Source organism: Peromyscus maniculatus, chromosome 16 (genome assembly GCF_049852395.1).
Source record: "Peromyscus maniculatus bairdii isolate BWxNUB_F1_BW_parent chromosome 16, HU_Pman_BW_mat_3.1, whole genome shotgun sequence".
NCBI classification, from domain to species: domain Eukaryota; kingdom Metazoa; phylum Chordata; class Mammalia; order Rodentia; family Cricetidae; genus Peromyscus; species Peromyscus maniculatus.
Genome location: NC_134867.1, coordinates 26,873,874 through 26,945,962, shown reverse-complemented (window position 1 = coordinate 26,945,962; position 72,089 = coordinate 26,873,874). Strand labels below are relative to the sequence as shown.

At 40.3% G+C, this 72,089-nt stretch overlaps 2 protein-coding genes across 2 annotated transcripts; both read right to left on the bottom strand.

The window, feature by feature from the left end:
- Positions 1–18,879: 18,879 nt before the first annotated feature.
- Smpdl3a (sphingomyelin phosphodiesterase acid like 3A) lies at positions 18,880–38,695 on the bottom strand. Its single transcript, XM_006981260.4, has 8 exons — positions 38,334–38,695; positions 32,238–32,451; positions 30,704–30,848; positions 27,324–27,420; positions 24,140–24,309; positions 23,181–23,361; positions 21,121–21,245; positions 18,880–19,495 (listed from the first exon to the last, which is right to left on the bottom strand). The coding sequence occupies exons 1-8, from the start codon at positions 38,434–38,436 to the stop codon at positions 19,178–19,180; spliced, it is 1,353 nt and encodes a 450-aa protein (XP_006981322.2). The 5' UTR covers positions 38,437–38,695; the 3' UTR covers positions 18,880–19,177.
- A 5,741-nt stretch (positions 38,696–44,436) lies between these two features.
- On the bottom strand, positions 44,437–48,498 carry Fabp7 (fatty acid binding protein 7). Its single transcript, XM_006981261.3, has 4 exons — positions 48,300–48,498; positions 47,719–47,891; positions 47,023–47,124; positions 44,437–44,770 (listed from the first exon to the last, which is right to left on the bottom strand). Exons 1-4 carry the CDS (start codon positions 48,370–48,372, stop codon positions 44,720–44,722), a joined length of 399 nt encoding a protein of 132 aa, XP_006981323.1. The 5' UTR covers positions 48,373–48,498; the 3' UTR covers positions 44,437–44,719.
- Positions 48,499–72,089: the final 23,591 nt, after the last annotated feature.

The window sequence follows — 72,089 nt, the reverse complement described above, 5'->3', positions numbered from 1 at the left end:
AACTACTGAATACCTGGGATGACTTCTCTTGTTGCTTAATAATGTATAGACATAAAACAAATAGCAACAGCCTGACTTTATTTAAAAGTTCTATATTTCCCATGGCAAGTTTCTGCCTTCTTTCTCTTAAAATACAACTCTAAAATATTAGTTTTAGTCACTGAGTTATTGGCCACTCCATGATTTTGACAACTTCAACGCCCCACTCCTAATTTCTGGACATTGAAAGAATCTAAAAGAACTAGAGAGATGGCTCAGGAGGTAGTGTTGTTTACCACTCAAGTGTGAGGGCCTGAGTTTAGATGCCCAGGACCCACAGAAAGCTGGAACTGTAATAGTCATCTGCAGGCCCAGACATTCTGTGTAAAGATGGGAGCTGAGACAGGAGAATCCTCGGAAGCTTTCAGGCCAACTAGCCTGACGTATACAGCAGCACACAGAAACGCATCATCTCAAACAAGTAGAAAGTTAGAACTGACATTCAAGGTTGTCCTCTGCCCTCTCCATGTATACTGTGGTACGCTGGTGCTCATATTCACACACGCGCACGCATACATACACACACAGGCACACACATACACACACACACACACACACACACACACACACACACACACACACACACGGGGCGGGGGAGCAGAGAGGCAGAGACAGATAAAGAAAGACAGCAAGGTAGAGAGAGACAGAGACAGAGAGACAGAGAGAGAAAGAGAGTGCTTTTAAAAGGCTAAAGCCTAAATAAAGTTCCTTGTTTCTAGATCTTTACTATTTATGTCTGGCAGAACTTCCACTCAAGCTTTTGCTGGTAGCACCACTACAGGACATAGAACTTGTGCTTCTCGAGAATATAAGGTCTGCAAAGTATTGATGATTTCATTCTTATTGTTTTCTGTGTTAGGTTACTTATTCTTGATATCTTAAACTTATTCTTAAATATCTATATGTGGACCAAGACTGACAAGATCCCAGCACTGAAAGGAGGAAGTGGACACACTCCCACCCCTGACCAAGAAACTATCTTCAACTGACACCTCATTGCAAAGGAAAAGTTAGTCTTCTCCAGTGGAATCTCACTAGGTATATTAACCACACTTTAGGGAGGCCTCATGCCAAGTAGTAGATGGCCAACATGAAATGAACCCAATGGTATTTTTGTATACTGTCTCAAATTGCTTTGGTTGGGCAATTTTTATCTTAGTGAAATTTTCCTTGTATATTTTGGTTTCTGTTTTTGTGGTGTGTGTGTGTGTGTGTGTGTGTGTGTGTGTGTGTGTGTGTGTGTTGGTTGGTTGGCTGCTTGTTTTGTTTGCTTGTCTGTTTTTAAGGAGAGGAAGAAAAGCCATGGAGTTGGGTTGATGGAAAGGTGGGGAGGACCTGAGAAGAGTTGGGAAAACAATCAGGCAGGTAATGAGTAATTACATATATTAATATATATGTAGTTATACATATATTAATTAATATATATATAAACATATATTATTTTATTTTTTTCTCCATTTTGGGGGTCCTGACTACATGGCAGCCATTGTTCTCTATGTTTGTAACCATTTACTCCAATCTTCTCACCGTTCTGTACAAAGTTCTTATAGCTAAGGGAACTCTTGTCTTACTCTTTGTGAAATCCAGAACCAGATAACCAGGTGTACTTCACTTGAACCTGACTTACAGAAAGTCTACCATAAATATTATATACAACCTGCATAACTAAAGGAAAAAAAAACATTTATAAGACTCTCATGGATACCATATCTGTTGTGGAATAATCATTTTGTACACTGTGAAGATGTGTCATTCAGATTGGCTTAATAAAAAGCTGAACTGCCAATGACTACGCAGGATTTTCAGGGCAGAGAGAACGCTGGAAAGATGAAGGCAGAGTCGCCAGCTAGAGACAAGGAATCAGGATGTGTAGGAGATGAGGTAACAAGCCATGAGCCATGTGGCAACATGTAAATTAATAGAAATGGGTAAATTTAAGTTATAAGAGCTAGTAAGAAACAAGCCTAAGGTATCTGCTGAGCTTTCATAATTAATAATAAGTCTCCGTGTTATTATTTGTGAGTTGGTGGCACAAAGAAAAACATGCCTACACTTATTTCCAAAATAATTCATCACCAGAATAAAAAAATGAAAACATGTTAAAATCTTCAATTAAAGGGCCTAGGCACACAGTTTAGTGTTAAGTATGCATACACCTCTTGCAGAGGACCAGCAATTCAGTTCCCAACACCCACATCTGGAAGCTCACAATTGTCTGTACCTCCAGCTCCAGAGTGTGCAACAACCTTTTCTGGATCTCTGGGCATAAGAACTTGTGTACACATACACAATACACATACACACATAAATAAAAAATAATAAAAATGTTAATGAGATAAAACAAAATTCTCAATTAAATATTTAAAAGAGAAGGAACTCAAACACTCCAAAAGTTTGAGCAAAATTGACACATAAATCAATAAAACCTTTTCCCCTGTAGTAATTTATTTTTCTACTTAGAGATGCATGTTCCCTTTTGTTTTCTGTTTCAGTTACCTTTGCACTCTCATCCCTATGGTAGGATTGAAGATAATACTTTTCCATTAAAAAGAGTTTTTGAACATAAAGGTAACTTGAGCACACTCCTTTAAAAGAGTGGAACTTCTAATTTACTATTTGATGGCCTATCAGCCTTAAATGAAAAAAGACAAATAGAATCTTAAATATGCTTTTACTCAAAGGATTTTCTTCTGCTCCTAATGCATCAAGACTCGAACTTAAAGCTTCAGGCTCTAATAGAGGAAGCATATGCATTGCAATATAAATTATCAACAAATGCTGCTTTGAGTTTTTAAACTCATTTATTTTATTCCCCAAATGGTTTTTTAGCTACAAATATCCTAACGTAACTGCTAGCAACTCTTCCCACATACAGCATAATTAGAATCCACAGAGATTTCGTCTAAACATTCTACAGAGATTGTCAGAGGGTGATTAATGAATTATCAGGTGACTAGAAGCTGCCTGGGTTTGTTGCCATGGTGCTTTGACACTCCTTGGCAGCAATTTGAAAGCTTAGCAAGAAGGAAGACAAAGGAGCTCGCACTGGAGCAAACCCTGTTCCCAGCATCTTTCACCGTGGCCACGGTGATGTGAGTGTCAATGCTTTTCAGGCACGTTGTAAATGGAACTTTGTAAGTACCAGACAGGTTCTTCCACATTGCCCAATGAACAATGAAATCTGCCAGAGAGAAAAATCAGAAAATGGGGTTTTCTTCTGTAGTGTGATAGCCTTCTCCATGTTGATATAATTACATGGTCTGAGGAAAAAAAAAAAAAAAAGCCCATTATTTCAGTAACTTTGGATTGCTCTTCCCAAGCTATTAATACTTAAGTGGACTTCTTTGTGGTATAGCTGGCATGACTTCCATTAACCAGGTCACAGGAAATGAAATCTACTAAAATGAAGCGGGGGAAATGCATTAACTATTAACACCAGCATTCATTATACACAACTTGGCAAAAATGCCAGCTGTACACACACACACACACACACACACACACACACACACACACACACACACACACTCATACACACACAGAAGTATGCTTGCTCACCATGCACAGGTCCATTCTGGTTGACTCCACCAGAACAGGAAATTATGTCTGCTTTGCCTATTGCTATACCCTGAGCTTCAAACACAGGATCTGGGACTTGAAAACACGTAACTGGTTGTTTGTGGAAAGACTGGGCCATAAAATGGTGCTTGTGATTTTATTGGGACCTAAAAGTTTAATGTCCCCAGAGCAAGACTGAAGTGTGAGATTGTGTTGCCTTTCATTTCAGCGTCCACTTTTCAGTCACTTAGTGAGATTTAAAACAATCTATAACTTTTCTATTTTTTCACTGCAAAAACAGTGTTTTTTTAAAGTCAGCAATAATAGGTTTCATTATGACAGCTTCATACATATACGTACTGGTTATTTTTCTATTGCTGTGATAAAACATCATGATGAAGACAACTTATAGAAAAAAAGAGTATTTGAACTTACAGTTCCAGAAGGTGAAGATTCCATCATGGCCATTCCTTTGTATTCTGCCGTACTCCAAGTCCTGATTAGTGACATTAAGAGACGGAGGGCCTACAACTTGATTGACAAAGAACAGACTATCATGTTGTGCCTACCGTAAACTACAAGTCCTCATCAACACAATGAACACATGTCAAAAAATATTTTAAGTTAAATTAGATTTAAATGTTTGATGATTTGGAAGACAGTAGGCATTTTTAATTAGTGAACTGAAACTGAGTATTGAATTTATCAACAGACCACTCTTTTGCTACTGTTATTATTCATGATGTTCTGAATACTTAAAGGTAAGCTGGATGTCATGGGTCCTAACGGAATTTTGATCAAGAAGCAAATTAAAATTTTCCCTTCAGAGAAGTTAATGAAGCAGTAAGAAAACAAAGTAAAGTTGATTTTTTACTATTTAAAAAAAAAATCTGTTATGACAGGGAAGCATTGCTATGGGATGTTCTCTATGCTGTGAATGTGTTGCTCTGATTGGTTAATAAATAAAGTGCTGATTGGCCAGTAGCCAGGCAGGAAGTATGGACGGGACAAAGAGAGAGGAGAATTCTGGGAACAGGAAGGCTGAGAGAGGAGATGCTGCCAGCTGCTGCCATGAGAAGCAGATGTTAAGATACTGGTAAGCCACGAGCCATGTGGCAACTTATAGATGAATAGAAATGGGTTAATTTAAGATATAAGAACAGTTAGCAAGAAGCCTGCCATGGCCATACAGTTTATAAGCAATATAAGCTTCTGAGTGATTATTTTATAAGTGGGCTGCAGGACTTGGGGGGTGGAGGGCTTGGCGGGACCCAGAGAGAAACCCTCCAACTACAAAGCATGATAGCTGGCCAAAGGAGTGGCATCAGGATAGCTGAGAGCTCACATTTTGAACTGCAAGCAGAAAATTGAGAGCAGTAATAGAAAATGGCCTGAGCTCCTTTAACTCTCACAGTCCACCTCTCGTGATATCCTACCTCCATCAAGGTCACATCTCCTAAGCCCCTTGAACAGTGCTACCAACTGGGACCAAGCATTCAAACTCCTGAGCCTATGGGTGACATTCTCATTCTAAGCACCACAGAATATGTCAATGCACTTTGTTCTTATTCACCTGCCTCCCTTGGTACATTCCCTCCTCCTCCTCCTCCTCCTCCTCCTCCTCCTCCTCCTCCTCCTCCTCCTCCTCCTCACTAACCCCTAGAGCCAGTCCCCTTCCTCGTGCTTTTATGTCAATAGGAGCCCTCGTGCTTTTATGTCAAGTGTATTTTCTGTTTTCTCTCTTCGCATCCCTTAATATTTATCCCTCCTTTCTCATAGTTCCTCTTCTACTTTCAACACATACACATGAACATACAGGCACAGAGATTTAAATCTAGAGACCATCTGTGAGATAAAATACATGGTCTTGGCTTTTCTGAGTTGGTTTAACTTAACATGATGATTGCTTACACATAATGATCTCCAATTGCATCCATTTTCCTACACCAGTCATGATTTCATCTATTTTTTAAGTCTGAATAAAATCCCATTGTGTCTATGTACTATATTTTCTTTCTACTTATGTGGACATACAGGCTGGCTCAGTTTCCTGGCTACCATTCTTTGGATATATACCTAGGAGTGTTAGTGCTACTTTACTTTTTAGTTTTTGAAGAACATCCACACTGGCTTCCATAGTAGCCACAACACACTCTCAACAACAGTTGAGGAGGCTCCTTGTTCTTTATATCTTTACTGGCATTTGCTGTCATTATTTTCTTGACAATAGCCATTCTAACTAGAGTGTGAGGCAATCTCAAAGAAGATTTAATTATAGTTCCCTGATGGCTAATAGTGTTGGACACCTTTTAAAATATGTATTGGCCTCTATGTTTCTACTTTTGGAAACTGTGTCAACTCATTCACCCACTTAGGGAAAGGATGATTTGTTTGTGTCGTGTTTAAGTTTTGCAGTTCACAATACATACTAGATAATAATTCGTCGCCTGATATATGTTAGCAAAGCTTTTTTCCCATTCTGTAGGCTATCTCTTTGCCCTGGTGCTTTTTTAATTTTGCTGTGTAGAAGTTGTTCATTCCACACACTCCCGTGTGTTAATTCCTGTGATTACCTTCTGTGATGTTGGGGTCTTTATTGGAAAAGTCTTCCCTACGTCTTATCGTGTTTGCTTTTTTCCCTTTGGTGGTTTAGCTTCCAATTCTGATCTCTGATCTATTTTGAATTATGCAGATCTGGAGTTTTGGATTGTCACATTCCAGATTTTAGAAGACATACTCTCTCAGTTTTTCTCCATGGAGAATTGTGTTGGCTAGAGTTTTGTCATTATGTTGAGGTATCTTCTTTCTATTCCTAGTGTAGTCAAGCCTTCTATCAAGGAAAATTTATAAATCATTATATTTTTTTGTGCATTAATAGTTTCATATATCTATAAGATGAATTTATTTTTACTTATATTTTATTCCCTTCTCCTGTCTTATTTCTTGCCCTTTTCCTGCTGAAATCCTTCTTTTAATAAGTTCCCTTCTTACTTTAATGTCCTCTTTGTATAAGACCCACTGAGTTAAAGAAGGGTTGCTTACATGAGCATGGGAAGCAGGTTATTTACTAATGCACAGGCAGCTAACCAGTACCTTCATCATGGAAGAAAGTGACACCCATTCTCCCAGTCACCACTGACTGCCAATAGTCCGCATGGTGGTTTGAATGAGAATGACTCCTACAGGCTCAGATACTTAAACATTTGGTCTCCACTTGATAGACCTATATGGGAAGGGTTAGGAGGTGTGGCCTTATTGGAGGAGGTGTGGCCTTGTTGTTGGAGGAGATATGGCCTTATTGGAGAAGGTGTGGCCTTATTGGAGAAGATTTATCATTAGAGTGGGCTCTGAGGTTTCAAAACCCTAGGCCATTCCCAGTTAGCTTTTTCTCTGCCTGGTGCTGTGGATCAGATATGAACTCCTGGCTGTCATGCCCAGATCACAGAGACCCCCAGAAGACCACCACAAAGATGGAATCCCATATGTAAAAGCAAAGAGCCTTTATTTCAAGCTCAGAGCTTGGTCTCTCTGTCTATCCAATGCAGCAGGGAAAGCAGGGGGCCCCAAGCCCCAGGCAGGGTAAGGTTTTTATCATAGCAGAGGTTGGGGTGAAGAGATTTCTAGGGTTAAGGGCCCTGATTGTCTGACATTTGTTTAGTGGGTATATTGGTAAAAAGGGGGAATAGGTCTGTGCTAGGCTCAGGGACATCTGGCAATCTTATCTAATCTTAACAGTTGGAATGTTTGGGATGTCAGGTACTTCCCCTTCCCTGGCCCATCCCTGGGTGGTGTCAGCCTATGGCTTTTCCTGGATCCAGGTGTTGCCTGCCAGTAAGCCTGTCACAGCAGCTGTGTCTGGGCCCATAAGCCTGTCATGGCAGCTGTGTGGTCAAGCTGTTTTGGGCCCCTCCACACTGGCTACTTTTCTAGAACCATGTCTGCCTACCTACTGTTGTGCTCCCTGCCATGATGGCAATGGGCTCTAACCCCCTGGAACCATAAGCCCCAAATTAAATGCTTTTGTTTTTTTTTTAAGAAGCTGCTTTGGTCGTCATGTTTTGTCATAGCAATAGAACAGAAACTAGGAGAATCCCTCAGGGAGGGGTGAGGACTCACAAACCAATCTTCCTTCCTTGGTGAAATGTGGATGGGCTCAATGTTGTACAGGTCTTGTGCCCCTGATCACAATGTGAGGGAAGTCATGAGTGTATCAGACATGTCATGTCCAGAAGACACCGTTGCTCGGCAGTCTTCCCCGTCCTCTGGCTAGTACAGTCTTTTTGTCTGACTTACGGATAAGGGGGTAATAGAGGTGGCTCATTCAAGACTGTGAATAGACTTAGGCCTGGCGTGGTGGCACATGGCTTTAATCCCAGAGTTGAGCTGGAACCTCCAGCTCACTCCTGCTTGATCCAGACAGCTCCATTCCTCTCTCTCCAAACCCTGCCCTCTCAGAGAATCTCCAACAAGAACAGGTGCCAAAAAGCCCAGTTCCTTATTCCTGGTGGCTATGGCAGCTCCTCCCCTGAAGTTGCCAGTAGCACAAGACCACGCCTAAACCTGTTAGCTTTTGACCATACTTGGGCACAAACCCAGTTTTTGGAGGACACTCCATTACCCCTCGACTGCAGGGTATATAAGCTCCCTGCCTCCATCTCTGGGTTTGGAGAACTCACCCAGGAGTTGCTTTGCTCAAATAAACCTGTTCTTTTACCCTTTCAATTTGGCTTTATCTGGCTCACTGCATCGATGGAGAAACCTATTACAGAAAACCTATTACCCAGGACTTGGGAGACAGAGGCAGACAGAGTTCAAGACCACACTATCAGTCTACACAGCAAGTTCCACATCAGTCGGGGCCACATGATGAGATCCTGCCTCAAAACAAAACACAAAACAGAAGGCAATCAGGGTTAAACAAGGTAAAAGGGTGGAACCTGATTCTGATGCATGGCTTTTTAGTAAAGCTGAATGTTTCACAGCCCAGTTTACAAGACCTAAGGATCTAAGATGCCAGATAAACAGGTTCATCAAAAATCAGCCTGAGACAGTAGCTCCTAGTCTGTGTCTTACATCAGTGAAAATGAAAGACTCAGAATTCCATGGGAGTAATCCCAGTAGAAGCAGGCTTCATTAATATCAAGTATTATTGGTGAACTGTGAAAAGCTGAGGGAAAACGAGAAATTAAAGAGGGAAGTGATTCCAAGGGGGGAAATCCACTGAATTTCCTTTGTTTAGGAATTGTATAGGGCAACGGCAGAAATTAGACAAAGGCTGAGATATCTCTATTGACATTGGTTCATTCTCTGAGCTATCAAGGACTGAGTCAATGGAAGTTCCACACACTCTGCAATTGCCCGGCCCATTCCAGGGAGATGATCACACACTGTTCATGCGATGCCCACCCAGTTAGGTAGTTGAGGCCTCCCTGTGTACATGCTGATTCCACTCTTATTGGAGATTGCCTGTGACTGTCTGCTAGATGTTAGTCATTTGACTAGTGTTTATGACCCTCTGACCTTGAAAGTGTGTTAGGAGCAGTGAATTATTCTAAGCTCTAGTTTACCTCACATTTACATGATCAGTTGTAGCTTCACCAAGCAGAGGGTTAACTCCGCCACAGCCACCAGGCTATGGCAACACTGGTTCTTGGTTATTTCTTATTTAGTTTTTTGTCTATATGGTGGTTTGGGGTTCTCTTTCTTGAAGCAGGTGCATATAGCTGCTTTCTTTGGGGCACCAAGCAGCTCCCAAATCATGACACAAAGACTTAATATTAATTATGAAATCTCAGCCTTATCTTCTGCTTGTCCCACTGTTGTGCCCAGATCGTGACCCCCAGAGAGACCACCAAAGACGAGCATGCCGGAATGCAAAAGCAAGGTTTAATTCTGGATATCCAAAAGCAATACAAGCCTAGGCAGGGACTTCGTCCAATACATCCAACGCAGTGGAGGCTGGAGGAAGCGCCCACCTGTCTGCAAGCTCAGTTTTTAAAGGGAAAAGTCACAAGGTTACATCATTTAGGGGTGCTAGTACAGGTACAATTCTAATTGGCTCGCTTCTAGGGACTTCTAGAAATTACTTCTAAGGGAGTGGTTGCCTGCCACCATTTCTCATTGGCTGCCCTCAGGTGGAGGCATTTCTGTGATCAGTTACCCTGGAAACCAGGGAGAGGACATTCCATAGTCTGGCAGGCATTACCTCGTGACTATCTTGTGGCTCTGTACTTTTACACTTCCTGGTTTCTGGAATCTGAACTGACTGGTCTCAGTAACTTCTGGCCTGTTCCAGTAACTTATGGCCTGTAGCTAAAAGGAGCAGTCTTAGGCCTTTAGTTTTGGGGTGAGAGCATTTTGGTCTTATTTTGGTTCCACATTTCCCCCTTCTCATGTGCCTAATGGAACCCAATCATGGGTTTTGGACAGTTAGCTCCTAAGTATCCCTCTCTAATAATGGCCATGTATAGTTAGCCATCTTGTCTCTATGCCAGGGAGTTTTCTTTTGACCCAGCATTTCAGCCTTTTCTGAACAGGGAACATGGGTGACGTTCTCTCTTCTGGAACTGCTTCGAGCTGGCATTGGGGCGCCGATATCAGGGGGCCCCAAAAGGCTGAAAAGCTAGTCAAAGACTGGGTAAGGGGGCATTGGTCAGAAGCATGTAGCTGCCTGACCCCATAGGGACAGGGAAGAACCATGTTAGCTGGGCTGGTCCACGTCAGCTTTTAGCAAGTCTGGAGCTCACAGTCGTCTGGAGCAGTGGAGTCAGCAACTGAAACCTGGAGGTGACTGCCAGCCAAATGGAAATCTGTTGAGACAAATTTAAACTAGGAACAGAAGTTAAAATTTATGAACTTACTTGGAACCCTTAGGTCCATACCCTTAGTAATGGGAAAAGCAGTAGTCCCAAGACCAGGAGAGAGGAAAAATACCATCTTTAGGAATACTTATCTGGGGTCCTTTTGACCTCTGCGAAGTGGGTCTAGGTTTTTATGACTCTTTTGATCCTTTGAGGCCTACTTAGATACATTAGTAGACAAAGCAGATAATGGGTATCTTATAAAACAGCAGAAGTGGATTCATACCTTTGAGTCCCAACAAGAACTATAGATTTGGGTTAAAAGCTTGTGCATTTTCCTTTGTTCCAGAAAGCCAGGTATAAATTGGACAGAGATTTTTGACCTGATGAGAAGCACTTTTAGGTACAAAACATTGAGCTTGTGACTGAACAGTAAGTAGTCATTGCTCTACCAGCTCATCAGGGCTCCTAAATGTTAAGCTCTGAGCCATAGAACAGGAGAGTAATCTGAAACTTATCTCATTTTGGACTCATATCTGAACCTTTATGACTTACTTAAACTTTTATATCTTAGAACATTTTCCTAAAAGTGAGCTAACAAGAAAGCTATAGCCTTGCATGAGGATCTGGTTGATGCTGCCATGCTGACCAAGTTAGAGCTAGCCTGGCCATCAGTACTGTCAGAGATCTGAGAAGGATAAACTATATCTGAGTGCAGACCAAGAAGCTTCCAATCCTATAAATTACAGGGACTAATCCCTACCCAGGTCTCCATACCGTTGGAGGCACCAGTCAGAACAGCATCAATCTTCTTCCGCCATCAGGTCCATAAGGCAGAGTATTTTTCCTGTGGAATAGGGACATGGAAGACTGACCTTGATCACGCAAAAGGGTGCAATCAATTCCAGTGTCCTACTGCTTGTCCACAGTCTGGGCTGGGTCCTGGCGGCAGGTGTTTCACTGGGGCATCTTGCCCTGTGGTCAGCGTTGTCATATTTTAGGCAGAGACGTTGTGGTGCCTCGTACGTAATCTTCTTTGGAGACCTTGGGTCACTGCTAGGATCTGGAAGCCTGTCTGATATAGTAAGCTTTTAGATCAACATTTAAATGCCATATTCTGCAGATCTCTGAAGTATGAGGGCTGTCCAGGTATATCTGAATAGACAAACTTTGTTTCTGATTACTTGTTTCAAGCTCAACCCCAAAAACATATGCAAGGGACTGAGTAAATGAGTAAACTTACATCAGTACTTACTTACCCTGACTACAATTAAAAAACTTCATTACTTATGACTGACTATTTATGTTCTCTAACAATCTACAAAAGTAGCCTAAAAACAATGCTTTTAAGTTGAAGCTCTTCTAGCATCAAATACAGGTTCAGTAAAGAAACCAAAACAAAATATCAATATACAACATTCTTAAGCCTGAATGTACCTTGGGTAAGAAGAAACATTTTTTAAGCCATTAGTTTTTAACTATAAAAGCTGTTCTTAAAAGACTGATATCTCTCAAATGTCTTCCACCACTGCAACTAGACTCTTTTTGGAACTCTAGTCCTGCCATACATTTGCAAACCTCAGCTATTTCCTATGATTCCTTTATGTTGCAAAGTTTGGCTGCCAGAGCAAGGTATATTCCTGTGAATAAAAGCATTGATGTGCAGCTTTAATATTAATCAAATAAACGTATGTTGCCATCTATTTAAATTCTCTAGAAACTTGCTGTTGAACACTTGGTAAAGACATAAGTATTAGGTGTTAACCCAAGTAGATCTTTATAACCTTAGTAAAAGATGGCTACCAGCCACATGGCTGCCCATGAGGTCACCAGCCAAGATGGAGGGGGCCACGTGGTTGCTGTTTAAAGCTCATTTTTCTAAACAATAATTACTTGTACACATACACACAGTTGGATCCAAGTTACACACATACATACATACAGTTAAAGCTTGCTTACATTTTCAAGTCACATGCCTGTATACATACACACATAAGCAGTTTGCAGAAGCATTAGCCATTCTTAAGATGAAAACCAACAAGAATTAACTTTTAAATTCAGTATTTGCAGGTATACAAAACCATAACAAACAGTTTGCATCACATGCCCTCTGTCCTTCTACAACTTCCATATACCCTCTGTCCGTTCCTTTGATCCCTCAGACATTTACTCCAGACAAATTGCACTTTTTCTTTTCCTTCAAAACAGAAACTCTTACCAAAGTCTTTCTTGTGATTTCCCTCAGTACTCTAGAATATATTGTAAAGTTACAGTATTTAAAACAAGAACAGAAATACATGAATATACCATAACAAAAATAACTCTCAATTTGCATCAGCACTGTACCGCAGACAAGAAACTGTTGGTGACATTCCATTCTTGGAGCCAGACCTTGATCAGGTTTTAGCCTCAGGGCAGGTCTTGGGAGCCCCACCCAACAGCATGGAAGAGAACAGGGAAGGCATGCACCATGGAGACAAAAGATTGCTGTTAACCTCAGATTTTCAAGAACACGAGAACGGCAGACTGAAAGTGACTCCATGTCCTGGCTGGGCCCACAGACCTGTAGGCCACTCCTCAGCTGTGACCCTGGAGGGGCAGTTAGTTCTCCACCAGCCCCCACACTGAGCTCCTTGAGGCTCCTGCTGGCTCCCGCCAGTTCCGCCCCATGTCCACACAGGAGCCCAGCCAGAACCTGCCGGCCATATCTGAGCCCCACAGTGCTCACAGCCCGCTCTAGCACAAAGCCATGCCTAGTTCCCATGCAGCCAAGCCTCCACTTCACAGCTTTTTGAGCGAGCTGGGGCCCCGAACCTGCTGCATCTAGACCCTGTGATGCTCACGGGCCGCCTAGCCCTCTCAGCGGCGCCCTGGGTCCCCGAAGTAGCAGCTGTGCAGCCGCAAGCTTTCTGCTGCCTGCTGCCTGTGCTCTGGTCAGAGAGAGCAAGGAAGCAATGTTAGGTTAGTCTGTGCCAGTTCAACCACCGAAGGGGTCTCCATCCCTTCGGCTGGCAATCGGCCCACAAGTCCCAATGCACACACAAGCTCAGGCATAAAACACTCACACATGTGGCCACAGTTCTCACACATTTATACATTTATAAAGGTAGGCAGACAAAAAGGAAGAACAAGGGCCCTACAGATGGTCCAGGCAGACGAGAGTCCGGAGAAGGAGCCTCGATAATGCCAAAGACCTACAGATGGGACAGGGACAATTCAACAGAGTCTCCCGATCCCCAGATGGATCCAAACAGACGGACCCCTCACGGGCATCTCCCGATCCCCAGACGGATCCAAACAGACGGACCCCTCTCGGGCGTCCTATGATGGGGGGACCTGTAAGGACCCCCGCGTCCTGATGAGGGGTTGGAACGTCTTCCAACTCCTCCAGCGTCACCTTACAGGCGCGTCCGCCAAGGTGAGCCTGTCAGATTCAACCGCCGACTTCGGATAAGAGAATGAAAGTAACAGGAAAACAAAGACAAGAAAATGGAGCGCTCTTACCGATCGGTGCAGATGAACCTCCGGAGCTCTTAGGTGTCCCGGCAGGGGGTCTCTGGGGATCCCGGAGAGCCCCCAAATGTTGTGCCCAGATCGTGACCCCCAGAGAGACCACCAAAGACGAGCATGCCGGAATGCAAAAGCAAGGTTTAATTCTGGATATCCAAAAGCAATACAAGCCTAGGCAGGGACTTCGTCCAATACATCCAACGCAGTGGAGGCTGGAGGAAGCGCCCACCTGTCTGCAAGCTCAGTTTTTAAAGGGAAAAGTCACAAGGTTACATCATTTAGGGGTGCTAGTACAGGTACAATTCTAATTGGCTCGCTTCTAGGGACTTCTAGAAATTACTTCTAAGGGAGTGGTTGCCTGCCACCATTTCTCATTGGCTGCCCTCAGGTGGAGGCATTTCTGTGATCAGTTACCCTGGAAACCAGGGAGAGGACATTCCATAGTCTGGCAGGCATTACCTCGTGACTATCTTGTGGCTCTGTACTTTTACACTTCCTGGTTTCTGGAATCTGAACTGACTGGTCTCAGTAACTTCTGGCCTGTTCCAGTAACTTATGGCCTGTAGCTAAAAGGAGCAGTCTTAGGCCTTTAGTTTTGGGGTGAGAGCATTTTGGTCTTATTTTGGTTCCACACCACTAGCTCTTATAACTTGACCTGTTTCTCTTCATCTATGTTTTGCCTCAGTGCTTTTTACCTTTCTTTCTTCCTGTCTGTCCTACTTCAAGTATGGCTGGCTGGCCATATGTCCCAGGTGTCCCCCTTTCTTTCTCCCTGGTTCTCTCCTTGTCTCTTCCTCTCAAGGCTAGATTCCTTCTCCTATTTATTCTCTCTGCCCCAAAGCCCTGACTATTACTCTACTGCCTAGCTATCGGCAGTTCAGCTTTTTATTATATCAATCAGGTGCCCTGGGCAGACAAAGCAACACATCTTTACATTGTTAAACAAAGCGCCATAAACACATTTAACACATCTTTGCCTAGTTAAAGTAACATTTCTCAACAGGTACAGACTTGCCTGAAGCTATTCTTACAGTTCAGTCTGTTATAAACAACTGTATTAGTAGGGATTTATGAAAAGACAACAGTCTCAAGGATTTGGGAGAGTCAGCTGGCCTGCCTTCAGTGGCCCAGAGTCCTGTCCCTCCTCTTATGTGCCTAGCTTGGCTATGGCATGCTCAGCTGCATGTCTTTTTTTTTTTTTTCCTTCATCTTTTTAGGTGCTCCGGACTCTGTAGGTTTAATCTTTAATCTTTTCAACTCCAGTGTCTGGTCTCACCATAACAACTGTAAGCAACCTGCTGTTATTAACAATGGGCCATTTCCCCTTCCTGCCTGCCTCATTTCCCCTGCAAGAGTGTCCTTATAAGAGAAAGAAGCAAGACTCACTCACTCTTGTTCTCTCTCTGTTTTTTCCCCACCTCCCACCACATACATATATCAGAGGAAAGACTGTACTATGGGACAGAAAGCAAGGAAGAGTTTCCTTATCAGAAACCCCAAATCAATCTTGCAGGTACAGGGAGCGTGGACTACCAACCTCCGGAGCTGTTAGAAAATAAATTTGTTTTGTACAAAACCCAGACACCAAGTCTGTGTATTTTATTGTCAGCTGGGAAGCCTAAAATGCTATTTGTTCAGCACTCTGCTTCATAATAAGGATACAGACTGAGGAAAACAGAGGCTTTCTCTCTATTGATTAATGGGAGTAAAGGAAAGAGAGGAAAAGAGAGATGATCAATGCTACTAACAAAGCTCACTAAAGAGGATACCATGGCAGCCTTGGGGAGGGGAGATTAACACTGACTGAGAAGTTTGGAAAATTTTGACAGCAGAAGCAATTTATAATGTTGCATCTTTTAGAAAACAGTTTGGGAGAGAAAGAGAGTAGTTCTTAATTAAGACAGGAAAAAAATGTAAGGAAAGATGAGGATATGGGTAATTGCATTTGTATTTAAAAAGGAAAAAAGCAATCCATTTGAATTAGAACATGAGAGATGCAGGAATGCACCGGGGCAGAGAAAGGCGATAGGAATCAATCAGCCCTATCAGTTCCAGGTCTTGCAAGAAAGTCCCCAGAGCTACATGACAAATGTCAGGGGCATCCAGAGTCATTTTCCTAAATCACCAGTGGTTAAAAATAAGGAAATAAAACCTTCAAAAAGGGATGCATATGGAAAGATTAGAATATAGGAGACTTAAATTCTTGTAATAAAATATAAAGTTTAATACAGATTTAAATGTTTCCAGGAACAAATACATATTATAGAAACTCCATTCCATTCATAAGTAAAGATGCTGAGTCACAGTTCATTTAATGAAGACAATTTTGTAATTAGAATCAATAGACCTGTCTGAGAAAATGGAAGTTACAGCATGAATAAACTCAGTCTTTTCATTAGCTTTTCCAGTGTTCTGTGGAGTGGTTTACTGACATTTGTTTGCACAAGTAGTTGCTCCATTAGAAATGTATTTAAGTAGGAGAGTCTATTTGAGGGATCCACTCAGCAAAACAATGAATGGCTCATCAATAATTAAATCAATACTATTTATTATTCCCTTACTTAGATGCCCTCCAGTGGTTTGTCTAGAATGGTTTCAGCTAGAACTGTAGCAGAGAAGTGGGTAGAGGACACATTCCTGTAAGTTACCAACAAATGCAAAGTCTCAAAGAAACAACCTTATTCACAAAACTAGTCTGAGATGGTTTGGTCTCTTTCTTAGGAGTTGAATTTATTTCTTAAAAAAAAAAAAAAAAGCTTTAATAGCCTAAATTTAAAGATAATTGTATATCTTAGTTACTTTTCCACTGCTATGATAAAATACCATAACCAAGGTTACTTATAGAAGAAATGGTTTATTTGGGTTTACAGCTCTATAGAGTCCATGATCATCAGAGGGAAGCGGCATGCATGGCAGCTGGAGCAGAAACTGAGAGCTCACATCATGAGCCACAAGTATGAAGCAGAGAGAAAATGCATTGGAGATGGCATGAGTCTTTGAAACTCTCAAAGCCACCGCCAGTGATGTACTTCCTCCAAATAGGCCACGCCCCCTAAACCTTCCCAAACAGCACCAACTGTGACCAAGTGTTCAAACACATGAGTGTATGGGGAGTCATTCTCATTCAAGAACCTGTATGTGGGAACAAACATTTAATGAACACATGAATTCCTGGATACTCTAAGCTTTCTGTAACACACAATAATGCTCTTAATTTGTTGTTCTGACCTCATACCCTGTCATCAACCTTAACTTCTTTCAGTAAGCCCAGCTCCCTTCTCATATTAGCTCCATTGGATGTTGTGGAATATTTGTTTAACAATGTAAAGATGTGTTGCATTTGTTTATGTAAAGATGTGCTGCATTTCTTAATGTTGTAGAATATTTGTTTAACTATGTAAAGATGTGCTGCTGTTTTACCTTGCCTGCCTAAGGCACCTGATTGGTCTAATAAAAAGCTGAATGGCCAATAGTGAGCAAAGACATATAGGGGGGACTTCTAGGCAGGGAGAGTAAGTAGGAAGAGGAATTTACGGTAGGGGGAAGAAAGAAAAAGATGCCAGGGAGATGCCAGGGGCCAGACAGACACGGAGGAAGCAGGAAAGTAGGACATACAGAATGAAAGAAAGATAAAAAGCTCCAAGGTAAAACATTGATGAATAGAAGCAGGTTAAATTAAGTTAAAAGAACTAGTGGGACAAGGCCTATAATCTAAGGTCAAGCATTCATAATTAATAATAATTTTCTGTGTCTTTATTTAGGAGCTGGTTGGTAGCCCAAAGAAAATGCCAACCACAGTTGGAGGCACAGAACTCTGGGTACTTATTGTCTACATAGTCGTATCAATTAATCTATATCTAAAATATACCAGGAACTGGTTGCCACCACTTTAGCCCAGAAACAATCTCCTCTTAGCTAGAGTGTTTTAATCTTCTCAATGTCTCTGTACCTTCACCATAAATCTTTCTCCAAAGAAGAAACAACCCACTCATCTTTAACAGCTAGACTTCTATATCCCTACTAAAAGTGATTGTGTGAGGTATATTTATGGTTTATAGGTTTGCCTTCATTGTCATTTTTACATAATGATGCTCTGTGAATTTTAAGTGTAGCTTTTTGTATGTATTTTGAGAGCTTACTTTTAAGTGTGCCTCTAGAATCAAATTGCCAAGTATTAAAGAATTACCCCTTCAACTCAGTGTTGAAAACTGAGCCATCCAATGACTCACAGTGATTCAGTGCTCAAAGAACATGAAGTTGTTGCCTTTTCCATCATAACTTTGCATGGGATGAAATTTGCAATTCTCACTACTGGCAAGTATCAAGTTTTATTTAGAAAGGAGGTCCAGAATCAGCTGCATTCTCTACACAGAAGCCCACTGAAGTTCTAGCTTCATACTTTTAGCAAAATACACATTAGTAAATTAAGTCATCCGAAGAACATGTGACAGTTTTCAACTGACTGCGGATTATTTGGGATATAGTATCATCATTGAGGAGCATCTGCAGTGAATTTGCAATAAGTACACCATAGGTGATTCTCATTCTTCCAGATTATTAGTACAGAAGGAAGAAAACTGGGCAGGACATGCACATAATGATCTAGAGACTCAGAGATGGCCCTAAGGAGACCATGATGATTTCCCAAGAGTAGATGGGACATACAAACAATACTAGTGTCCATTTGCACATATGATGAAAACCATATGAAGTAAGTTTACACATGAGGCTTTATCAAGACTGAATGCAGAGACTGAAAATTATCATACTAAAAATACAGGAGGCATTAAAAGTACCACCAGACATAATAGCTTATGACTACAATCCCAACCCTTGGAAGACTGAGTCAAGGGGATCACTCTTGAATTCCAGGCCAGCCTAAACTAGACTGTGAGTTCCTGTGCAGCCTGAGCTTATAGCATGAGACCCTGTCTCAAAATCCAAAACAAAAAATAAACAGAACTCTGTAACATCCATAGAGAAGTCACCTGCTTTATTGCATAGATGAAAATTTTTACAAGGGCATAAGGTAGATATAATTGTGCAAAATTGGAAGACAAGGTATTTATGTGCAGATATCACTCTGCTAATGAATAATTTACATGTACTCAATGTGTAAAAGTCCTGAATGTTACTGATGTCAGTATCTGAGACTCATAAATAAGAAAGCACAGAGAGTAGCTCTTCTGATCTGGGTGAGTACTTCACAAACTGATCGCCGAAGCACCGTGATGTGATTTTTTTTTTTTACTAAGAATATGACTGAAATACTACTGGCTGGGCTTCATAAAATGTCGTTTAAGGCAATCATTGTAGGAAATGTTATCAAGATTCATAATTGCACAAATCTGTAAGATCTTGCATTTCTGATCACAAGTTACACTGCTGTCGTAACTCACATAAAAATAATGGTAGTATTTCAGGAACTGTTTGCTGTCTATGGTAGCAAATTGTTTAGCCAATTCATGCAGGCTCCTTGGCTGTAGATCTGCAACGCCATAGGTCTGAGTCAGTACATACTCCAGTGTCCAGTTGGATTCTCCTTTTAGATTTGCTTCCGTTAAGTTCAAATAATACTGCAACATGTCCTATAATAAAGAAAATAACAACCCCAGTTCAGAGTGGTTTCAAAATATGGCCCAAATACATTTCTATAACAACTTCACTTCAGCTGGGCAATGGTGATGCACGCCTTTAATCCCAGCACTTGAGAGGCAGAAGCAGGTGGATCTCTGTGAGTTTGAGGCCAGCCTGGTCTACAGAGCTAGTTCCAGGACAACCAGGACTACAGAAAGAGAAAACCTGTCTACACACACACATACACATACACATACACACACACACACACACACACACACACACACACACACACACACATCTCAATACCAAAAACTTGTATTGCTTTTTAAAATTTTCAAACTAATGAAAAAAATATAATAGTACATCATCTAGATACACAGTGAGATATACAAAATAAAGCACCTTAAAATTTCACAACTTAGAGATGACTACTTAGAGCTGATGGAAATCAGTAGAGTACTGAAGGTAGCAGTTTGGAAGAAGAAGAATTAATGTTTATTCTTAGGGAGGACAATAGTATGTATCAAAGTACACAAATAAGGCTACATCCATCCAGTGAAAGCTTGGGAAAAGTGACAAGATCAGGGCTTGGGATGTAGCTCAGTTATTAAAGTGCCTGTCTGCCTTGCATATACAAGGTCCTGAGCTCAGTCCCTGCACCCCATAAATCTGGGCATGGGAGTGCATACCTGGAATCCCAGCCCTGGGGAGATAGAGGCAAGGGGATCAGAAGTATCAATACAGTACACTTTAGGCCAGCCTGTGCTACATGGGACCTAGACTTAAAACAAACATATAAAAATGGTCAGGAAGCCCTTAAAGGGATGGTCACCTCCCACAAGCAAACTTTACCTACCCACCCATAAAGATGACAACAGACATAACATTTTTTGCTGTGGATATCACTTTGTATGCTGTGAATGTGTTGCTCTGATTGGTTAATAAATAAAATGCTGCTTGGCCAGTAGCCAGGTAGAAAATATTGGCGAGACAAGCAGAGAAGAGAATTCTGGGAATAGGAAGGCTGAGTCAGGAGTCGCCAGTCAGACACAGAGGAAGCAAGATGTAGAAGTACCAGTAAGCCACAAGCCACGTGACCACTTACAGGTTAATAGAAATGGGTTAATTTAAGATACCAGAACTAGATAGCAAGAAGCCTGCCATGGCCATACAGTTTATAAGTAGTATAAGTCTCTGTGTGTTTACTTGGGTCTGAGCGGCAGCAGGAGCCAGGTGGACACAGGAAACCTTCAGCTATAATCTTTAAATAAGGACACCATGAGATACCAACATCAAGTGCCTCTCTCATGGCTTGCTGAGAAACATTCTACTAAAAGAATGAAACTTAGCCGGGTGGTGGTGGCGCACGCCTTTAATCCCAGCACTTGGGAGGCAGAGGCAGGCGGATCTCTGTAAGTTCGAGGCCAGCCTGGGCTACCAAGTGAGTTCCAGGAAAGGCGCAAAGCTACACAGAGAAACCATGTCTCGAAAAAAAACAAAATAAAATAAAATGGGCACTCAATGTGTATTTGAAGAGAGCTGATTTGTTTAAAACATTTAAAAAAAAGAATGAAAACTTCAAAGACATATATAAATGCATATAGGTGGGGTCAACTGAACTGCTCCAACTTACCAGCAATGTATAATCACCAGGTTTGTACTGAAATAGTCGGACACCAGGATTATTTGTCTCTGTTTGTAAAACTCCTTTCACTGGTGTGACAGCAGGCGCCACAAATGCAGAGTTTATTGGACTTCCTGGACCAAACAAACAACAACAACAAAAATCAGGTATATATTATAACATTTTAATTTAAATGTAAAAATATGAATAGCTTAGGTTAAGAGATCAATAGACAAACATTATGTGCCCATTGATTAATCCTCCAATTATAATTGCCTCAAAGCACTAAGTGTTGCTTTTGAGAAAATAACGGTATTTAATATCAAAACCAAAGAGCTATTACTGATTTTTGTTAAGCAGATTAATGTTATCATGGTCATATAAATTACCTATATTTTCTAGCAATGAATATACAATTATAAAGATCTATAACTGACTTTATTTTTGAAAGTCACCTTTAAACACCAGATAGCAGATAAATGACAGACAGGTAGGTTATAGATTAAATAGATAAACAATGATAGACAGATAGATAGATAGATAGATAGACAGACGGTAGATAGATAGATGATAGATAGACAGATAGATAGATAGATAGATAGATAGATAGATGATAGATAGATAGATAGATGATAGATAGATAGATAGATAGATAGATAGATAGATAGATAGATAGATAGATAGATAGATAGCAGATAAATGAGATATAGATGATTGATACAGACATAGATGACAGAACACAGATAGATAATAGATGTTAGACAGACAGATGATTGATGGATAAAAAGATGATAGTGATGACAAAGATGATAGAGAATGAATAGATAGCTGCTAAATACAGAAATACAGCAAGATCTTGATACATACATATTTAATACAGATGATAAGTAAACGGATTTGTTGATCATATTCTCAGCCTTTATATATATGTATATATTTGAAAATTTTTCATCCACAAAAAAGTCTACCATAACTTACATGCACAGATACACACAGAACAACAACAAATACAACAACAAACTGGTCTTTTTTTTTTTTTATCATGACTAAAGCAAAGTTTCAATAATTATATAATAATTTGATTGGCACAAGCCTTTAATCCCAGCATTTGGGAAAGAGAAGCAGGTAGATGTGAGTTTGAGGCCAGCCAGGTTTACTGAGTTATAGGCCAGCCAGAGTTACACAGTGAGACTCTGCTTCAAAAAAAAAAAATCAAAATCAAAACATTAACATATTTTATAACATGTCTATTATAAGAACCGTAAACCAATTTTATGGTTGGGCATGGTGGCACATGCCTTCAATCCAGCACTGGGGTAAGCATAGGCAGGTAGATCTTTGTGAGTTTGAGGCCAGCCTGGTCTACCTAATGAGTTATATGACAGTCAGAGCTCCATAGTGAATCTCTCTCTAACAAAAAAGTCATATTATGATTTTAAAAAAATTCAAACTTTAAAGTAGTCATTGTTATAAGATAATTTGTTCTAGATAAGAGATAAACATTTCAAAAATATTGTCAAAATACTGCAGAAAATACAACTTGTTTCCCTCTTGTCTATATAAAAGCAAACTTTTATTATTTCTTGCTATAACTTCTAGTTTTCCTTCCTTTTACTGTAAGTGACAAGAGCAATTAAGAATGTGCTGAATATTTTAAGACAGTCTGTGAATTATGATCTGTACTTTAAATTCTGAGAAAAAAAAAACAAAGTCATACAAAGAGAAATTTGAGTGTAGCAGGTAAACAACAAACAGTATTATTTTCTCCAAACCAAGAGTCTAGCATAAACTCGGAGCAAGCTAAGGCTTTCAGAAGCTTCTGTGTGAATGCCAAACAAGCAATACTGGCCCTGCACAGCTGACCAGAGCTTACCTTGAAGAAATCCAGTCACATGTCTAATCCTATGATTTGGGCACTCAGCATACAACCATTCGAGATAAATAAGAAATGGCAATGGACTTTGCTTTCAAACAAAGCTTTAAATGCCATGATTAGTAAACACACTGGTCAGTCACAGCTATGCTCCAGCAAGGTGGACTGGAACCTGCATATAGGTCACCTTGATTACCTTTTTTATCGGAAAGAATCATAAGGCTGTCTCTGTGGGTGTGGCCATAGAACTGTCCTGCAATGACAGAGCTGTATTTTCTGAAAATATCCACCAGTTTCTCATTATAGTACTGCCTCACTGCTGGGGTACCCGTTGCATAAGGAAGGTAGCCCACTGGCACGTGTGCTATGATGTACACCTGAAAAAAGAAATACAAGGAGGCAAATGACAGCTCGTTTGCACATTTATTGTTACTAAATGACAGCTGGATTGTTGTTGGTTTTCCTCTTTTGGGGCCCCCCCACCCAGCTCCCAAATAAATCACACAGGGAGGCTTATTCTTAATTATAAATGCCCAACCTTAGCTTGGATTGTTTCTAGCCAGCTTTTCTGCACTTTAAATTAACCCATCTGCCTTTTGCCTCTGTGCTTTTCCCGTTCTCTTATTTCTATAAATTTTACTCTTACTCCATGACTTGCTATGTGGCTGCGTGGCTGGCCACTGGAGTCCTCCTTCTTCTCTGGCTCTTTCTTTTTCCTCCCAGGTTTCTCCTTCTATTTATCCTCTCTGTCTGCCAGCCCTGCCTATTTCTCTCTCCTTCCTCACTATTGGCCATTCAGCTCTATCTGAGACCCTCAGGTGTTTTAGACAGGCACAGTAGCAATGCTTCACAGAGTTAAACAAATGCAACATTAACAAAAGTAACACACCTTCAAATAATATTCTACAACACTAGATACTCATGACTGAACACATATTAACTAAAATTTAGAAAGCAAAGACACTTTCTCTCCTGTTCCTGAGAATAAGGGAAAAAGCCGCAATTATGCAATGATGCATTATGACATACATCTCATTTATTCTGGACTGTTGGATGGTATAAGAATATTGACCTGAGTCAACTTTGTTTTTAAATCTTGATTTTTAAGGCATTTATTAATTCCTGATTCTGCTAATTCTAGTCTAGAGGATCTACCTTCTCCTTATTTTGCAGAGAGTTGTTGAGTGTGTTTTCCAGCCATTCAAACTGATTTGCTGGGTCTGTCTTATTCAGGGTCATGATATTCGGGCCATAGTACAGGTTCGTATTTAGGCTAATGATCCTCAAGTTTGGATTACTTGCAACTTTCTGGGAGTAAAAGCCACCTGTAAAATCAAATGTAAAACACACTTTAGGAAGGTGAACACACAAAATGCAGATACCATGAAAGTGAATTCTTAAGGCTAACAATGCAGACTGGCATTCTCACTGGGTAAGAATCCAAGTTAACATTAACTGAAAAGGAACCATGGGTCAGGTCCAATGTATAAGATTATGAGGGAAGAGCAGTGGCATTGAATATGCATGTTTGGGTAGTGGGAAATGAAACTGATTTTTTAAGAAATAGTAATTTATATTACAGTAAACCCCAATGGCTCAAAATGTAGAGTGGTGGAATTATATCCCAACTGCCATGTCAACAACACAACTCCTGTACCTACAGTTCAGGGATCACTGTGGAAGACAGGGAAGAAAGATTGTAAGAGCCAGAGGACTGGGGAGTTTTCTATGAGATTGTGTGTTCTAAAAATGTCAGAGAAACTACACACATAAAGTCTCACCAATATGGCTGCCTAAATACAATCTGAACAAGGACAACACCAGTACACATGCTAACATGGAAGGAGAATAGCTCCCAAGGCATCCACCTTAGATAGAGAACTCCAGGAAACTAAGGAATAGTGAAAATGGGAGAAATAGTCTTCCCCAGGCAAGAGATGCCAACTGGTTATCCAATACCAAATGGTCAGCTCTGGAAACATATACATGCAAGTAACATTATACAGGCTGAGCAGGTTGTATTCGTGTATTTAGCAAGCTATATCTCATCTATCTATCTATCTATCTATCTATCTATCTATCTGTCTGTCTGTCTGTCTGTCTGTCTGTCTATCTATCTATCTATCTATCTATCTATATACATATATATCTTTCTAGTTGTCTACCTATCTATTTATCTATCTACCTACCTATCTACTTACCTATCTATCGATCCATCCACCTACTTACCTATCCATCCATCATCCATCTATCCATCCATCCATCCATCTCTCTCTCTCTCTCTCTCTCTCTCTCTATATATATATATATATATATATATACATATACATATATATATTTGTCTATCTATCTACCTATCTACCTACCTACCTACCTATCTATCCATCCATCCATCCATTTATCTATCATTTATCCAGTCACATAAGTAACAACAAAGAAAAGGCACCCATGCATTGAAAGAGCAAGAGGGGAGAGACACATGAGAGAATTAGAGGGAGGAAAGGGAAAGGAGAAATTATGCAATTATATTTTCATCTCAAAAAATAAAAAATAACAATTTATGCACTAGCTCCTAGTTTTAAATAATAGGGCTTAAGCTGAGAGATACTGTGAAACATAAAATCTGAATAATGGAAATGCACAGGACCCTGCTAGATACACTCAGAAAAAGAACACATATGCCCCACCCTTGAATCAGTGGAGACAGACACCAGAGGATCTGTCATATTGGAACATTTAGAGTAAGGCCCTCTGTTCTGGTGCCTGATTTCTTTGTCTTGTGCTCACTCACCAAGCATCTATTTCTTTAGCTTTCAATCATGACTGATCACACACAACCTCTTCGACTTCCATTTTCACTGCTATAGCCACAACATATTATGATTTTCCCCACAGTAATCATAGTGTAAGTGTGTGTGTGTGTGTGTGTGTGTGTGTGTGTGTGTGTGTGTGTGTGTGTTGCATGTAGAGGCTAGAGGCCAACCTCTCTAATGTCCTTCTTCAGATACTATATACCTTGTTCATTGAGACAAGGATTCTCATTGGCCTGGACTTTACCAGGTTAGGCTCAAAGGAACACAGAGCCCCAAAGATCCACCTGTGTCCACTTCCCAAGAAATTAAAAAGAAAAAGAACATTACATATTTACAACATACAATGGCTAGGGGTAAACATTCTGCTATAGTTTAGATTTGGAATGTTTTCAAATACCCTTATGTGTTTGCTGGTCCTAAGTGATGGCCTTATTGAGAGGTTACTAAATCACCAGGCAGCATGAGATTCTACCCATTGAGAAGCTAAATGGGCAACTGGAGGTAGGGCCTAGTCAACTACAGGCAGTAGAACACAGGAGGAATGTCTTCAAATGGAATGTCTTCTGTCTGCTCACAGACTCCTGTGCTCTCTCTCATTCTCTTTACCCTTCCCTATCTCTTTTTCCCTCCCTATCTCCTTTTCTGGTTGCCATGAAGTAAGGACCTATTCTCCACCATACTCATCTGCCATGATTTCTTGGCCTCATCAGGGGCCTGAAGCATTAGGGCTAGAAGACCATGAGCCAATCGACCTTTGAAAGAAGAGTCTCAGATGAATCTTCCTTCCTTGTTTATCTCGGGTATTTTATCACTGTGCTGAAATGCTTACTAAACACACATTACTGTTCCAAAAGAGAGGAATGGGAAAACAACAGAGAAGCCTCAGACAAAAGCAAGATGGACATTCAACGGGATAAACATTCAATTTTAACTCTGCGGCTGATATCTACCGTACGCGGCAGTGGGGTATCAGCTTCAGGTGGGTAGTCCTATGGCCTTCCTGACTGCATGTCACATGTTCTCTCTGGGGCTGGCTCTGCTTGCATTTACCTCTTCCCTTGGAACTTCTGTGGTCTCCACACAGCTTCACACACCATCTTCTCATGGGCTGCCCATGGGAGGAGAGGGAAAGACTCACCATGTACTGCTCCTTATGGTACTTTTCTACACATCTCAAGGCCCATCTGAAAACCTTAGCTATTCTCGCTTTACCAGCTGTTCCTTCATAACATTATGCTTTTGAGGTAAAAGTATCTGTTCTTTCTTCTCAATCCATTTTCTAATTTAAAACATATACTTTCATTCATCTTCACATTCAAAGTTCAGCTTTTTCTTCATGTGATCGCGGTTGAGGGTGGGACAGGAAGGCACACAGGCTCACATGTGTCCTAAAGTCTCACTGCTGTTTACTATCTTTCCTACAAAGTGGACACAAAGACCATCTAGAATTGGGAGACGCAACCACATGTTAAAGATTTAAGTCTAAACAAGTAATAAAAAGGGAAGCAAAGGAGCATTCCACTAACCTTTCTTCAAAGTGCTAATAGCTTCTTCATCCAGCCACGGTTTCCAGAGGTCAGCTACAGCACTGTAGACCTTGCTGGTGGCTATTGGCAGCTGGTCCTGGCCACAAAGAAGACAATCCTCAATTGAAACTTTAAAGATATTTGGATTCATTAATGGGAATATTGCTTGAGTACTGACTATGTTAGTCATCTGTAAGCACTAAATTTTCAGTCTTTAAGGAATTTGTATAACCTAGCAGAGAAAAGATAGACAAAAGTTGATGCACTAACTGTAGAACATATTGCCAAGAGCTACCATAGAGGTCCTAGGGAACAAAAAAAGAAGATCATGTCAGGCAAGGAGTGAAGGCGGCATTTAAAGTATGGATTGAGTAACAATTTCAAGTTGGCATTAAAGCAAAATACATGATCCAGACAAAAACACAACAGTACAGAGGTGTGCGCTATGTGCAGAGAGATGCTCATGCTTAGGGCCTGGGCAGGGTTTAGATAGATGATGAGATCAAGTGTGTTCCCAAGACAATGAAGGCAGGTTTGAGCCTGCACACATGGGACTGGTGTAGCACCCTGTAAGATTAGAGAAAATTTAATGACAAGATGTTAATAAAGTCATTTAGAATACCATTACAAAGCTGCACAGTTCCTTCAAGAGTCAGATTTATGCCTGAGTGCTTGTGATTTGCACTAGACTCTTTGTGGAAGGCTAAGTTGTAACATATTGTAATTTAAAAACAATAAAATATATATTAAAAAATTAGGAGCTGAAGAGACAGCTCAGCAATTAAGAACATGTATTGCAGAGGACTGAGTTTGGGTCCCAGCAGCCATGTTGGGTGGCTTACACTGCCGGTAACTCCAATCCCAAAGGATCTGATGTCTCTAGCTTCATGTGCACGTGCACACGTGCACACACACACACACACACACACACACACACACACACACACAGAGTTTTAAAAATATTTTTTTCCTTTTGGACTAAGACCTGACTACACACACACACACACACACACACACACACACACACAGAGAGAGAGAGAGAGAGAGAGAGAGAGAGAGAGAGAGAGAGAGAGAGTGAGTTTTAAAAAATATTTTTTTTCCTTTTGGGCTGAGACCTGACTACCACAGAGAAATGAACTATAATAAGAAGAGACCTTACCCATGCTTACCCATGAGCTTGGCAGCACCAGTCTTACCAATGTAGAAGTAAATAGAAACCCTGGTCCACACTGCTAACTTGAGCAGTAATGGGAAAGAACTCCTGGGTAAGTAATCTGCCTCTGATGAACAGGTGAGGCAGTTGCACATCTCTGTGTAAGTTGATGGAGTTATCCCGCAGGTTTAGGGGCTTTTAATGGCGAAATTTTACACTAGCATTCTCTAAAATTATATCCCAGATAGCAGTCTTTAGGGAAATTTGTTCTGAAATTTTCTCGTAATGTTTGAAATATCTAAAGCTGTGAGGTGAAAGAGTGCAAGGGAGGAACACCAGAGGAGTTATAGGAGGGGAGAGGAAAGGATGGAAATGATATAAATACAGTACTCGTATGTGAAACAGTAAAAAACGTGTTTTTACATTAAGAAAAGATCAGGTGGGTATGGTGGTGCAAGCCTTTAATCCCAGCATTCAGGAGGCAGAGGCAGAGGCAGAAAGAAAAGAAGTAATAGGAAAAAAAAAAAGATCACGAGGTAGGGACTGGAAATCAGATTCAAGGGAGAGTACCTGTTTAGTTTGTGGGAGACCTTGGGTTTAGAATGTGGGAGACCCTGGATTCAATCCCCATCAGTAAAACCCATAATCTAGAAATGGGGGGAAATGTAATTTGTATATATGCAGCCCAATTTACCTACGGAAAGAGCAATTTAGAAGTCAGTATTTATGTCTTTGACTTGCTTTAAGATTTGACTTGAACAAAAACAAGGATGAAGATAAAATAAAATCTCAAAGAAATAAAAAATGTTCACTTGGGATATGATTTAATGACCACAACTTTACGTACTGAGGGCTTATGAGGTATCAGGAAATATGTTACACTCTTTCATATATTATCACTGATATTCACAAAAGCTTTGAAAGGCAAATATTGTCACTCTTGTTTGTAAATGAGTAACCTATGGAAGGAAGACATGTGATAAGAGAATGTCTTTCTGTATGCTGCAAATATGTGTTGTTCTGATTGGTTGATAAATAAGGCCATTTGGCCTATGGAAAGGCAGCTTAGAGGTAGGCAGGAAATTCAAAGAGAAAGACAGGGAGAAGGCGGAGGAGACACCAGTGAGCTGCCCAAGGAGCAACATGTAATGGGACACAGGTAAAGCCATGGAACATGTGGCAATACATAGATTAATAGTTATGGGTTAATTTGGGATATAGAGCTAGCTAGCTAAAAGCTTGAGCCATGGCCATGCAGTTATAATTAATATAAGCCTCTGTGTGCTTACTTGGGGGATGTGAGTGGGAGAGATTTGTCCTGACCACTGGCAGGCTGGGACACAGGAAAAAAATCCAGCAACAGAATTACCTAAGGCTAAGCAAGGTCTCTGAACAGAGGATGATGGAACTATAAATTCTCATGAACAAATCTCTGTACAAATTGATCCTTTTTGTTTTGTTTTTTGTTTTTTCGTTTTTCAAGAGAGGGTTTCTCTGTGTAGCCATGGCTATCCTAGAACTCACTCTATAGACCAAGCTGACTTCAAACTCACAGAAAGCCACCTGTGTCTGCCCTCCGGTGCTGGCATTAAAAAGCATGCACCACCACTGTCCAGCCTGAGTTTTACACCACTGTAACAGAACACTGTACCATAGCTAAGTACGCACAGGCACCTTAACAAATGGCTTCTGTGAGTGACTGGAGTCAGGTCACATCAAGCATTGAATATCCTGAAAATAATTTTTGTCTTGAATTACATCTGAATCAGATAAGCTGGATTGGAGCACAGACCTTGGTTTATTTTAATAGTCTTCCTATTTGTGCCCTTAATAATAATCTACCTTAAATCAGAATGTGCTGATCTTCATATGTCTACAGGTTTGGAAAAAGGGAAACACCTGCCTGTATTAACCTTGCTTTATAGGTCTATTATGGAAATGGCAAATGAATAAGAAAATACACTGAAAGGACTGGGGAAACTAAGGACGTTTATAACAACAACAACGACAAAAAAAAAGAACTAAAAATGCACAAACTATGAAATTTACTTCTAAAGAACATTATTGGCATAATACTTTATGAACTGTTTTTTTAAAATCATTTGAAAATACCCATAACCTTCCTTGATGGTTATCCCAGAAGTACTTCCTTGAGACACATTCTTACACCCTACCCTTGTCATAATTTTGACACTATTAATAGGGAAATCATCTAAGCACGTTTTACCTGTGGCCAGTAATCATGATTGCCCAGTGCAGGAAAAACCTGGAGGTTTGGAAAGAGGCTCTGGACGGTCATTGTCATGTTAGTGATCACCTTTATAACAGTGCCTGTAGACAGCTCAGGCACTGGGACATGAGGTGGGCTATCCCTGAAAAGGAGACAGAAGTGTAGAGAATAAGATCACTAGATTTTATGGGTGATAACTTGTTGTAGCTATCATAAATGTTTACTTTAGAATAACAAGTTAAAATTAAAAAGTCAAAGAGTAGCCAATGGTGATGGCATTACGCATAGTCCCTACTACTCACTAAGGGATGGGTTGAGCCCAGTATTTCAAGATCAGCTTGAACTGCATAGCAGAACACAACCTCAAAAGGGGTAGGGGGATGAGGTGAGACAAATAGTCTTCATCTACTGATAATAGAAAAGGGGGTAGGTGGTAATACAGGAAATTCTAGCCTATTTTACTCCCTGAATGAAGATTTATAAGAAACAGCACAGAAACAGAAAAGTGTAGACTTCAGGACCAAAAGCATGAATCAAATATCTGTTTAACCCACAAGTAATTATATACACGTGGACAAGTTGTTTAGGATCCCAGTGTCTTCATTTCCTCCCCTCTATCATGGAAATAATATGATCAAGGGATATAAATGTTAATAAGTTGCAGAATAGAAATTAATTAAAACAGTCCTCCACACAAAGTAAACACCTTATAAAGATTAGCTATAGCCCGTATTCAGGAATTAGAAATACAGTCCTCACCACAGTATTTTGATGGATGGACCTAGTTAATTATCCCCCCATAAAATGATGCTTCGCGAAACTGTCATCACAGGTTAACACCCATTATTGTCTTTTTTTCTTAATTATTTAACCAAAACTTATTGTTGTATTAATCCATATTACAAGAAACTAATGCAAGTGTGTTACTTATGGAATCATCTCTTGGTTAACACAAACATATTTATAAAGTCTACACCACAGGAAAAAACCCCACAGGATGTCTAAAACTGTTTTTAGCACTAATAATATTGACTAATGTGGTCTAGTATTTTTTTTTTTTTTTTTTGGTTTTTCGAGACAGGGTTTCCCTGTGTAGCTTTGCGCCTTTCCTGGGACTCACTTGGTAGCCCAGGCTGGCCTAGAACTCACAGAGATCCACCTGGCTCTGCCTCCCGAGTGCTGGGATTAAAGGCGTGCGCCACCACCGCCCGGCTTGGTCTAGTATTTTTTTACATAACACGTTTTATTAAGTCTGAGAGTTGTACATATGCATACAATTTACCTTGGTCATAGTCACTTCCCATTCCCATTAACTCATCCTAGATCAACACCCACCTCCCACTCCCTCCCGACTTCATGCCCCTTCTTTTTCCTTTTTAACTGAGTCCAATTTGCACTGGGACCTTTCACTGTAGTGTAAGACCTAGCATGCTTTAACACAAACAATTCTTTATGAAATTTAGCACACTAATGAAGATTGCCACACTGTTAGGACAATACTACATAATTAAGAGTTTATGTACTTTCTTACCCTGTCCATATCATGAAAGATGCTTCTTGTCCTGAATTCTTAATAAAATCAAATGCTGACAAAATAAGTTGATATGGAGAGTCACACAGAAAATCTCCAAAGGGGCCAGGATTGGAGGCATTTGCACCTTTGGATGAAGCACACACCTTGGTGTGGTCATCTGTGATGTGGTAAGTCGGGTCTAGATGCAAGTCAGTCACATGCCAAAACTGTCCTGTTGGTTAGAAAAGAAATACCGATAAATTTGTGTTTAGAGTAAGACCGAGGCATCTGCTCCCCTCACTGCAGAAGGAAATTGTCACAATTCCAGGGTTCTTACACTACAAAGTTAAGTGCAACTCTCTCCTGTGAGATGAAGAAGCATCAAATAACAGAAGAACATACAACTTTCACGTGTGAAACCAATGAGTCCAGAGTTAGCCTGACTACTCAGCAAAGACTCCAGGAAAGATGAGATTGCACAATGAAACGCTTGGTGCCATCTTTCTGAGAGGCCAGTGAGATCGTATCCTACTGTGTCTCAATAGCATGTCTTCTTGCAGAATTGAGAAATTATTTGCTTTACTCTTATAGAAAAACAATCACTTAAAAATACTGTCTACTGTACCAAGATTGCACACATAGATAGAGTGCAGAATCAGGAGATGTTTATCTCAGGTAATTCTTATACTGAGTTGATTTCTCTCAGCATTAAAGGAAAAACAAATCTTGAATAAAAGCCATGACACAAACATGATTGCTTAGATGTTCTTTAAAGCTAACTAATCAGGTAAAAACCATCATATACTTGTACTAAATGTTTATATTATGGGAGGCAGTTCTTAAAAGACAAATTTTCTATTGGGCTCAGGGAAAAGCCAAATCAATCTATTTTTGCAGTAATCCTATATGGAAATCATATTAAGAAATATTATTTCATTGAAAGAATTATTAGAACAAGTCATGATATCTTTTACTATGAATCTGTGTTATATGCACAGGTGTAGTTTATTTATTTAGTTAGTTAGTTTGGTTTTTTTTTTTTTTTGAGACAGGGTTTCTCTATATGGTTTTGGTGCCTGTCCTGGATCACACTCTATAGACCAGGCTGGCCTCGAACTCACAGAGATCCACTGGCTCTGCCTCCCCAGTGCTGTGATTAAAGGCATGCACCACCCCTGCCTGACTGCCAGGTATAGTTTATATGATAGATATAGTATTAAGAAATTCATATATGTTATATCACTTCATTCTCAAAAGGACTCCATGAGTTTATGGTAGAGAGAAACTAATGTTGGGTGTACTTTGAATGAGAAATATCCCCATAGGCTCAGGTATTTGAATATTTAGTCCCCAATTAGTGAAGTGGAGTTAAGGAATCTTTAGGAGGTGTAGCCTTGGTTGAGGAAGTACCTAATGGTGGGATGGGTTCTGAGAGTCCATAGCCTTTCCCCCCAACCCTGCCGTCTCTGTTTTCCATTTGTGGTTGAAAATGTGATCATTGAGCTTCCTGATCCAGCCCCATGTACCATGCCTTCCTATCCTGGATCTAGAAACCCAAATAAACTCTACCGTCTAGAAGTTGTCTTGATAGTGGCATTTCATTTATCACAGTAACAAAAGTTCACTAATACACTGACTCAAATAGAAATTTGGTAAGTATACACAACTTATATATGATCCAGCATATAAGGGAGCCCATATGTTGAAAAGCTCTCAAGTTTCCTTATATATAATTTATATAAAAACACAACCATTATGTTGCTTTCTCATATATAATTAGCATCTTCAACACTGACATGTGTCCAGCTTTAACAGCCATGATGTTTTTTTACTTTTCTGAAAGCATAGGAACCTTTAGGACAACAGAACTAAATTTTGGAATCACAGAAGATCAAACATTTTCCTTATTTTGTTTTAATTACCATACTTATTTAGTGAGTATATTCTTCACATTTTTTTATTTAATTGCTCTTCAAAATAACCCTCCAAATATGCTGCAAAGACATACTTAAAGGAGTTTTGAACTCACTCTGATTTCAATTTACATCTGAAATATATCAGAAAAAACAGCAAAAACAAGTAGGATGCAAACTTTTTAATTTATGCAAAAATGATAAAACTTAATAAAACATAATGGGAAAAACACAGTGAAAGCAGTTATGATGATGTTTTGACTGGTGATGTGAGGCATGCCTATGAGGAACTCTTGAGTCCTGATGTAGAAAGACCCAGGCCACAATGGCGAGCACTAGTCTCAAGGCACATGATCCTGGATTGTGTAAGTGGAGAGAAAACTGGGCATAAGTAAACATGGGTCATTTCTCCTCTGTCTGCTCTTGACTGTGGATGTGACCAGCTGCCTTATGTTCCTGCTCTGGCTTCCCAGCAACAACGAGGCAACCATTTGACTATAGCCACAGAAATGAAATTAAAACAGCAGTGAACTTGCTAAGTAGCAAGGACAAGTTATTGTTTTGGGGGGGGTCAGTTCTTGCCAGTGTCAGCATAATTTTATAACAAGGGTTTACATGTAAGAATTAGAAGACTTGAAATTCAGATGGAAATTGAAATAAAGTAGTATCCGTGGTCAATTACTCAGTACTTAATCAGTCTTTGGAAACATCAGCCAAGAGAAATTTCTTTCTTTCCACACAAAGCAGAAAATGCCCTAAACCTTATCTCGAGTTCAGTTATACCGTATCCCAGTACACAAAGCAGAGGAGGCAGATTGATTGGCATTATCACACAGGATGCCCTTCCATCTCACTTATATGTAAACCTGTGTTCATACTATTTGTAGAATGTAAACATGCAGTAACTACACATACAACAGAAAGGCATTGTGTTGTGACACCAGAGTCAGGCAGCCTGACTTCTGACATAATCTCTGCCACCCAGTAATTAAAGTTGGCTGTGTGACCTTAGCCTGTTTCATCTGTCAGATGGAAATGTAATGGTGTCCTGTAAGGTAACAGGTATCTTAGCTGTAGCAGAAAGCAAGTCCTTAGAAGGCACACGACACTGAGCAAGCTACATTTTAGCTTTGCTATCATTATTTTAGAAAGCCTGCCATCTGAAATTGAATTTCCCCATTTGCACGTGACCGTTCAATTTCATCAAGTACTTATGACATGTTTAGTACGTTCTCTAGGCTTTTTGTCATTATTGTCCCGTTATAACAGACAGAGAACTGAAGTGCACAGAGATTAAGCCGAAGTCAAATATCATAAAGAGGGCTGAGACACTGAACTCACATTGCTTTTAACCACTGTACACTGCCTCCCACATACTTAGTCAAATGGGCTGCCTCACACGAAAGTAGATAATGGTATCTACATACAAGGTGCAGTGAAGATTAAGGTAAATAAGATCATGAATGGATTAAGTTTTCATAATCCGAAACTTGAAATGGATTGGAGTACATCCTTCTGACAGAATCCAGTAGCTGGTTCAGAGTTCCAAGAACTGGGAATTTGCCTGATAGAGTGGGCCCTTAGCAAAGACTCTTTAATTTATAACTAATGACATTTAGGCAAAGGCCGATTTCAGGCTTCCCTCCATATCACGTGACTAGTCAATGAAAGCTGAGCTAGAACCAGTTTCTCCAGATGCCAAGGTGCTGTTTCTACCACACTGCTGGATAGACAAATGAGCGGGTAGTAGTTTCACTGAAGGATTGCTTTAAATGAGTCAGAACCTCTGGAGGTTTTTACATCCTATATTTAATGAAATTGTGCATAAAGAGTGTGTGTGTGTGTGTGTGTGTGTGTGTGTGTGTGTGTAAGGCCACCAATCTGGCCTGTGATACAGTCAGTAACACACTCAAGTAGAAACTTTCTAGTTCAAAGTCCAAAATACTTTACCACAATTGCTTTTTTCTTCTCCAGATAATCTTTTCAAAGATTTCTCAAGAAATAATGCTTCCCACATGTCTAGACAGATAAATGATCCGAATTGGTCTAGACAAATGCTCAAAATTTCCAAGAAAAAAATTTAAGTCAAAGAATGTTTAATAACTTGTCCCAGCAAACTCAATGAACCATGACTGTAGGGACAACTGTATGTAGTTGTCTAAATAGGGGTTGGTTTATCTGTTTAAAATGTCAGTTCCTATGTGCTAAATAGACCAGTAAATGACAGTCTACTAAATCTTAAAAAAAAAAAAAGGAGCCAAACACATTCAGGTAAACAACACCAAGGTGGTTATCCTCCAGTCACCTGGACTTGGCAAGGGAGAAAACTAGGCCTGGGAATTTAAACACAGTGAGAAAGCAAGCAGAGGACAGGCTGGGTGGAAATTGTGGGGAAAAGTGCCAGGGAGAAAGAGGAGAAAGCATGGAAAATAATACATGCAATGTGAAACCCCATGACATCTGTTCATGGACTCCGGTTAGCCTCTCTCGGTTAGCCTGTCTGGGCTTCCTAGGCAGTAGGAGGTGATTCAACCATGTCACCTCCCCTACCAAAACAGGAAACTAAATGAAGATTCACATCACACACACACACACACACACACACACACACCACCATCACCACCACCCACCCCCGCGCAAGCAAATTTGCACACGAAGGCTTTCAGCAATTAACTCTAAAAGGTGACTGACTTTGCCCGCGGTGCAGCCTGAGACATCTTCAGGTCAAAATCCTGAAGAGTCACCAATTTAAATAGCCAATTCCTGGTGCTAAGCCTGGTGCCTGACAGACACAATTCCAGCAGAATAAAAACACAAGGCAACAAACAGCATACATACACAGTCGGGGTGGGGGTGTGGGGGGGTTCTGTTATGATTGTTATTTGCCAGAGTTGGCAAACCAGACATACAACCGTGGCTTGCAAAGGCTTGACGACTAAGTTAGGCTCACTTCATGCTCAGGCAAAGATAAGGGACCCGCCCCCGCTTCGCTCCCCCACCCCCACCCCGCTCCGCCCCCAGAACATTCCTGAAGTCCTGTGCAGATAGATAGACCAGCAGCTTAGACAGGAGACAGACAGCCGAATTTCAGTTCTGAGCACTGCAGAAAGTCTCAAGTACAGCTAGCTCCCTCAATCAAAAGAGAAACCCTCTCTTAGCAAACCCATCCCAGCTAGAGTAATTATTTTTCTTTTTCTTTCTTTTTTTTTTTTTTTTTTGGTTTTTCGAGACAGGGTTTCTCTGTGTAGCTTTGCGCCTTTTCCTGGAACTCACTTGGTAGCCCAGGCTGGCCTCGAACTCACAGAGATCCGCCTGGCTCTGCCTCCCGAGTGCTGGGATTAAAGGCGTGCGCCACCACCGCCCGGCTAGAGTAATTATTTTTCAAGAGGGGAGGGGGAGGAAGGGAAGTGACCTTAATTTTTTTAAACCCAGAAGGCATCCTACAATCTTACTAAACAATCAGTCTGAAGATGGATTCCCCAACTTGAGAGAGATCAGAAGTGTTTAACTGACCCCAGATACCCATCCCCACAAGTCTGGATTCAGTAATTCTGGAGTGGGGCTGAACTTATCGCATCTTACCAAGTTTAGGAGCTACTGTTCACTGCTGCTTCTGCTAGGGGTGAGGGGCGAGGGGACGGAGGGGCAGGGGGCGGGGCAGGCACCGGCTAAGTGTTACAAAACAGAGCAGTTCACCACTCAAAGACCCAAGTGCACCCAGGGATAAAGAAGAGCTCACAAGTTTTACTGTGAGCACGGGAGGGACGAGAAGCCTGGAGACCTGGAGAGGCAGAGAAAGCCTCCGACTTCAGTGAGCCGAACAGAACAGAAGGACGCTTTGTGTAGGACGCAGGTGTGGGGACTCTTGTCTGTCCCCCTCAGCTCTGGGCAGACTGGGTGATTTAGGGAGTACCCACAGCAGTTCTTAGCTGCCTTTCGCGCTGGACCGGAGCTTGGGCTTTCTTCCCCCGGGAGCAAAACAACCCCAGACCCAGGATGTAAACAAACGCCCAGCAGGCGACTCGCTACTGGCTCCCACGGACTCCCCCTCCCCGCACTGTGGCCCGGGGCCCAGTGACCTTGCTATCTGGCCTTGGACCACAGTGACCAGCGTGGCTGCGTCCTATGCCCAGCCGCCCACGCACAGTCCAGACTTCCCTGGTCCCTTCCATAGTCCCGTGCACAGTTGCGATCTACTCACCCACAGTTGGGGCCCGACCGGCGGGCGCCAGGGGCACCCCGAGGCCCGGGTGGCAGAGCCAGGCAGCCAGCAGGCAGCAGAGGAAGGTGCCCAGCAACGCCATGGCGAGCAGCGGTCACTGCCCCGGAGAGGCTAGGCTAGGGCGCTGCTGGGACCCACAGGCCCTGGGGGTGGGGAGGAGGCCAGAGCCGCTCTGGGTGTAGACGCCCAGCAGATCACGTGCAAGGACAGATTTCCCCAGAGCATAAGTTCTCCTGACCTTCCGGACTGTAATTTTACTTTAATATGCTTCCTTATTTCTTAGGTCAGTGGGAAGGAATATTCTTGTGCCAACCCTATGCACATTATCTTCCCTGAACCCCAGGAGCGCCTACCTGACAGGGCCACTTAGGAGAGGTGCTGGCAGGGGCGGGGAAACTCTGAAGTGTGTTTGAGACATCTGAGTAGCAGATGGGTCTGAATTTCCTCAGTTTCTGCACCACCGGAGAGACTCAGGACAGAAAGGCAAATTCCCAAGCCTCAGGCCGGCTCTGATGAATCAACACTCCAGGAATGGAACCCAGCAGTGTGTTGGCTTCCCAAGCCTCCAAGGTGATGCGTCGGTGGAGTTTGCAAACACGTCCTGTCCCGGGTTCACCTGAACCCCCCCACCCCAGCTGAGTTACAGCACGTCCTCATGCAATACACCTGGTCAATGCAAATAGAGACTGTTGATTTTACACGCCGACGGAAGTTTGGGAAATTATTTTGGCAAGGAAGCCAGACTCCCCAAACTATGTTTGATATGTATTCTGTGTTCTTTCTTTTCATGAGAATGCAGTCTCTTTAAAATAAAGCCAATAACTTTAGTTTATAAGGCATGGGGTTTATGTGGAGAAGACCACACCTTTGAGAAACACTAACCTCATAAAAGAGGGGAGCCGGAGCACCTTGAAGCTGTGCTGTGTTAAAAGATCCTGCAAAATACTATACTTTAGCTGAGTTTACTGGGGGAAGGTGGATGTTTTAGGTAGAGAGCCAAATTTTTCCTAGGTTATCTTGGCCCCTTTAATAATCAATTGCCTTAACTTGTGTATCTAGCACAGCATTCTCATGACTAACAGGGTAACTTAGAATACATCACTAGGCTTAATTACTCTTTAGATTCCTACATTCCTAAAATTAAGAATACTACATCTAAATGCTATAGATTTACCTACTTGGGTTTACACTCTTTCTACCACAAACATGATTGGTAAATGTATTGATTTATTGCTTTCTTCATTCTGTACTATATAATTTTCTATAACCTATTCCATGCCGCAACAAACACTTAGAGAAAATTGAATCTGTGTTCCTGGCCTGGGAGCACACCTATTTGGTTCAGAATACATTATTCCTATATTCTCGCCAGGTAATTTTACCAAAGTGTTTTACAAATAAATTTTCCATCAGAGAAAAACGTTATTTTACATTTATATAATTTAGTGATTGTATCTCATGAAAAGGGTTTTTTAATGAACACTAACTCCCTTTTCAGATCCTGCCAGACTCCTCCCAGACTTGCTGTAGCTTCCAGGTGATTCCAGCAGGACAAGCTCCACAACGAATTTCAGGTGCAGACAGAGTGGCCTCTGCAGTTTCTCAGTCTGTGATCTAAAGAGTATAGGGGGAAGTCAACCAGGAAAAAGATCGTGAGCCTGAGATGGACATTACAAATTATCATTGGTAAGATAACAAGAGTGTGGAAGTTTTTAGAAAATGAGCAAATTGTAATACTAATGTTTGCTAATTCCTGTGGGGAGCCTACCGGACAGTTGATAGCCAACTGGAAGTTTTTATTCCAGCTGGCTGGGACTATACTCAGGTATTCGAGACTTAAGTATATCCCAGAGCATACTGAGCAAGAATCTCTTAAAGGCAAACACCATATCCTGGTATCTCACTTTGCAGCTGCAGGGGTAGGTTTAAGAGAACCTAAGTTAGCTGGGGCATCTTGGCCTTAGGTCCTAAAATAAAGTTGGGTAAGTTGCCACTGGGTTCTCCATTAAGGAGATCAATTTCCAGTTAACCTGAAATGGCCTCAGTGAGAAGACAAGATGGAAGAATCTCTGCACTGTCTTGCCCTGTCACACAAGCTTTGTTTTGTTTTGTTTTCAATTTCTAAGACATATTACAGGAAGCAGAGGCAGGCAGATGTCTGTGAGTTGGAGGCTTGGAGGTCTACAGAGTGAGTTCCAGGACAATCACAGCCAGACAGAGCCAGAGCTGTTACACAGAGAAACCTGGTCTCCAAACTCAAAAAGAAGACGAAGAAGGGGGGCGGGGGGAATAAGGACTTTCGTTTTTTTTTCTACTCAGTAGGAAGCTCAAGGCTTCAGTGTTCCACGTGTGGATATACCCTAAATGGAAGCCTGCATCTGTAGGTCTCCAGGCCCCAAGTGTTCATGTTCATCTGAACCAGGGAAAATGGAAGATAAATGCAAAAAAAATTCTGATGACTGACTGCCAGTGGTTGTTACAGTTTCATCTCTGTTGCCAAGATGAAACACTCAACTAAAAGAGTTCATGGAAGGTGTCTTAGTCATTGTTCTATTGCCGTGGATAGGCACCATGACCACAGCAACTCTTATAACAGAAAGCATTGAATTGGGACTGGCTTAAAGTTTCAGAGGTTTAGTCCATTCTCATCAGGATGGGGAGCATGGCAGCATATAGGTAGGCATGGTGCTAAAGAAGTAGCTGAGAGTTCTACATCTGAATATGAAGGCAATAGGAAGAGAGAGCCACTGGGCCTGGCTTGGGCTTTTGAAACCTCAAAGCCTACCCCAGTGACACATAGGTTCTAACAAGGCCACACCTCCTATTCATTTCAGATAGCGCCACTCGCTAAGCCTTATGAACCTATGGGGGCCATTCTTATTCAAACCACCACAGAAGGTAATGGTTTCTTTTATAGATCACAGCCCCACCATTAAGGGAAGTTAGAGCAGAAACTCAAGGTGGAGCTTGAAGCAGAAACTGAAGGAATGATACCAGCTCTCAGATAGATTCATAATTAGCTAGCTTTCTTTTCGAGCCCAGGCCAGTTGCCCAAGGAATGGGGTCACCTACAGAGGGCTGGGCCCTCTTCTATCTACCTATTAACAATCAAGACCCCACATCTATGTCTACAGGCCAATCTGATCTGGGCAGTCTCTCCACTGAGACTCTCTTCTCAGGTAAACCTAAGCTATGTCAAATTGACAGTTAATGCTAACTAATACAGTGGTCTATGACCAGATTTTACAAAACAGCTTTTAGCTTAGTTTATATATTTGAGAAATTGAAATTTCCCTTAATCTCTTGGTCAAATTGCTCTTGGTTATGGTAAATATCACCTTTTCTCTAACAATGTTGCAGGGAGGGGAGGGGGCACTGAAAAATTAGTATATCTATACATTATTAAGGGAAATAAAATTTGATTTGAAGAAAAATGAGTTCCAACTACTTTTAAAAATTTAAGAAATAGAAATATCTAGTAATACTAGTTCTATAAATATACATATGGTCTACCACTGCAGCTCTTGATTTTATTAACCCATTGTGATGTTATTTCCTATTCAGGCCACCCAAACACTTTTCTATTCTTTAGTGTTTTGGAAATTAATACCAATAGGCTCTGTTTTAGCTATATTACAGTGAACTGAAGAAAAATCCCACCCTTAGTTCAGCAGGCCAGAGTCCATGCTTCCAAAGCAAGAGTCTGCAGCAGAGACAGTGGCTGTGTAGTATGAATCTTAAAAGTTCTTATTAATAAAATCAAACCTGAGCCGGGTACTGGGGTGAACACTGGAAGATCAGAGAGATAGAACAAGCCACAGCTATCTCACCTTGCCAATTCTTCAGCTGGTCCTGTTTCCTCAGACTGGAAGCCTCTGAGTCCTCATCCAGAATGAATCCCAGCTGAAGTATCCTGCTTCAAAGCCTGAAAGCTTAACCAGCCGAATGCTTAACCAGCCACATGCTTAACCAGCCAAATGCTTAACCAGCCAAATGCTTAACTAGCCAAATGCTTCTAGTTTCTCATCCTCACGCCTTATATATCTTTCTGCTTTCTACCACCACTCTCTGGGATTAAAGGCTGGCTTTCTGGGATTAAAGGTGTGAGTCACCATGCTTGGCTGTTTCCAACGTGGCCTTGAACTAACAGAGATCCCAGATGGATTTCTGCCTCTGGAATGCTAGGATTAAAGGTGTGTGCTATCACTGCCTAACTAGTGGCTTTTCTGTTCTCTGACCCCAGATAAGTTTATTAAGTTACACAATATTTTGGGGAACACAATACCACCACAGTACTGATGTAGAATGAACACCTTCTCAAAGTCCTGCTGTAGGCTCTTTAGGACCAGTGACTTTAGATAATCTTTGACAGTAATAATTTTTCATTTAAATGTTTAATTTTGTATTTTCGTGCTCTATATTAAAGTACATGAGTACCTAGAGACACAGCTCAATGCTTAAGGGCACTTATTCTCTTCCAAAGAACCAGAGTTTGGTTCCCCACACCCAAGTCTGGTGGCTTACAACTACTCTAGCTCCAGGAAATCTGACACCCTCTTCTGGCCTCTGTAGAAACCCACATACATATACCTCCATGCAGGTGGTGTGAGCATGCGCACACGCGCACACACACACACACAAATTATAAAGTATTTTAAACTGCACATTGAGAATTCTTAATATAGAAATTGGAAATTCAAAATGCTCCAAAGTCCCAAACTGACATGACACCACCAAGGGGTGATTCCATACCTGAGCTTACATTGCAGAAGCTAGTCAAAATTCAAGTGGGTTGAAATATTTTACAAAATTACCTTCAAGTATGTGAAGAAGGTGCATATGAAACATAAATGAAATTTATGTTTAGATCATATTTCTAAGATATCTTGTTATGTACACGTATATCCTAAAATCCAAAACACTTTTTGTCCCAAGCATTTTGGGTAAAGAATATTGAGCCAGTCTTACAGCAATCCCGTAACAGCATCACTGCAGTGAACCATATAAAGAACATTTCCTCACATTTTATATTTTGACCTTGAGTTCACTTATAAAAATGTAATGAAACCGCAAGATTGCATTAAAATAAGCATTACATATTTCCCCCCCAAAAAAATTTTACTACGACCCTCCGAATAAACACCCCAGCCCCATAGACACTTATACACTAAAGCTGATAGATGAAAGGTTGCCTAAGGAACAAGCAGGAGAATAAAATCTTGCAGTTTTGTTTTGGAAAGAAACTGAGCCAAGATGCTGAGTTCCAAGAGGATGTAAAGGGAGACAGGGCAGCTTGCCATTCTCAGTATTATTTAGTAGTCATGAGAACTTAGCCAGGCAACTGTAATCCTTGTTTTACTTCATCGGTGTAATACGTACAACATTCCCTGCCTTGTTTTATATCATGTGTTGAGAAAATGACCAAAGAGCATTTTACAAGTAACAAAATGTCGTCACATTTGTTTGTACGTACATCACCAATGCAAACCAGCTACAAAAGATATTTGGTTTGGTTTGGTCAAGTCCACTGCCATCATCCCTTCTACCCAACCCCAGGAAAAAGAGGAATTTGAACATTCTCATGGATTCTCTGTATTTACTTCCTTTTTACAATTCTTGATTTAGTCAAGTTCAGTGTAGTGAGGTGTTTGGAGATTCATGCTAAGAATGGAGGATGGAAATCAACTTCCTTTTCCTAATTGCCTTACTCAAAAACTTTGATAAATGACATTGTGATTGCATGGCACTGGATTATATTTATTTTTTATCACATTTTGAAGCTTCTCATTTTCTTTCTTTGGACTGTTTTTTAACAGCAGAAGGTCATTTTTGTAGTCCAAGTCACTGTGGACAACTTTCTTAGGGTCCTGACCAGATTTATTGATTCAAGTTTTGTCATCAAAGCCACAAAAACATGGCATCTCCACATTTTCTGTGTCACCCAGTTATTTTATGAATGAATATTTTATACAAGGCAATACTTTTCCAGTGTCAGTTTATGCTATAAGAAAGGCTATTTTATTGAAAACTCTCCAATAGACAGTTCCTAGACAGACTGATGACATTAAAAACAACAATCAACTTTTTATGTGTCTATACTTTTTATTCCAATTGGGTTTATATTCCAAAGAAAATCATAAGAAGTATTCCCATCTTTATAAAAAGTTATTATAAAATTGTAGCAAATTACAAAACAGGGACCTTTGCGTATCAAAATTCTATGAGTTGCTTTGAGTAGCGTATCTTTACATTATAATTTTCTGCCTCCACACCAAAGACAACCATCTAATGAGTGGGCAGTGCTATAGTAGCTGGCCATCTCTGAAACTCCAGCAAAGCGAACTTCCAAAGAACCACCGTCTCCTCTACGCCTTTTCATAACAGCGCACAGCAACAGTGTCACCAATGGTCAGAGTCTGAAATCATCAAAAGAGAATTGAATCTTTTTACCCAGGAGTATTCATGGCTGAAGTTTTATCATGGATATGATTTCCATATTAAGCATGAAGAACAAAGGCATTTACAACTGTTAAATGTTGCATACACTTTTTGTTTCCTAACCAACCAAACCAAAAAAAAAAAAAAAAAAACCAAAAAACAAAAAACAAAACAACAAAAAAAAAAAAAAAAAAAAAAAAAAACCACACAAGTTCAATGAGTGAAACACACATGCTCATGTTATTCAGGTTTCTGAAAATAAAAAGGGGGCAGAAACTGACTCTGCAATTGAAATTACGTTAAAAAAATCCCTTTGTGTTACATTATTAAGGGAACTAGAACAAACTGGATGCAAGGAAGGTGGTGTCTCACTGTGGCCTCAACTATCAGTTTTGAAAGGGAATTCAATTTATGATAAGTTTTCATAATAGTTTTCAATCCATAATCTTGATTGATTTCTTCAGAAAATACAAACATCGGAGCCCATGGTATCTGGAATGATTTATTCTAAAATCAGCAACAACCCACCCTACAGTGCTCTCTCTACTTTGACTACCATGTTTAGCCCATGTGAATCTACCCCAGGTGGTATGTGGCAATGGTACTGAATGTTGATTCTCTAACTCTGAACTTGAAGAATTACTATGAAATCACTTTTAAATATTAAGGTGTATGCTCATGATTTTCAAGGATTGGCATGAGTCTCAGAATACAGCATGTCTTTGCTTTTATCTCCATTTCTGAATTCAGTCTTGCCTGATCACAGTCATAATTCCCAAAGGTGACCTTGCTCCAGCTTTCTATAGACAGGAAAGAAATGGAGGTGACATCATAAAAAAAAATTAGCTTTAGGATTGTTAGAAATGAATTCTTCCTTAGTTGATGATTCAAGAAAAAGCTCTGCTTTCTGCTCCCCCAACCTTACACATGTGAGAAGAAGTAAGTATATTTCAGTTCTGAGTAGCTCTGGCTGTGCTCTTAAAGAAGAGGGAAATCTGTTCTGTAACAGCAACAAAAAAGACACTCGTTGATCTTCCTTAGCAGGAGTTTGCAAAGGAACCCTCGACATCCCCAAGAGCAATGAGACAGCTTAACAATATCACTGTCATCTAAATCGCATTTCTATTTTTGAAATGGTCTCTATAGACAGCTGACCTGAGCTCCTGGGAGCTCAAGGTCTTTGGACCAACAGTTAGGAAGCCTGAATGGGACCAACCTAGACCCTCTGTGTGTGACAGTTGTGTAGCTTGGTCTCTTTGCAAGGCTCCTAGCAGTGGGATCAGGACCTGTCCCTAGAGCTTAGCTGGCTTTTGGGAACCTGTTCCCCATGCAGGATTATCTTGCCCAGCCTTGATGCAGGGGTTGGAGCTCAGTCCTGCCTCATCTTGATGTGCCTTGCTTTGCTCAAGCCCATGGGAGGCCTGCTCCTTTCTGAATGGAGATGGGGGGTGGTAGATGGGAGTCAGGGTGGTGGAAGGGAACAGGAGGAGAAGAGGGAGAGGAAACTGTGGTTGGTATGTAAAATAAATAAAAAATGTTAATAAAATATAAAATAAAATTTAAAAAATGGTCTCTATCAGTCTAGATGAAGGCTTAACTTCTGCTAGGGAAACTATTTATAAAATTATTTTTTCTATTTTATAACATTTACATGTCTAGCTATCATTGAACATATGTTTAAAATTCAACTGATTCGTTAAAAAAAAAACTTCAAGGAAGTAACATTAAACAGTTCTAGTAGAAATTAAAGTTTCACCTTTTGTTAAACTCTAAATTATTTGCACTGAGCTTTTATAAACTGGAATATCAAATGTTTAAAATGCTCTTATGACCATATCTAATAAGTAACTTCTCTGAGATTCATTTATTTTATGCTTTAATATCAGCAATCTTCATATCTTTCCTGAACAATATTTTTATATTTGAGTTTCAGGTGAAGGTTGGAGATGCATAATGATCCTATGATGACAATTCTTGACACACAGTTCTGGGTAAATGGATGTATTATTTTAAGAGTACATATAAGCCACTGAGGCAACAACTATTCCGATCTTTAATTCCTCCTGTTTTACATATTACTAAGGAACCTGGGCAGACACATGCTGTTATAAAAGAAAGAAGGGAGGGAGCCAAAGGAGAGAAACTTAGGAAGGGGAGGCGAGAGGAGAGGGAGAAAGAAAGAAGGGCAGAAGGGGGCATGGACAGAAAATGAAGAACTCTTCGGACTCACCACGATCATTTTGCCATCCTTGATTTCTCTTACACAATCTGTTTCTTTGCCATCCCATTTCTGAACATGAATAAGCTTGTCTCCATCCAACCGAACAACAGACTGAGACCAACAACAAAAATGTGGATGATTAACAGGTAGAAGACGATTTTGAATAGACATCGAATGACAGGACTTTTGGAGAGTGCCACAATTGAGTATATCACCAATAATTATTCCAGCAGTACTTCATCCTCTATTACTTTGAGATTCACTGTTATCCAAAAACGTGGTCAAATATAATTTGGCTGAAATGTATACAACCAGTTGCAAAAATGTTCTATATCCAAAATAAAAACACAAAACTACTCTTCCTGTTTAAGCAAAGCTTTAGTGTGAGACTGACTTGTTGGTCAATCTGAGGTGATCCAAGAGAGGAAATATGGCATAGTCTTTCTTTCAAATAAACCCTGTTCGATACTCTCTGGGTAAAGGTTGCTATAAAAAAAATGTTGGATCAGGGAAAAAGAGGCTGGTTGTTTGGCTGTGAAAATTACTTGGTGTCTAGGGTACAACTTGTGTACGCTGGAATGTTAACTCTAGTTCTCTCTCCCTGAACGTAAGTTCTGAAATCTTCCCCCTTTCTACCTCTAGGAAGCAGAGAGGTTGGGAGTCTTCATCCCTCCACATCTCCACCCCAGAAAGGTGGCTTCTTACCTTACAGTTCCTGTCATCGATGCTGGTTTCCTCAAACTCTTCCCCCAGCTGGAAACTGATCTCTGTGTTCTTGAATGTGCACTGGGTCCTGATCACCACTTTGCCACCCTCCTGACTGATTATCACCGTCGGTTTGGTCACATTTCCCACTTGCCTAGTGGCAAAGCCCACACCTGAAACAGCAAAAATGGCCAGAGCAGTCAAAAGCGACTTCCAAAACAGTTCATAAAGCAGAAATCTGCTTGCCGCCGCTCTGAGAATCCACAATTCTAAAGTGTAGGTTCCATTCAAACCTGATTAATGATTAGTGGGAGCCATGGAACAGCTGAGCACAGATAAAGGAATACTGAGCACAACCCACCACTGCCCACATTACAGAAGCTTCACGTTTTCCACAGAATATCAAACCGTCCTGTTATTTGGTCCAGGGCAAGAAGGTAAGAAGACGCCACATTAAAAATTCTTTTAAGTGGGCTATGTACAGTCCAGCATATTAGGACGATATGCTCAGCCTGTTTCACAGAAACCCAGGATCAAAACACAGTTTTAAAAAGAGGACAGCAAGTCTTATTTTTACCTACCCAGAGCCTTCATGTACTCATCAAAATTCTGACTGTCAGTCAGCTTCCAGGTGGCACAGAAAGCTTCCACCATCCTTGCCCTCGCGGTCAGCCGAAAAGAGGTAGGAGCTGGGGGAACTGGGGTCTTAACCACCACTGTGATTCACAAAACCCCTTTGCTCCTCAGCAGCAGCCCCTGCCTTCTTATTTGGAAACGAAGCAGGCAAAAAGCCAATTATTTGAATTGCTAACTTGTCCCTCTTTCCAGTAGGCTGTCGCGGGGGGAGGGGCTGGGCAGATGGCTCCAGTCCTCCTTTTGATTTGCTCAGGCCACTGGGTTAGCGGAGTAGGTCAAGATCCTCCCAGTCCACACACCACCGTCCTGATGCCTGAGAACACGCCATAGGAAGTCAGCGGGGCCTGAGAGCAGAGAACCGGAGAATGAGAGAGGGTTTTTTAGGTTCAGCGGAAAAAAACTTGGCAACTGCAGTCTCAAACTGGGAGGCAAGAAAAGAGAAGGACAATACGACATTCAAATTGATTTCCTTAACCAGCATGCTGGTTGCAAATGAAGACCCCCCTTAAAGAAAAACTCACTGAAATGCCAGATTTTTCAGACAAAGGGGTCTGAATGGTGTATTTAATTTTCTCTTATATTTACACGGAGAGCAAAATGCAGACCCGAATGGGCCAAACTGAAAAGACAGAGGGGATAGGTGAGAACGCAATCCCTAGATGCACTCTGTTTGACACCTACTCAGAGTATTAGTGATATATGATAGTCTGGCTCCCTCTCAACATGAACTCAGTGAATTTAAAGACCTTGTAGTTCTTTCTAAGAATGTAAGAACCAGACCGGAAAGGAAAAGGAACCTCAAAAAGTATGGTTAGGGTTCGCTAATGAGTTAGAGACACAAAGAGGAGAGTGTTTTCATTCACCTCTTTGAGTGGGCTATACAATCCATGGGGAAAGCTGGACAGAAGATCATTTAGTAAGATCTTAAAGGACATTTTGGTTTCCTGAGGCCACATCTACCAAAACACGGTGCTTGCCTAAGTGCGGAGACAGGAACTGGCTGGGGTGGTGGGAATGTGGAGAGCTTTGCCTATGGTTTGTCCCAGCTCAGTGCACCACAAGAATGGCAGAATTCCTAGAGGGTTCTCATGGAAGAGTTAGAGGGGGTCTGTGAATTTCCCCTTCACTTTGGATTCCCCCTGCTTTGTGGATGCAGGCCCCCAGAGAAACATCATTTTCTGCAGCTCAGAGAGAGAGCCAGGAGTCCCAGTAGATGTGTCCCATTCTACAACACATGTAGAAGGGCTCAGAACACAGCCTATTTCGATACTAGCTAGGTGACCGTGCATTACCCTTGTTTGTCATAAACACCTGAACTGCCTCTGTGCCTGTTTGCACAACGTATATGAGTGAACAATTCCACCAACGTGTTCAAATGAACAAACCAAAAATCTACCAATTGTTTCTAAGAGCCTACTCACCATCAGAAGGCCTGGCTCATTTGGCTTCCCCAGGGTTTGGCATCTTAATCCAAGCCACTCTTGGCTTTACCTGATTCTGTAGCAACAACTACCTCACTCTTCTTTCGACTTCTCCTGCAACCAAGCAACCTTTTCAAATACAAGTCTGCCTTTCCCTCACTACTAAGAACATTGATCATTTTTTTTTCATGTGCTTTTTTGTATTTTGCATTTTTTGGACAGTGACTATTTAAGTAATTTCCCTACTTCCAAGTTGATTTTTTTTCCTGTGGTGTTGTAGCCATTCTTTATATATTTTCAATAACTTAGTTGTTGGGTATGTGTTTTTTGCAAAAATCTCATATTTTTCTTCATTTTCTTGGTTAGAATAATTTTTTCCACCAATATGTCAAACTTTACTAAGTATGCATCTTAGGTATGTACAATTGAATATGTGTTAATTATACCACAGTGTAGTTATTTTTAAATTTTCAATGTGATCTTGTCCTCTTATTTAAGCCCTTCTGTACGTATTCTTGTTGTTCTCGAGTTAAAGACAGAAACGTAAAGCAGACCTGGCCCTGACATCTGAGGGAGTCAGGGTGAGCCAAACACGGAAGGTAGTGCATGTGTTATACACCTCAGCTTAGGGACTGAAATGTTTGTCCTTATGCATTTGGCCCTTCTATTTTTCAGACAAAGAATATGACAGACAGATGTGTTTATTCTGATTAAAAGTGCATAATAATGTAATTCTTTTGTGATTCATAAGAAGCACTTTGGGAATTTCATACTGATATGCAGAAGAGAATATAGTTATATGGATATCTATAGTAGAATTTTTGGGAGAGCCAATCTATTTTGTGATTACCTCAATCAACACACCTGAGAAAATTGGAAATATTCAGTATATAATATATTAACACTGAATAACTCCTGCTTGAAAGAGGAGTGTATTTGATGCTCTAAAGAGAAAGTCAGAGAGAAGAACCTGTGTTGTACGAAGGGAGATTCAACAAATACTTTTTCCCAAACTCCTTAAGCCTTGGAGTAATGTTTGACTCTGCTGGGGCTTTAATAATTTACATCCCCCATAAAATCAAGAAGGACAGATTGACCTTTTTCCTAGAGCTAATTCCTGTAAGTGTTAACTATTGACAGTGAGACCTCTAAACGTTCCCATGACTGGTAGGGCTGGTGATGGGGCTCAGTGGCAAAGTGTGTGTCCAAGGCCCTATTTTCAGCAAGCCAAGGGGGAATAAAGAAATCCATTATAAAGATCTACTTACTCTAAGTAGTAAACTGAAAAAGGAGGGAGGGGCTTGAAGAGGGGCCAGTCTCCACACAAGGCTGAGTCTCTTGGAGCCTGCTTTCTAATAGCCTTTCCCTTTGTAAGACAACAGAGTGTGGCCATAAATTTTCAGCATTGTCTTAAATTAAAAAAAAAAAAAAAAAAAAAGCTAACCAAGGTCATGACCAATGTGTCCTGTAAAATTCCCACAGGCAGTTGCTAAGGGAAATAAGCAACATTCAAGACCTTTTCATTATGAACTTACACAGAATCCTAATGGAACATCTTCAGAGATAAAATGAAATACGACTTGTGCTGATTGTACTGTCGAGGCACATCTCTCCTATAATTGGCAAGAGAGAAAAGACCAGATACCACCCTGCTTTTCTGAAATAGTGGCGCAGATACTCAAGGGGTTCACCTGTCCGTCTTACCTACACTTCCCAGGCCCACCTGCACAACCAAGAAGTTAAATTTGCTCTGTGCCTGAGTGCTTGGGGTAATTAAGATCCTAACCTGCAAGGGGCAGGGAGGGGCCTTAATGTAATTCTGGTAATTGGATTTGATGGGGAGGGGATGAAGCAGCGAAGAGAGAACCAGTGGGCCATCTGTCCCTTTGTGATGTGAAATTTGTGTTTTGTGGTGCGTGCAGAAAATACCTAGCCTGGACCAGAAAGGAACTGGAGCTCTAAGTGGTACAGCTTGAAGAGGTCAGGGAGAAACTTCCTCTAGCCTCTTTTCCATTTCCTACCGTTTTGAACTTTCTACTTCCCATTATCTAAGGGTTCTATTTCCTATATTTTCTTAAACGTTAAATATAAAGGAAGTCCTTAGATTCCACTCAGGTTGAAATGAGTCAGAAGACAATTTCTCTTATGCCTGGATTGTTATAAAAGTTTCAGGACCTTCCCTCCTTAGAGTGTTGATGTGCAATAGCCCTGCCAATAAAGAAAAAGCTCTTCTCTCAATCCCTTATTAATTTATGCTGTCATTTAGCATTTAGCTCAGATATTATTTCCTCACAGGAGACCAGTTTAGAACCTTGTGGTTGTGTCATCTAATGTCTCTTCCACGTATCATAATATCAGCTAAACATGTTCACAGTTTGTTGTTTATACCTTTCTCCCTCATAGGAACACAAGTTAGTTCATGATTCACCTATTTTAATCTGCAATGTAGTCCATGCTCACTGTCTAGCATAACATGAAATCTACAGTGTGTGCTCAATGATCATTAAATGAATGGACAAAATAGAGTGAGCAAGGCAAACAAAACTCCAGAAAGATACATTACTATCTCTATGGTCTTTTCCAGGTCTTTATCCTGATGCTTTTCTCATTGCAGATTGTATGACCCCCAAGGTATACTAACTAAGCTTCCTCTTCATTCCCATCACACTAATGTTTAGGTATGTTACCTCTCTAGTTGGCAGTGTGAATCTGGGAGACTGGAGCCTTAAAATGAGGCTGGCTAAGGTCTCATGCATTGACAGCATCAAACTGTTGGTACTCTGAGGGTATTGTGAGAGTTAAGTTAGGTCAAATAAGCAAAGTTCACATGAGTTTGGGATATATACAGTCGCAAGGACAACCCATGTCTGGAAACATCATCTGACTGATAATAGTAGATGAAGTAATCTGTAGATATAGTAATAGTAGAAGGGTAATCTGAAGCAAGCCCCCTCCTATTTACCACACCTGGGAGGGGCTGAAAGCGCATTCTAAGAACAACCCATGTTACGGAGCAACAGAGGTCATAAGACTTTCCCCTTGTTTTCTTGGCATTTTCTCACAAGCTCTCAGAATTTTCCTCACATAGCTTCATTCATAGATTGTGTTTCGACAGGATGGACACTAAGACTCATAGTCTTTAGATTTCTCTTTAACATTTGAAGAAAACACATACACAATAGTCTGGGAGAACATTTAAGTGCATCATGCACTCATTAATGCAAATGTGGAACAATCTTGTTTCTTGTCAAGTGGGGAAGACTGATGATAACAAATATATAAAGACAGTGCCCTTTCAGTGTATTCTCAGGTCTGCTTATTATGGGTTATTTTCATTTGTATATTGACAAGGCTTTTGTTTATTATTGTTGGTCTCATAGTATCCTTGCCATATCAAGCCAAACTGAAAAAGTATATCAAAAGGTTTATTTGAGCAAAGCAACCCTCAGGTCGCTTCTCCAGTCCCAGAGATGAAGGCCAGAGAAGCCACACCGACAAACGAAGGCAGGGAGACTTTATAGGATGTAAGCAAAGTGTGATGATGTGTCTGCCACAAGCTGGGTTTGGGCCCGAGTATGATCAAAAGCTGAGCATTTTAGGCAGGGTCTTGGGCAGCTGGCAACTTTAGGGGAGGTAGCTGTAGTAGCTACCAAGAATGCAGAGCTAGGCTTTTTGGTGCCTTACCTTTGTTTGGAGATTGTCTGAGTGGGCTGAAGGTTCCAACCAAACGCCCTGACCTTTTTGAGTATATGAGTGCCAGTTCAAATCTGGCTGCTTCCTGTAGACATGGGATGATTTAAGGAGGGGGAGTTAGGAGTTGGTGAGTTCATGCTCAGCAGGAGGTATGGGTAAAGAAGTGTTCCAGTAGCTGTCACCCTGGAGACCTCACAAATCCATTCCCAGAGGAAGCAGAGAAGGCAAGTTGCTAGGAGAAAAAAAATAGACAGATTATTACCACTGGCCCTATGAATGGGGCTAGCCATGAGAAGAATGAAGATTGCCAGAAAGAATGGAAGGGACATGTGCCCTGGTTGTATTGGAGAACTTCTTCAGACAGTTTGTGGAGTGACTTGATATTAGTTTCCACCAGACCAGATTCACTGATACACTAGCAACTCTCTTTCCCTAGGAACATGCAGGGGTGGTAGTTTGAATGTAATTGGCCCCTAATATCTCATAGGGAGTGGCACTATTAGGAGGTGTGGCTTTGTTGGAGTGGTATGGATACCACCTGAGCATATGTCAATTGACTACCTGTTGTCTCTGAGTCAAGATGTAGGACTCTCAGCTACAGTACGGCAATGCTCCCCATCATGGTGATAAAGGACTGAACCTCTGAAACTGTAAGCAAGTGCTCTCAATCAAATGTTTCCATTCATAAGAGTTGCCATGTTCATGGTTTCTCTTCACAGCAATGAAAACCCTAAGACAGCAGGTGTCTATAAAACAGCTGGGACAGAGTTACACCTTGGTGTCATAGCAAAGGCTATGACTTTGGGTTAAAAGGCATAAGCATTTTCCCCCATGTCTAAAGAGCCTGATATATGTTTGAGCCCAATGAAAGGCACCCTTAAGTTTATACTTAGAAGACAGCCAAAGGGAATTTAAAATCATTACTGCTCCATCAGTTTATCAGAATTCCATTCATCAATGCTAAAACTCTGAACCTTCAAAATCTCAGCGTAACAATAGCACAGAAAGGTTTCAGAAGTCGAAAACATTTTTATATATCTTAAATCATTTACTTATACCTTTACGGCTTGCATTTATGCATCTTAAATAATTTTTTGTGTTCCTTTGGTGGAAAGTTACATCTGAAACCCATTTATCCTTTACTATAAAGCCTCCGAACAAGGCAAACCTTCCTGTATTTTTTTTAAAAAGAAACTTAACTAGCCGGGCGGTGGTGCCACACGCCTTTAATCCCAGCACTTGGGAGGCAGAGCCAGGCAGATTTCTTTGAGTTCGAGGCCAGCCTGAGCTACAGAGTGAGTTCCAAAGCTACACAGAGAAACTCTGTCTCAAAAAACCAAAAAAAGAAAAAAAAAAAAAAAAAAAAAGAAAAGAAAAAGAAAGAAAGAAACTTAACTAATGAACTACCAAGGTGGGGGAGGGTGTTAACCTGGCAAAGCTACCACATGAAATATCAAAGTAAGGTATAAGCAACAACTTGCAGACAACTAGTTGTTAAAGGAAATTATTCAGGATTCACTGAAGGTTGAAGAAATGACTGGAGCTGTTTTTAACAAAACAGGATTGAATAAGGAATGAGATGCTTGCAGAGCTAAAGAGTTGAAAGGAGAGATTTCAGGCTGAGCTAAGCTTGCAGGAACACTCTCAGTTCACTTACCAAAGAAATCATCTTCCTGCAGGAAGAGGGTTCTGTAGTATTGTTATGCAGATTCAGGAAGCTCCTTTCCCATCTGATGGCTTCAGCAAAATTCTGTGAAACATTAACCTAATTAATTTTTACCAATAAAAACATCGAGAGTTCAATATCAAGGTCAGAACCTGAAAGATCAGAGAAGCAGGGAGCAGCTGCCAGCCACTTCCGATCTCTACTGTTCCTCCATCCAAAAAGGCTGAGTGCCTCTCTCAACCCTGCCTATTACTTCCTGTCTCCTCTCTCTCTACAGTCCTCCAAACCTCTATGGTCAATTTAGGTCAGCTAGTGGCTAGCTCCACCCTCTGACTCCAAGCAAGCTTTATTTGTCAAACCACAATCAAAATATCACACATTTCCCCCTTTTGGTCTAAATAAAAAGTGAAGGTTTTAACTAACATAGAAAAACTATATACAATAAACACAATAACTATATACAAATATATACAGGCAAGAATTACATTAACAATGTCCAGTCCATTTGCATTTAACAAATTCCAAGAAAATACTCCATTATCTATCCTATCTTAGTGAGTCTACAGTGTTGTACCTAATTCACTTTCTGTCCTAACTACTATTATCAACCTAAAACTATCTTATGTCTCTCAGCTTTATACCTCTTTTCTCAGTTTCTTTTCTGAATCTGGTAACAAGGAAGAGTATAGCTATCTAGTCTTCAACTTGATCAGAGACCTGAGAAGGATATAATATTACTTGAGTAAACAGAAAGTGCAGAGCAAACAACTTCCAAAACTAAGAAGTGACAGAAACAGCTGGCTGCCCAGACAGTCAGCTCTGTAGCACTGGGGCATCCATTTTCAGCCTGCAGTCCTAGAATATCTGATAGATGTTTCTGTGAAGCAGGATTTTTGAAGGACTGCCCTGTCTTGTCTTGGCAAAGTTTGGCAGTCACTTTCTTTTGTGTCCTGCTTGTCCAATTTGGACAGCATACTGTCAGCAGTGGAGGCAAGGTCAGTTTCTTGCCCAGTGGCTAACTTTTGCCACAAAGAATGTGAAACTCCGTAAGGAGTTTCTTTGATGACCATCATCTTCTTTGAAGTAGATTGGTGCTACCACCCATTGGTACCAAAATCACTAGTCAGAGGCCTATATTAATTAATTACAAACTGTTTGGTCTGTGGCTCAAGCTTCTTGCTAGTTAACCCTTTCATCTTAAATTAACCCATTTCTATTAATCTATGTTTTGCCATGAGGCCGTGACTTCACCAGTCTGCTGACATGTTGCTCCTTGGGCAGTGGACTGGTGTCTGCTCTGACTCTGCCCTCATCTCTCTGTATATCTCTCCTGGATTTCCTACCTGGCTTTTATCCTGCCTTATCATAAGCCAAAACAGATTCTTTATTAACCAATAGTAGCAATATAAATTCACAGCATACAGAAAGACCATCCCATAGCCCTTCCCCTTTTCAATCTAATGAAAAGGGAGGTTTTCATTTTAATATGGTAAAATTATATATAACAAAACAGTTATCAAGCAAGAATTACAGTTATAATATCTAGTCTATTTGTATTTGGCAAAATTAAAGAAAATACTCTATCATGTATCCTATTTTTGTTAGTCTAAAATTTTATATGTAATTTACCTTTTATCATGATTAAGGAAAACTATAATTATAACTATCTAGTCTTCAACTCCATCAAAGATCCCAGGATATAATGTCTAAGTAAACAGGAAATGCATTATAAGCAACTTCTAAAATTCTAGAAATTCCAGAGACATCTGGCTGCCTGGACAGTCATCCAAAGTTCCTCTGCAACATTGGTACATCTGTCTTCAGCCTATAGGTCTAGAGTCTCTGGCAGACTTTTTAGTGAAGCAGAAAATTTGAAGGATTGTCTTGCCTATTGGCAAAGTTTATCAGTCACTTTCCTCTGTGTCCTGCAGAATGTCTGGCAGTATCCATCTTGCCTTGTTTTGGCAAAGTTCAGTGGTTACTTCCCCAGGGGTCCTGTATATCCAGTTTATACAACATACTTTCAAGCAGTCCAGGCAAGAGCAGTTTCTTGCCCAAATGGCCAGTTTTGCCAAGAAAAAAGCAAACTTCTATATGAAGTGACTTTGATGCCCATCTCTTCTTTGAAGTAAATTGGTGCTGACAGGAGCAGACATGTCTCACTGTTGAGAAAAGTCTATATTCTTAAAACATTTTAAATGCCATATTCTGTAGGTCTTTGAAGTGTTTGAAGATTATCTATCTGAAATATATCTTGCATATCTAGAAAACCTAATTAACATGACTGTAAGTCAAACTTACATTACATTTTTAAATGAGCTACATGAACATAAACCTTAAACAAGAATAGAAATATATATATAGTATAACAAAATTAACCTTCAGTAATCTGCATTTTTTTTATCCTATCATTTCTATATCATCAATTTCTATTCATTCCACCTATGGCCTTGGGGTACCAACCCCTAGGGCATGGCCTCTTGGATAGCTTAAGATCTGGGGAGCACATAGACAGGCCTCTTTACTCTCAAGCTCTTGGATGGTGAAAAGCAAGTCAGGCAGCATGAAGCAGCATGGGACCAGTTCTCAGCCTTCCAGGGACTCTGCAACTGAATTTGCCTTATCGTTGTTCCCCCATAAAATCCATTAATAGATAATCCTTTTCTCAATAATCTATGGATTTCCTGCATTACATGTTTCATTGTCATAAAAAAAGCCTTATGTTACTAAAACATCTTAAATGTCATATTCTGTAGCTCTTGGAAGTGTTTGAATACCACCTACCTATCTAAAATATATCAGTTTGACCTTGAAAACATACCTAACATGACTACAAATTTGATTGTAATAGGTGACTAATTAGTAATTTGTATTTCTTTACTATCCTAAATAGTTTGTAATAATAACTTTCAAGGACTAGAAATTTACATTACATTGTTAAATGAGCTACAAAAGTACAATTGTTCGAACAAGAGTAGAAACATATGTACAGTACATTCTAACAAAAATAATCTTAAATTTATATCAACATACAAAACTATCTTAAACAATAGTAGAAGCATAATATAGTATAACAAAAATAACCCCATATTTGTATCAATACACAAAAACCCATACTAATATAAAATATTTAAGACTAGTAGTTGCTTTTTTGGCTTAAAAGTAGATTCAATAATCTACCCTTTTATCCTATTTCTCTATACCCCCCTTTTTCTTTTCAGAACAAGATCCCTGAATCTAATTTCCTTTGTTCAGTTTTTTTCCTGACAATGACAAATATCCATAACCCACTGAATAACAGACAAGCCAATCAACTCCACTTCATCTCTTACACAGACCATGGGGAAGAATCAATAAAAGGTAAAAAGATCTTGTATGTCTGGCTATACTTTTAGAGAATCATAGATTTTAAAATTCAGTCATTGTTAGAAATACTTTAGGACATATGTACTCTTGTCAACTCCAAGTTTTCCCACAAAGATTTCAACAGAGGTGACCTGAGATTACTGAAAAACACAGGCTTAGGATGGATATTTCCATATTTATTTTACTGAAGAAAGAAAATCTTATATGAGAACTTTACATAAATACTTTCCAGATAAACCTTAAGCCTTTTGTAGATGAATTACTAAATGGTCTTATTAAATTAAAAAAACAAAAAAAAACAAAAAAAACCCGGAGCCAGATATCAGGGTTAAAACCTGAGAGATCAGAGGAATAGGAAAAGCCACAAGCCAACCTCACCTTACTGACCTTCAGCTTCCAAAAGAGACCTGCTTCCTCTCTAACCATGCCTCTATCTCATTTGCTCTCTCTGTCCAGCTACAGCACTTCCTTTTCCTGCCTGACTCTGTTCCCAGTGTGGCCTTGAACTCACAGAGATCCTGACAGATCCCAGCCTCCTAAATGATAGGATTAAAGGCGTGTGCTACCATAGCTGGACTTCTCTGTTTACTATAGTGGCTGGCTTTTCCCTCTGATCTTCAGATAAACTTTATTGGGTTGCACAAATAAGATATCACCACAGCCTTTGCAACATATTATTTTCTAGACAATTTGTGGGAGCGAGTACCAATAGAATTCGGACAGTAACATCGCTATGAACAGAAACTAGGTCATTGAAACTTCTGATTTTTTTCCCCTATGCTAGTTAATTGGGAAGCATAGTATTACTTTTGACACTGTGTCTTTAACTTATATTTTCTTCATTTGCAAACAACTTTTCAGAAGCTGCGGATGTTTCTCAGTCTGTGGAGTGAGTTCCTGTTGTCAGGTCCAAAGGAAACCCCATTTCCCCCAAATTCTGGCCATCATTCCTCAGAAATTTGTGAAGCCAATTCCCCTCTCCCAAAAAGGAACTACTTCCCTTTTCATTGGCAGCAGGAACAAATGGCTATTTGTGATGCCTATTAGCATACCAAAGCTCATGCTCCCTCAGTACCACAAGCACCTGTTGTACATTTCAGACTCTGTGCTGGCATCCCAGCTAGGCTCTTCTCAGCTCTTCTTGCCTGCCCTCACCCTAAACTTCCTCCAGTTCAGGAGCTCCCCTCCCCTCAGCTTATTCTCCTTATAACCCTACTATTTTGGCTACGTGCTCTCTTTCGCCTTTTCTTTTGCCCAGTCTCCCTGTCGTCATCTCTTGATTTCACCCCTTTCCTGCCCCCTCTCTCTGCTCTGCTCTGCGCCTTCTTTCATGGCCAGTTCTAGTCTTCTGGCTGTGTTCAGTCTACTACCTTCTCTCTTCGCTCTAGACTCTACAAGATGCCGCTGGCTGTTCTCTCCTTCATATCTACAATAAAACAACAACAACAAAACAAAAACAAACAACTCTTCCCCTTAACCATACCATGGAGCACACATGTCATCAGTTTACAGACCTACTCTGCAGGAAGCTTTGGGTGTGATCTCCAAAGCCACATAAAACTGACAATGATAAAACATGCCTTTGATGCCAGCGTTCAAGAGATGGGGACAGGAAGACAGGTTCAAAACCTCAGAGGCTATACACCCTGGACTGTGCAGACAGCTTAAAAACAAACAACCACAACCCAAATAACCTTTTAAAACTACCAGATAAATAGAAGACATTGCAGTTACCTTGTTTTTGGTGGTGTTTGTAATCACTCAGGAATGAATTCATACATATTTAAACTGTATCATTTAGGAAATGGCAAAATTCCCTAAGTTTTCTCTTCACCATGTTAATATTTAAACAATTTGGGAAAAGCTAATGCTTTGAAAACATTTCAAGGAATTTTAATGTCTTGATAATATCTGTACCTATGGAGAAAACTCAGTAAGTTAAGGCATTCCTAAAACTCAAACATTCACTGAAAGTGTTTTTCTACTACCGAGGGTGCCTACAAGAAGGCAGTGGTCACCAAAGAGAATGGCAAAATGTACTTGAGAATGGATTTTGCATATTTGTATGTTCTTACAAATGAACTTACAGTGAAGCATGACTCCCTACACTATAAATTATCAACATATGTAATGTACAGATGATAAATAAGCCGCAGTTTCAGAAGATGTCCGAGTCTTGGTGAGTGTATACTGGTTTTCTCACAGCGTAGAATGTAGCATGTAAGAGAAAACTGGAGGCGAGGAGGTGGCATTACCTACACAACCTTTCCATTTGTAATAGGAGCCCTTGCTACCACCATGATGTCATCAAATTTCAAGGTGAGTTTTAAAGTGTAACTTCCAGATTGTTGCTGCTGACACCTAAGGAAAGCCTGGTGGGCCAAAGTTAGATGGAATCCAATAAGTCAAGCACCAAATCCTGCAGCACCCTGTCTTCTCTCTGAGAGTCTTGGTGACACTATCTAGGCTCCAACATATTTGGGCAGGTCCAGTCCTACAGTTCTGCTTGCCATGAAACAGTAACCTGGCTCAGTACAACTCCACTCCATCCTGGCAGTTTCTCTTTGAAGATGCTGTGTAGTCTCAACACCTCCAATATCTGATATTGGTGAATTTATTAAGGCTACTCCACACAGTTAAAAGGGAGGTTTATTTAGAGGCGTAACTTACAAATGAAGGGATAGGTAGGTTGCAGGGTCTGGGAAAGACGTGGCGCAGTCTGGCGGTGTTCTCTGGGGAACTCTGCTCAGTCTACCTCCAGTGTCCAGGGTCCAGGAACCAAGAGAAATCGCGTATTTGGATCTCTGGTTTTCAGGGTCCTCTCTTGGCCCCGCCTTGTAGGCATGACGGTTACTGAAGCCTCAATGGAGGTTGGAACTTCCAGATCAAGGTTGGAATGGCTACCCACTACAATCTGTTGTCTTCACTGAAACCTAGGGTTTACCTTTACAGCATGGTCTCTCAGGGCACCCTTGCAGGAAATGCAATGCTGCTATCCATTGCTTGGCCTCAGCAGCTTTCAGAAACCTCAGTGAAGGCCTTTGTATCTCTATAACTCTTGTATGTTGAATATCTGAAAAGCCAAGACTGTGTGGATGATTACAATATCTGTCTCTAGTTTGGGATGTTGTCTGGCCTTTTCTCCCACAGCTGTGGTGGCTTTTATGTACCTTGGTAGCTGAGTCTAGGAAAATATTTCTTTAAGTGGTTGTTTGGGGGCAAAAATTTCCTTCAGTGGGATTCTTAGGTCAATCTCTCTACATGCATTTGATTCTTACAAACTGAAGTCTTCCTGCAATCTTACTATTCTTTAAAAAACTACTGCATTATTATTTTTATAATAACTTTAATATTTCCACATATTCATAATAATACTTTTAAATTATTATTATTTACTATTATTATTACTGTGCCACAGTGCACATGTGGAAGTCAAAAGGCAACTTGTAGGTGTCAGTTCTTACTTTCTACCCTGTGAGCCCTTGTGGGGTCTTGTAAAATGATTTCTTAAAGCAGAGCACAACAAAACAAAAATACTCCCCAAACAAACAAACAAAACTCAGATGTCTTTAGTATATCATAGGTGTACAGGATTGCCATAAAACAAAAGCAAAAATCTCTCCAGAGAGATTTGGGGTAAGAAGATGAGTCAGATGGACAGGGAGGAAAGTTTAAAAATAGGGTTTTTATTTTTATAAAATAAAATAAAATTTAAAACATATTATAAAAATATAAAATAAGGATAAATAAGTTTTAAAAAGATTCAGAAATAATAATAATTAAATAGAAGAAATTAGATGAGTTTAGAGACAATAATGACTTGAATATTATTCATGAAAAATTTCTAAAATGCAGAGGAATTATGAATAATATAAACAGAAACATTATAAACTAGAGAAGTGCAAAAAGGGCAACCTAGATACAGGTGTTATAAAGAAATATACCAAAACAACTGGAATAACGATGTATAGTAAATTCTGAGGAAGTTTTTCTGTAGCTGATGATTAAGTATTACTGATATAGGTCAGTATGCCACACCATTTGTGATAACAGATAAGAAAGAGACCTCAAATTTTCTAACCCTAGCAATAATGTGAATCAAATATAATTCAAATTAGTATATATTAAAAATAAGGGAAGTATCCAACCAGAGAAAGTGATGCTTAAATTTTAATAATAACTAGTAGTTTTGCCATCTTCTTTACCAGTAAGATTTTGATATTTCTTTATTAGAGTAGAAAGCAAAGCATTTCTTTGGAAACCCTTTAATTGACACTTTTCATATAACATTTAACACATGTGACTTACCTGCAGAAACAAGCTCCACTGGACAGTGCACATTTTCCCCTGAAATTATATCTCTTGTAGGTTTAGTGAAGTCTTATTGCAAGACAGGTCGTTGATTAAGTCTGCCCCTGAAATACGCTCAAAGTTGCCATCAAGTCATGTTTCCCACATCTTGGGTTTAACTCCAGACTTGTGAACAATGACAAATATATTAAGTCAATGATTTTTAATCTCAAAAGAAAGGTACAGCTACATGAACACCTTCTGAAACTAAAAGATTCCGCCGTGTCCATGCAGAACTCAGTTCAGCTGGAAAAAGACTGAGGCTGCTTGTCGCTGTTGAGACCTCCAGCACCAAAGCCAAACATGCAGATCTTTTCAAAGAGGGGACAAATCATAAACAACTGGCAATGTCTCACTTCAAGATTTCCTTTGAATAGTTTCTTGTCAAAAATTCAATAGGTTACAATTGAATTAAAATTTATACATTTCTGAGAATATCATGTCATTATTATACTTAGTCTCCAGTTTAGCCACAAGGAGATTTCAAACCATTTATTCAAAAGTTTGATATTTCTTTCAGTAACATCCTCATGTCTACATAGGTTTGTGTTCTTGGCCTGATTATGCTCTTTAAGGGTTGTAAAAAATGAACACAGCAGACACAATATTGAACAAAGCTCTGCAACCAGAGATTTGTATTGTAAATCTTAAATCTGTTAAATCCAGTACTTAGATTAATATACTGATCTCTGAATGCCCTATATTAGAATCCTATTATGAAAAGATTTTTCTCTACAACTAAAAGTTTACTGGTCATGTTCAAAGCACAGAATATATCCTTAGATAAATTATTTAACCAAGTTCACTTGTCATTCATTATTTGGAAACGACGGTGTTCCCCTGGATCATCTCTTTGGTTCTTCTTTAATGTCCTATAATTGTTTGGTATGTCTACATTATTTTGCCAGTTTTCAGGTTTAATTTCATGGGAACCTGAATTGACAAGAGGAGAGATCTTTGACCTTTGTGTATGTTAACAGTTTACTTGTAGGAAAACATTACCTAACCCTCATGAAGCAATCACTAGATGCTTTCATGGTTCTAATTCAAGGCAAATAAAAAACAATTCTACTGAAATAACACTTGGGTATACAAATGTCTTTCATGTTTTCAAAGACAGAGTTGGGGGAGGGAGGCAAAGCTGGGCATCAATGTTTGAGCTTTTCAGGTAAATGAACCTGACTTTAGCCTGGAAATCCCATAAATGGAAAAGGGTCAATAGTCTGTTACAAAAAGAGGACATTTACTCTTTGCTAAAAGAATCACTCACAAAAAACACGATGTGCAAGTAATCAATTGGATGATAAATATGTCTCCAATCTTATTTTTCCAGAATCAAAATGAACGGAAAGACAGCTAAACGAGTCAAGAATGACTATAACACAAAACAGGAAGGAAAGTCAGCTAATTAGAAAAAGGTGAAGGGACAAAGGGAAGAACAGATGGATGGGGCAAATGGAAAACAGAGTCACAGGTCAGCATCATTGTCAGCTAGACATAGTGACAGATGTTTATAATCTCAGCACTTGGGAGAGACGGGCAGCAGGATAAAGAGTTTGAGATCAGCCTGAACTACATACTGAGATCCAGTCTGACACCACTGAAGACTGGGATACAGCTCAGTGGTAGAGCACTTGCCTAGAATGCACCAAGCCTTAAGTTCCCAGAAACACACACATTCTTACACACACACACACACACACACACACACACACACACACACACACACAGTGCCCATAAGAAATTTACTTTAAGTATGATGTCACACATCATACAAGTGTTAATCACTCCAGTCAAAAATAAGATCGCGATCACTGTTTAAAGTCAAATTTGAAGCACGATTTAATTAAATACTGGCCAGGTGGATGAGCTCTGGACAAGTCCATACCCAGGTTCCTAGAAAATGGCCCCAAGTCATCATTTGCAGGGGTTTAAAAAAGGTAAATTTTTTTTAACTGCATTTCCCAAGAGGTCTAGACAGGAGCAAGCATTCATCCTAACATACTTCCTGCTAGCATAATTCTCACTTACATCCAATCAGGGGCAAGGGTACACCCTGATGTATTTCCTGCTCACGTACCTCCTGCCCACATGTGATCAGGTGCAGATGGGCCAAACAAACTTGTTTAGGGGACTGAAAACTTGTAGCTTGTTGTCTCCCATAAACAACAGCCTCCAGCATTTCAGAAACTATCTGTCCTTGGGTAAGGGACTTACAGATTAGAGGCATCTTTGTTTTATGGCTCTCTTAGGCACAGTAATTAAAACTTAAAACATAACTTTGGTTCTCACACAAGAAAAGAAGTAAAGACTTTATCATGCAAATGAGAATCATGAGAATGGTGAAGTGGTTAGATTGTTAAAAGACAAGATTGGCTTTAGTACAATGATCACTAGGCAGGAAAAAAAACTTTCAAGTCTTATTCTGTATTATTTCTTGAAAGGGCAGAGAGAGTAGAGAGAATATTCTTCATCTTGATTACTTTGGAGAGTGTCTGAGTCTACATATTTGTCAAAACTGTTGAACAGTATGTACCAAATAGCTACATCTATTATATGTTACAGAACAATTCAGTCTCTCTCATGTATAAGAATGCCCCTCCCTTCTTCCACCCTGCCCCAGGTGCCATGGGACCACTGAAGAAGATAGATAGGTGTAGGATTGCACAGAATACAGTTTGTTGGGCTACTTACTGACAGAGGCATGCAGCCAGACAGCAGCAAGATCAGTGAGATTCATGTAATTTGGGTTAGGAAGAGGGGTGAATTCATGGGCTGAAATAACAGTGACTTTATCTATTGTAGGTAATACTAAAAAGACAGCACATTCCTGTAGTGAAGCCTCACGTATGACTTGTATGACTTCGTCTTCTTTCGGCTTCCCGGGAAACTGCAGTAAAACCAATCTAGGGTGTTCTGGTTAGGTTTTTGCTGCTGTGAGAAACACCATGATCACAAGAAACTTGGGGAGGAGAGGTTTAGTTCATCTTATACTTCTAGGTAATAATTCATCGCTAAGGAAAATCAGTGACTAAGCTTGAAGGAGGAACTGAAGCAAAAGCCATGGAGGGACACTGGTGACAGGCTTGGCTCCAAGCTTAGGTTCAGCTATGTTTGTTATACAGCCTGTCCCTCTTGCATAGGTACGGAGCCACCCACAGTGGGCTGGGCCCTCCTGCAACAGTTAGCAAGCATGCCAATCTGAGAGAGGCAACTCCTCATTTGAGGTTCGTTTTTCCCAGGTATGGCAAGTTAACAACTGAAGCTAAGTACACCATAGTAAACTCGGGGACACTTATAGATGTTATAAATCAAACTGGCTGCAGCTACATTAAGTGAAATTAATACACGTAAAACATAATATATTTTATTAGGGTTAGGGTTAAAACACCATCAATCTTGGGATTTCCACATGAAGCATGAGTAGGCTGAAGTAGAGCTTCATGATTTGTGATACAATCTCTTTGATCAGACTGCCCACCACTGAATTCTGCCTCCATGTACTTTTTTATTATAAAAAACGAGTATATAAATGTCTCTATGCCTTATTTGCTTTTTAAAATGGGTGTTATTGTCATAAGCAGTTCCTGTAAATTTTAAGTGCATTACTCTATTCAAATAAGTTGCTTAAATTAGCGCCATAACAAATACTTGATACAGTTTAATTATTATCCTATTCTGTGTCCTCTTCTGCTGGTGACAATGTCATGACATTATTTTAACTCAACAAAAGTAGAAGAGAGTGAAAAGTCTAGACTTCTATGGTAAACCAGTTTTAAACAGGAATTAGCTAGAACTAGTTTGCATGTCTAGACTTTTAGTTTAAGCAATGATAGATGCTTCCAATAAACTGCTCTAATTTGCACACACCCTAGAAGCGCAAGTGTTAGCTAAATACCAGGAACATTTCCATGTTCTTGTTACCGGTTTTGGAAACTCCCAGGAGGAACCTCTGGGCTCTGTGTCATGACACTCTTCACAAAGAATGTGTTTCATAAGTGTGTTTGAATGGATTAATGACTGGGAGGGTGTGGGACTTGTCTGAGTGTGTAAACTATAGCCCTGCATTGTAACAAAGGAAAAGCCCAAGAGAAGAACAGCATCTGAACTCTCATCCCAAGAGAGCTGCTCAGTGGGAAGATTGAGAAGCAGAGCTGGAGATGAAGTTGCAGAGCACTTTCCCAGCATTTGTGAAGCTCTAGGGTTGAAAAAAGGTCAAAGTACAGTGTAACTAATTGCTGTCCTATTGAACAGTGATCTCTAAATAACATTTAATATTTTACATGTTTAATAAAAACTTTATCCACACAATGTGTATGCCCATTTATCCATTCACAACTAATATGTACATGTTAATATACTAATATGGTTATGGGATATTATTCTAAGATGTATTGCATTTGTTTATGCTATGAAATATTTCTTTAAGGATGCAAAGATGTGTTGCATTCTTTTATTTTGCATTTATTTAACTCTGTAAAGTTGTGTTACTTTGCCTGTCTAAAACACCTGATTGGTCCAATAAAGAGCTGAACAGCTAGTAGCTAGGTAGGAGAAAGGATAGGTGAGGCTGGCAGGCAGAGAGAATAAGTAGGAGCAGAAATCTGGAAAGAAGATGGAGGAGCAAGAAAAGGAGAGAAGACACCAGGGGCCAGCCTCCCAGCCACACAACCAGCCTCAGAGTAATGAGATAAAAATAGATGAAGACAAATTATAAATTTTTATAGATAGCTTTAATTGTAGACAGCTCCATATAATAGTATCATGCACTATTTCAAGGCACAATATACATGTAGAAGGGTTATCTTCAATAACATTGAACATAAATTAAGATTTCAAAACATCCTGTCTTATGAATTTTCTTTTTTTAAAAGATACTTGTTAATTTTTTAAAATTTTATGTGCATGAGTGTTTACCTACATGTATATAAGTGCACCACATGCATGCCTGGTACCTGCAACGGTCAGAATAAAGTGTTAGGTCCCCTTGAACTAAAGCTACAGGTGGTTTTAAACGGTCATGTGGGTACTGGGAATCGAACTCAGGTCCTTTACAAGAGAAGTAAGCACACTTAAATCTGAGCCTACCCTCGAACACTATGATGAACTTTCTTGGGCATTTTCTGTTGTTAAAATATTTATGGGGTTTGAATTTGTAACTGAGAATGTGACTAACAAAATCATATATGGAGAGAATAACACCCATGAGCTCTCATTCTTTGTTCTTCCATTGTACAAACTATTAGCACTGATTTATTTTAGAAAGCTTACTCAGATATTCTTTTAGTTTTTAATTAGATAAGAAGGATTATTCTGTATGGAAAGGGTTAATACAATCATACACTTGGAAGAGAACCAGCAGTCCTAAAGTGAGCATCTACTGTGGCTGGGTGAATCCACAGTTTCATTTCTCATTTAAAATAAGTTTCCTGTAATCACATCGCTGTGTTTATATGCTTAGTTCCACAGATTTTTTTCAAATTATATTTAATTGTGTTTATTTTATATAAAATTAGATATTTTATTCATGAAATCACCAGCTAATAAGTCCTATAAATTGATGGAATAAAGAGGGACAGTGCCACTTTCTATGACCTCCTAAGGACACTTAGTGATGAGTGACTAACAAATGTCTAAATCAATTCAGATACACATCTGATTTCTAGCCCATTTTATGTAAAATTAAATATTAATCACTATACTAATACTCTTACTTGAGACCTATTAGACAATTTCTGAATCACTGGAATTCATATACAGCACTTTCCCATCCCTCTGCTTAAAGGATGCATCATGAAAGAAAACTCAAAAGCTGCATGAGGGGGAGGGACCTCAAAGACACTGGATGTGAATGCTCAGCCCAGACCTGAGTATGTCTCTGTTTTTCTGTAGCTAAACGTGATTGCTAACCACTCCTACTTCTAACAGCAGAAAACTTTTTTTTGTCATTTTTCTACAAATGAAGTATAATTTATGATTATTAAGTGATTTGAAATGAGTAAATGAAGAACTTCTTTCTCCTCCTACTTCTCCATGACATTTCATTTAATATCTTGTGAGAGCCAAAGTTACATTGTAAGTTTTAATCACTATGCCTAAGGAATCCATAAAACAAAAATGTCTCTGATCTGCAAGCTTCTTGTTCAAGGACAGACAGTTCCTGAAATGCTAGAGGCTGTTATTTATGGGAAATAACAAGCTACATGTTTTTTGCTCCCCTAAACAAGTTTATTTGACCTATTTACACCAACAGCACTTGATCACCTTGTGGGCAGGAGGTTCACAGGCAGGAAATACATCAGGATGTATGCTTGCCCCTGCTAGGATGTAGGCTGGTATGCTACATGAGGTATGTCAGGATGTATGCTTACCCCAGATTAGACCTGATGGGAAATACTTAAGCTGCTGCTTGACTCAGGGCCATCTTCTAGAAACCCAGAGATGGACCTGGACAGAGCTCATCCACCTTGCCAGTATTTAATTAAAACTTGCATCAAATTTGGTTTAAAACTGTGGGAGTGGTCTTATTCTTGATCAGTGGGATTAACAATCTGAAGACAAGTGCTGAGTTTAAAGAGGCCCGATGCTTGGGCACAGAAGGAACATATAGGCAGCACATTAGCATGAAACTCTCTAGTCCCAGGTTGTCTTCTGTGAAAGTCACCTCTCATCCTCATTTTATCAGATGCTGATGCTCTCTCCCATGGGAGGAAGAGGAAATTTAGGAACAAGTATGAGACTTTTGGCTGGAGCAACAGAATGCGCCACAATTCTTATTTTTATAAAGACACTAAATGAACACTGGACAGCAAGGAGGTAGTCAGTACTTCTCAGTTGGAAATAAGTTTGATATTTTTATTAAACATTTAAGACCTATGTCAAGTAGACTTCTGAGCATTGAAATGTGGAAATCATAAGAGAAGTGTATGAGAAAGTTCATGATAAGTGTGTGACTAAAATCCACAGTTAGTAGTAACCAGAAGCCATAACCCATCTTAAAAGCCAGGGATATTATTGCATCATCTACCCTGTAGCTTTCAGTGAGTGAGTCTACACTCAGAGAGACACACTTGATTGACACAAAATTGAGAGACACAGTTGAAAGACACAAACAGATTGATTCTAATGAATCAGAATGTATGAGGATTCCAAGAAGAAATATGAAAAATCTGGGTGTGTTGGCACATGCCTGTGGTTTCAGCACATTGGAGGCTGACACAGGAAGATCATGAGTTAGAAGTCAGCCTAGACTACATAACAAGACTCTGCCTCAAACACTGAAACAGAAAAGAGCTGGGAGGAAAACAAAGCAAAGGCAGTGTCACACCCCAGAAGTACAGGAAGTAGCTCTTCAAGGAGTGGTGACCTGTCAATTGCTGGCTGGAAGTTTGGAAAGACAAGATAAAATCGATTTTCAGATTGTGTAATGTAAAGGTCAGGCAAGTCTTTGATAACAGTGATTTGCATAGCCTGAAGGACTAGGTTTAAGAGAAATAAATAGGACACTGTGAGTACAGACAGATCCTTCAAAGAGGTCTATCAGAGAGTAGGACCAAGGAGCTGCAGCCATGTAGATTTGGGAGAGTCATGGGACCCTATTTTAAGTGGATGGTATCACAGCATAATGTTTGGTGAGTAAAGAGAGATACCAATGTCATGGGAAGGGACAAGAAAAGGAAAAGTCCTGAGAGTTGGATAGATTTTTTCTGTGTGGACATTGAGGCTAAGGGATGAGGACTGCAGGAGCAGACCATAAATAGAATGATCTTGACTTCTTAAAGAATAGGCATAATAGGAACCTGTTAGATTGATAAGGCGCAAAAGAGAGAATTACCTTAGAATATGTGCTTCATATGAGGCTGTGTGCACGTGTGCCCATGCGCACACACACACACACACACACACACACACACACACACACAGAGAGACAGAGACAGAGAGAGGGAGGGAGGGAGGGAGGGAGGGAGGGAGGGAGGGAGGAAGGAAGGAAGGAAGGAAGGAAGGAAGGAAGGAAGGAAGGAAGGAAGAAAGAAAGAGAAAAAAGAAAGAAAGAGAGAGAGAGAAAGAAAGAAAGAAAGAAAGAAAGAAAGAAAGAAAGGAAGGAAGGAAGGAAGGAAGGAAGGAAGGAAGGAAGGAAGGAAGGAAGGAAGGAAGGAAGAAAGGAAGAAAGAGTAAAAAGAAAATACTCCCCTGCCTCCTGGCTCAGAGGTTCATAAAGTGTGTGAATGAAATGGAGATCATTGTTAAAGGAAAGTGAGAATTTAATTACAAGCTAAGAAAACATACAGATAAGATGACTGAGTATGTAAGAACTTTGCTCATGATGGCCTGTAAATTTCTACAGGCCAACATTTGATTCAAATTTGTGCCTCAGATTTAATTGAAACCTAGTATTAAGAAATAGAGTCTTCACAAGGAGAACACAGCCCATGGAATCAACTAAACGGGCTTCATAAAGGCTCACAGAGACTGAGGTAGCAAGCATGGAGCCTGCATGAGCCTGGGAAAGGCCTCTGCACACATACTGTGGTTGTTTAGCTTGGTGCTCTTATGGGACTCTAACATTGGGAGTGGGTGTGTCTCTGACTCTTTTGCCTGGTCTTAGAACCCTTTCCTTCCTACTGGGGTGACTCACCCAGCCTTGATGGGAGAGCTTGTGCCTAGTCTTATTGCATCTTGTTTTGCTGGGTTCTGTTGATATCCCTGAGAGGCCTTCTCTTTTCTGAAGGGAAATGAAGGAGCAGTGGATTTGGGGTAGAGGGAAGATTTGGGGGTGGGAGGACTAGAGGAGGGAAGGCTGCCATCAGGTATGAAAGACAATAAATAAAAAGAAAAAGAGGTTAAAATGGAGTGTTTGGAGGGAGTTAAGTCAGAAGGGCAGAAGCATTATAAATCAGACGGCATCATCTTAAAATAAGAGGTCCATACCAAATTTCAAGCTTGCTGACTCCTTGATCTTGCACTCATAAACCTCCTAGATGATGAGAAAAAAAGTCTGCCTTTTGAAACTTGCAAAGTCTTGGCTATTTTGTTACTAGCAGCACCAATGAAGGCTGGAGAAGCTGTATCAGAGCCTTGAAGTAGAATTGGAGTTGAGAGTCAGACAATTGGACAGCTGACAGTTATCCGCTAGGGGGAATCAGTGACTGGTCCCCATTTCTGATGACATAGAACAACACCGCTGTCCCTGTTAGTGTAGCTCCGGGAGCCAGGGTGGTCTCAGCAGCACCGGGCCTTCT

Coding starts and splice junctions, on each gene's coding strand:
- Smpdl3a (XM_006981260.4), bottom strand. CDS start 38,436: ATGGCGTTGCTGGGCACCTTCCTCTGCTGCCTGCTGGCTGCCTGGCTC. Junction 23,362..24,139: donor CTCTGCAAAATAAGGAGAAG/GTAGATCCTCTA, acceptor TTCTTTTTTCAG/GTGTACATCATAGCACACGT. Junction 21,246..23,180: donor GATTCTTTCCGATAAAAAAG/GTAATCAAGGTG, acceptor TGTTTGGTCCAG/GAAGTCCAATAAACTCTGCA.
- Fabp7 (XM_006981261.3), bottom strand. CDS start 48,372: ATGGTGGAAGCTTTCTGTGCCACCTGGAAGCTGACTGACAGTCAGAAT. Junction 47,892..48,299: donor TGAGTACATGAAGGCTCTGG/GTAGGTAAAAAT, acceptor TTGCTGTTTCAG/GTGTGGGCTTTGCCACTAGG. Junction 47,125..47,718: donor TCGATGACAGGAACTGTAAG/GTAAGAAGCCAC, acceptor TGTTGGTCTCAG/TCTGTTGTTCGGTTGGATGG.